This window comes from Callorhinus ursinus, unplaced genomic scaffold (assembly GCF_003265705.2).
Source record: "Callorhinus ursinus isolate GAN/ISIS: 27379988/994484 unplaced genomic scaffold, GSC_fseal_2.0 scaffold3, whole genome shotgun sequence".
In the NCBI taxonomy this organism is placed as follows: Eukaryota; Metazoa; Chordata; class Mammalia; order Carnivora; family Otariidae; genus Callorhinus; species Callorhinus ursinus.
Window position 1 is genome coordinate 61,452,842 of NW_027397065.1, and position 72,089 is coordinate 61,524,930.

The window sequence follows — 72,089 nt, forward strand, 5'->3', positions numbered from 1 at the left end:
TGCCAACCAAATGAATAGCTACTTTGGATATTTTATTTTGTGTAATTCAGTATGACCAGTGGCATTCATATTCCAAAGACTGAATCAATTTTGTTTTGACTTGTGATTTTTGACATATACAGTTTCTGTGTTGTGTTAGAAATTAGAAAATTCTGACTGAAGATCTTGTTACTTTCCTGTGAATTATATGGAAAATGTCACATTTTATCACTAATGGCTATTATCTTTAAATGTCAAATAGCTTCCTTATAGAGGGGTACCTTACATTTCATTTTCCTTAAAAATGCACTGAACAATATATTTCTCTCATTCAACAATGACTCTGCTTTATAAACTTTACAAGCCACACATGAAGCATTTTATTTTAGAGGTGCACTCATACATTTAATTATGGCAAAGCTGCCACTGCATATATAATTTAATTGATATAGGTGATAAAGATTTTTTTCTATTGAATCTATCTATAATCTTTTGTCTCTTTGCACTCATTTTTTTTAAAAGATTTTATTTATTTATTTGAGAGAAAGAATGAGAGAGAGAGAGCACATGAGAGGGGGGAGGGTCAGAGGGAGAAGCAGACTCCCTGCTGAGCAGGGAGCCCGATGTGGGACTCGATCCCGGGACTCCAGGATCATGACCTGAGCCGAAGGCAGTCGCTTAACCAACTGAGCCACCCAGGCGCCCTGCACTCCTCTTATTATTATTATTTGCTTTTTCTACAAAAAGGGACAAAACATGGATGAGTGTTTCTTTTATATTTTGATAAATCCTAGGTTTTACCAAGCAAATATTTTAAAAGTTGAATTGTCTGCATACAAACTACCTCATTTCTGATCTTTTCTGATTTTTCCACTGTTAATTTTTTAAACCTAAAAGTTAATATAATTCTAGTTAGACAATTTCTGAGTCTTTCTTTTCTTGGTATAAAGTACCCCTGCCCCCAGAAAAAGAAAGATAAATCTCTCTCTTTTTAAAATTTTATTTGAGAGAGAGAGAGGAAAAAAAAACACAAGTGGGGGGAGGGGCAGAGGGAGAGAATTCCAAGTAGGTTCCACACTCAGTGCGGAGCCCCATGTGAGGCTCAATATTATGATCCTGAGATTGTGATCTGAGCTGAAGTCAAGAATTGGACACCCAACTGACTGAGCCACCCAGGCCACCCTCCCCCTTTTTAAGATTTTTTATTTATTCATTTGAGAGAGAGAGATAAAGCATAAGCAAGGGGAAGGGCAGAGGGAGAGGGAGAAGCAGACTCCCTCCTGAGCATGGAGCCCGATGTGGGGTTGATCCCAGGACCCCAAGATCATGACCTGAGCTGAAGGCAGATGCTTAACCAACTGAGCCACCCAGGCACCCTGCTCCTCTCTCTTTTTTAATCTTTCAATTCATCCATCCATCCATTCATTCATCTCATTTATCCATTGAACTAGTTTTCCTTGTTTACTTTTGTAGTGATTTGCAGCATCCTAGTTTTATTAAAGAACGAATGGTTATAATGTATAGTATAGAAATCTATTATCTAAATGGAAACCAGTAAAAATAAAATAAGAAAACCAAGGGCTTATGCAAGTGGTATACCCTGTGTAAAGGAAAATACAGACTTGCCTCTGTTAATAAATGTCAAGCTAAGTACAAGATTAGTGGAGATGAAGAAATGACACTCCATATTTTTTCTCATTTGGTCACTACAGATAATGACCAACATCCAGCTGGTGTTCTGAAGTGAATTTGCTTTCTTATGTGTAAATGGACAGCCAGAAAGTAGTGAAATGATGGAAAAGTTAACTTTTTCTGTTTTGCTCTCACTCAACGAATTGAAATCTGGGCTGTGATCAGTGTGACACGGTTCTGATGGTTTGTGTAATGACCTGTTCAGATGCCTGGTCAGGGTCCCTGTAATTCTACACATCTGGGGTCACACAGCCTAATTCTAGAGTTTATGATCAACTCAGTTCCCAGTAAGGAGGGATTAAACAGTTTAGTACCTTAGCCCAGCATTATAATATCAGCTCGTATAATGTTTCCTATGTGCTGACGCTGTGCTAAACACTAGTAGTACATACGTAACTCAGTTAATCCTCAAAAAAAAACACCTGATGAAGTTGGTACTATTATCTTTATTTTATAGATGTGCAAACTAGAGCATAGATGGTGTAAGTAAGACGCCCACAGTCACATAAATCCTTAAATCACAGAGCCAGGATTTGAATCCAGGCGGGCTGGGTTTAATATCTAGGCTGTTAACTGCTGTGTAGTATGTCTCCTCTGTATTATACTGCTTTTTCATTAAGTCAACCTCTTTAGTCTTGCTCTTAACCTTTTTGTTTTTTTGCCCTCATTATAGTAGCTATGCTCTTTCCTGATTATTACTACTGGTATTGATAATAATTTCCACTGTTTTATTATTAAAAATAAGACATTTGTGCATGAAACTATAATCTAAATACATAGATCAGCTGATCCTCATAAGAATAATAGGGAGAAGTTAAGGTGAGTATTGTTATCTCATTCTACACAGATGAGAAAGAGACTCAGCGAAATTGTGCTTCATTCAAAATCCTGTAGATAAGAACCTGTAAAGTTAAGACTTGAACCCAGGTGTTCTAAGTGCAAGTGCACGGCTCACTGACCACCCTGTATCTCCTCCCTACAGTATAACTTTCTTAGTGCAGGTTTTCTCTCTCAGGTCCCACCTCTTCCTTCAAGTCAGCTAACACAGAGACTGCTGGCCCCTTCATGAGGTGCCTGCCTCCACCCATGTCAGTCCTGTCCAGAATCACCCGTTCAGAATCCGATGCATCATTCATGTGAGAGATATGCCCAGACAGAAGCAAGGGGTGATTTTGTTTGACCTTCTACTGTTCATCTTTGCAATCTCAGCCACCTTCTCCTCTTCCTGCTTATTCTGAGCTTGTTTTGGTCTTCCCAAGGTTTGTGAGAGGTTTGATGAATTAGTTGTAATTAGTGTTCTTGTTGCTTAGAAAAGGTCCCAACCTTCTTTTATTGCAAAACTAATAGATACCAGGAAGGAGAGACCTATAATAATACCACTCAGATCCTGCCAGGTTGTTACTGAGCTTCATGACCCATTAGCCTTTTTTTTTTAAAGATTTTATTTATTTAAGAGAGAACACATGCATGAGTGTGTGTGGGGGTGGGGTGGAGGGAAAGGGAGAAGCAGACTCCCCATTGAGCAGGGAGCCAGAAGTGGGGCTTGATCCTAGGACCCTGAGATCATGACCTGAGCTGAAGGTAGACACTTAGCCGACTGAGCCACCCAGGCGCCCCCCACCCCCACCATTAACCTTTTCTTGAGAAGGCTTTTCTTCATCATGAGTTTGTTCCTAATAAATCAGATTCACTTTGTTGTTTTAAAAACATGACTTTTAGCAATTAACGTTTATTTCAGAGCAAAATACAGATGAATATTATCAGATTTAAAAAGGGGATTTGACTTCTACCACATGACAGCTATTTTATGGTTGATGATGTTTCTTATGTCTCAGTAAAATCATCCACTTCCTATGCCAACTGAACAATTTGGTGGCAATGCAAGAGAGGATAAATGGCTATTAAATGTATAAAACAAAGAAGCCAAGGAAAGAATAAGCACAAAGGTGTGGTTGGTCAGTGTCTGCAAAAGAAGCCCGGTTGAAACTCTGGCAGGCATTCTGGCCCTGAAGACCTCAGTGTGCTTTCTTAAACACATAACATACCGTGACCTTTAGCAGCCAACTTTGTGAGTCAACTCTCTTCACAAACAGATTTAATTTCGTTTATCATCTCTTTGCAGTAATTCTGGTCAGACCACACATGACAAGTTATAACAATTTATCAACAGCTCAGAAAGAGCTGCAATCACTCAGGGAGCACTGAGAAAAGAGAAAACTAAACAATGAATAAAAAATAATTTCTAGAGGTCACAGAGGTATGAGTTGGTAATCATGACTCTAGATCTGATTGTACCCTATTGGCACTGAATTCTTCATATTGCTTCAGATCACTTGTCCTAATATCTAAGCTCATTTATGAGATTGTAATCTTTGCTTGCACGATATTGGATCTGACAATAAAACATCATGCCTTTCACCTGGTATGTGATATTCAATCAGAAGATACTGTGAAAATGTACCTTCTAGTTTAATGTTTCTGACCAAGGGATTTAGAAGTCAGAACACAGATATGTAGCCAGACATCCACTTCACCCCAGCTATTGTAACTCTTCACATATACATTCACATTTCACATAAGTGGAGTCTGTTTTTTCCTTTTTTAGATCATATACTTATGTTCCATTGTGTAACACGTTATTTCCTTTTATAGTTGCAAATCCAATCTTTTGAGTGACTCGTCTCTTTGCCCTCCTTAAGTTGGCTTTCTACTTATTTGTAAAGCTCTTCTTCCATCTTCAGTTCTTATTGAAGGCCTTTCTATTTTCTTCTGTTTTTCAGGTTCTTTCCTATTTTTCTTTAGCTCCTCTCTTTGTCAATCAGTATCTAACTTAAAGCTAAAAAAAGGTCTCCAAATTAATTTGTGATAATCTTAAGTATATTTAATTTTCTGGAAATTGATTCAGTAGCCAGCTGAATTTTATTTCCATATAATTATCTCAGACAAACTCCTTGTTTTTAATTTCCCTCATTGGCAATAAATTTCCCTTCAGGCTAAAACCTGTAGGAAGATTGTCCTCTTTTCTGGTTGCTGATTTTGTGGCTGAGATTACTTGTGAGTCTGTTAACACTTTTAGGAAACTTGTGTTTTTTATTATTCAATATAGTCCTAATTCTTCAAGGACTTCAATTTATCTCAATTTACTTCCTTTGAAATTTGAAAATCACTCCAGTTTACCTCATGAAAGATTCCATAACTCTTGTGGAATAGTCCCCAGACTTTAAGTTCACCAATTACAGTCTTATTATAGACCGAGTCTCTGTATGATTTCATGCCTTCAAACAGTCAGTTGCTAAGATACCCTATCAAGAAATCCAGCAATTCAAAAGGGAATAAATAGTCTTGTTTTTGCCAAGTCATTCCAGTCAAAATAGGTAGACTGTAATAAAAATACAGAAGATTATCAATGAACTCTTAACCCCTAAAATAATGTGGAAAATTGTGATCTGTGCATATATGCATTTTCTGGGGAGAAGATTGACTACTCTTATTAGATTCCCATTGCCTTGCACATGCTTAGCACATTCTTGAGTCTGAGGAAGTATTAGATGAGTGAATTATGAATGAAATAAGGATTCCAAAAACGGTCTCATTATTTAAAAAAAAAAGTTTAGCAATAACCAGAGCCACATCTTTTTCTCTTTGAATTTTACCTCTCTAAAAACCTTTTTAGTCTCTTTTTTCTTGGTATTTCTAGGAGGCAGGTGTTAGAAATACTGAATTTATCTTTAATATTTCTTGACTTTTCTTTCATACTTTTTGATCCTTAATCCCCTTATGATATGTTCTGGAAAGTTCATCAGCTCAGTCTTCCAGCTCACCAGTTCAACTTCCACTGTGTCTTTTCTACTATTTATTTTATTGAAAGGCTTTAATTTTAATGTCAACACCATTGTTCTTTTTTTTTGTTAAAGATTTTATTTATTTATTTGACAGAGAGAGACACAGCGAGAGAGGGAACACAAGTGGGGGAGTGGGAGAGGGAGAAGCAGGCTTCCCTCTGAGTAGGGTGCCCGATGTGGGGCTTGATCCCAGGACCTTGGGATCATGACCTGAGCCAAAGGCAGACGCTTAATGACTGAGCCATCCTGGCGCCTCCACCATTTTTCTATGACATTCATTATTTTTCTCATTAGCTTTACTCCTTAGACTTAATGGCCTCTTTTTTCTTATCCCTCTCCAGAGATTCCTCATGTTCTCTGGTTTACTGGGGCTCCTTTTTATTTTTTAATTATGTGTGTGTGTGTGTGTGTGTGTGTGTGAGAGAGAGAGAGAGAGAGAGAGCGCAGGAGCAGGGGGGAGGGGCAGAGGGAGAGGAAGAAGTAGACCAGATCCCTCAAAAGGGATCCTGATGCAGGGCTAGATCCCAGGACCCTGAGATCATGACCTGAGCCGAAGGCAGATGCTTAACTGACTGAGCCACCCAGGCACCCTTCCTTTTTCTTTATTTTGAATGTATTTATGAATGTAAAAGATGTTTTCTATAGTTTTAGAAACTTAAATAATCAGAGCTGATGGAGGTAAGACACTGTGTATGTCCACCATGTTCTATTAGAAGTTCTTACATTTTTTTCCTTAGTGTCATATGAAGTCAATGGTGATCACTCATTTAAAAGAATAGTGTTTCTCCTTATATTGCCAAAATTATATAACGATGGTGTCAGGTTAAAAATAAAGAAAAAAATCTAATGAATAAAAGCTAAATTACCTATAATTCTACTATTAAAAATTACTACTATTAGGGCTTTGTATGAATACTTTGTTATTTATCAAGACTTTCCTATCTCATTTTTGTTGAACTTTGGGGCTGGAGGGAGGGTAAGGAGTGTGGTGAATATCCAGAACTAGGGAAAACACTCTTCAGGTTAAATTAATAGGGGGGAGACACTGTAATGTGACTTGCAAGGAGATACTCTCTTTAGCAAAGTAAGACCTAAAATGTACGCTTTTAGAGTTGGGAGTAGAATAAGAAGGATACGCAGAACTGAAGAGAGCTATCAGGATGAACTTAACTTTCTCAGTGTAAGATGTCTTTGGTTATTATTATTGTTGTTGCTGCTGTTATTATTATTTTGGTTTTCAGGCAACCAAATAAAAGAATATCAGAAACCTTTGCACAAGATGACCCCAACATCATGTCTGCTCTTATGTATTATCAGGATGAGAAATTTCCCCTCCCTCTATCCCACACCATAATGAGGGAAAGACTATATGTATAAGAACAGTTATGTGAAAAGTTTCACATAGCTAGCACAGGAAGCTAGGAAAATTTCTAAGAAATGGGAAAGCTTGGAGCTTGCTTACCACTTGGTAAATGACCACAGCTCTGTTTGAAGGAGGGGGCGTTGGGGGATTTGGGGCTAGGAGAAGACACTAAAAGGAGTGCGGTATTGGTGGAAGAGAACAGCAGGATGAAAGCTGGGGATGTATAGACTATTCTCCACTAACCTAGACAACATCCAGGTGGGGATCCCTAGAGAGCTGAGCAGTGGCTCTCCATGCTTGCATATGGTGCTTTGGGAGGAATTGGATAGACCAAAGGCGAAAAGTCGTTCTTGGTTTCACCCCTTTCCCAAACTCACTACAGCTGGAATCAGCCACCGTGAACTTAGAATAGTTGATTGAGACTTGTTAGGGTATGTGTTCACATGACAGAGGGAAAGGAACAGACCACGTCTCCCATCTCCACCTGGTCAATGACAGATATCTAAGACACTTTCAGTGTGTTCATCATTGAACACAATGATGAGGGTGGGGCCAGCAGGGAAGCTGTTTTTCATTATTATGAGGCTAGAGGAGCACTAAGACCTATTTCTAAGCTTGTAGCACTTTTATGCCCAGTTGTTTGCTTAGCCAAACTAACTTCCACCCATACTTCTTGTCCCAACTGAGGTGCTTCTCTCTCCCAGAAGGGTTTTTTTTTTTTTTTCAAATTAGGTAATGCTCTTTTGCTCTCTCCCTTTACCTTGCCCACAGTTAGCGTGGCACCCTGTACTACCTCTGTCCTAGCAGTTACAACTTTGGGTTGCAATTGCACGTATATTGTTTGTATTCCCAGACTGAAACATAAGAGGGCAAGAACTGGATCTTGTGTATGATCACACCTGGGACATCCAGCTCTGTGCTGGGAATATAGCAAATGCTCAGTTTGCTTTGGTGGTTGTATCTATCATTAAAGAACTAAATAATAACAATCAATAATACTTGTATAGTGACCACTATGTGCCAGGCTGGATTCTAGAAACTTTACATATATTAACTCATTTAATCCACACAATAGATAGGTACTACTTATTATATATAATAGAAAAATTTTGTATAATTTAGTCTGTGCACTATAAGCAGACACTGTTAGAAAGGATTTAAGTTTTGCAGATGAGTAAACTAAGGTACAGAAAAGTTAAGTAACTTGTCAAAGGTCACACAGCTAGGAAATGGTGAGGCTAGGATTTTAATTCAGTTGATCTAGTACCTGAATGTGTGTTCTTAGCAACAATATTATACTGTTTCTAAATTAAGGTATTCTCTACCTCCAATAATTGGAAATAATAAATTTTTTTTTCACTTAAAAGAGACCCATTATCCTGGACAACTCTGAGATAAACATAAATATCCTCCCAAGAATGACTTCAGAGGTCAGGAAAGAGCCAGTTTATGAAAACCATAACTTGCATGCGGAGGAAAATTATTTTCCTGTAAAGAGGTCAAAGGAAATCACTTACCAGACAAGATGAAAGATGTGAAGCAGGCTTGGGTTTTTTAATATTATTCTTGACAAAGAGAATAGATATTGTAGCTTAATTGTTCACCTGACAGAGATCCAACAAAGAGGTCAATGGCTCTGTGAAACTATATTTTCAAATGATAGCTTTTCTCTGAGTACAAAGAATGATCCTGGTGGGCAAAATTTCAAGTATGCATCTCCTAGGTATAATTGAAATACATCAAGTCTTAGCCCTTTTCCCCTCTTAGGTCAGCTACACAATGCACCTGGAAGTATGAATATTGCTAGGTTTAATCTGGGTGTGGATAATGTCCTGTAACAGAAGTTGAGGAGGAATTTGGCTTACAGTCTTAGCTTGCCTGTCAATTAACATGGTGAACTTGGTCAAATTACTTAACTTCTTTGTGCCCTAATATAACTCTTCTATACGTAGCCCTCTATGTCCAAACTAGAGACTGAACTTTGACCTCAAAGACCTGATCTTTGACATCACTGCTCCTGTTCCTTCTTTCAACTGCTCAGCAAGAAAGTCAGAGTTCTATCTTATTTTTAGCGGCAACTCTGTAACCAACCCAATCTCAGAAACAATGAGACACCAAATGGTTGGTTGTTCATGTTCCAGTAGTAGAATTGAAGGTAAATCCGAAGTGATTTCTGGAGGCTGGGCTACTTCTAAAGAGGGAAGAGAGTGTTGAGGTATCAGGATGCTTTCAGTTAAAGTAATGGGAAACTAATTCAGCCTTGCTTATACTGTATAAGTACTTTTTAAAAGTTTCACATAACTTCCATGGGTAAGGGGGACATTAGGCTTGTTATACAAGGCCTCTAATTTTATTTCTTTGAGATTTTATTAATTGTATTCTTTTTCTTGCGTTAACTTTATCTTCTGGTTGATTCAGAGATGGTGGTAGTATTTCAGACATCTCATTTAAATATGAACATGTATAGGGAAGAAGAGTCTATTTCTCTTGTCTTTCTCCATAATAATGAGACTATTTCTAGAAGTGCCCCAGCTGACTCTCCTCATGTCTTATTGGCTGGGATTGTATTAAATATCTATTCCTAAGCCAATCACTGACAAGGAAAATGAATTGCATGACTGGCTTAGATTCTGACAGTTTTTGTAGTTTATTAGTTGTTTTTGTGAAGAGGCAGAGCTCTGATGTTCCCTACAGGGATGTCACCTTAGCTTTCTGATTGGCTTAGATTAATCAACATTTACCTTTGGAGCTGGGGATGCATAGAGTCATTTTTAGAAGAGAGAGAACCCAGATAAATCAAGCTTAGCAAGGAGGAATGGACAACAGTGTTTACTATGAGAGATGATTCTAATAAAAGAGTTAAGCATCATGAAGGAAGGAAGGTGATTATAGATGAGAGTATCTATTTAGGAGGAGAAAGCTAGGCCAGAGCAGCGAAAGGAGCAATCCACCAATGGAGAAGACATCAGAGTCTTTGGAGGAGGATAGACTTAGGCTCCAAATCTGCTTTATCACCCTCTAGGTATATGAGTGTGGGGAAATCAGTTAACTTTGTTGTACCTCAGTCTCATAATCACAATAAGATGGGGATGATAATGTCCCCATTTTTGAATTGATGTTAAAGAGATATAGGAACTAAAATATGTCCGAGGGAACTTAGCGTATCATCGATGGTTATGGTTATTATGCTGATAATGTGACTGACCCTCCTGGAACAGAGACTAGCAGAGCAGACTAAGTAGGGAGTTACTGGTAGTTGAATAACTGGTTAAATCACAGTGTTCAGTCTTTATTGAGTGCTTCCCATATGTCAGGGGTCACTTATTGATTCTATCAACAAGTCATTACTGAGTGCCTATAATGTGTCAGGCACTGTTCCTGGTACTGGAGATACAGCACTAAAATACAAAAGATAAACACCCCGGTTCTCAAGGACTTTACAGCCTAGCAGGGGAAGACAGACACAAGTAAATGTATGACGCATTTTGAATGTGAGATAGTGCTGAGTGCCGAGGGGAAGTGTGAGGCAGGGAAGGAGGATAGGGAGGGCCGGAGTGGGAAGGCAAGTTTAAACAGGGTGGCCAGGGAAGGTCCTCCAGAGGACGACGATGTGTGAGCAAAGAACTGGAGGATGTGAGGGAGTAAGCCATGTGGCCTTCTGAAGGAGGAGGTCGCCAAGCAGAGGGAACAGCAAGTGGAGTGTGCCTGGAAAGTTCAAAGACGAGCAATGAAGACAGTGTGGCTGGAAAACAGAGAGCAAAGCAAAGATCAGGAGGAGGTGAGGTCAGAAAGGTGGCAGGTGAGATCAGGTGGGGGAGTTTGTAGAGCCTTGAACGTGATTTTATAGACTTTGGACTTCATTCTGAGTGATACAGAAAGTTGTGGAGGGATTTGAGCAGAGGAATGGTTATTTTCCTTCACTCTTCTTTTGATTTTCTTCTATTTGCATTCCTTTTATTTTTTTAAATTACTTTTTAAATTTAATTTTTTTGGCCAGTCCCTGCTCAGTTCCTAGTCTTTGGTATATTAATGTTTCCTACACCTGTAGCAGCTGTTTTCTCCAGATGCCTAGACGTTCTTCCTCTGCCCTGAAACTACTCTGAAGCAGTTTAGCAATAAATCAGTAGCCTCGTTTCATTTACCAATAAGGTGTGGGCATAACCTTTGCCTGCTTCTGCCTGAGAGGACCCTTAACATGTCCCTAAGGAGGTTAGTCCTTGGCTTCTGGAAATCCTTAGGAGACTGGTGCTTGTTAAAAGCTACCTCCTAGCCCTTGAGTTACCTGGCTAGAGCCTGGGTCAGGGTTGGTGACGTGTTGTCCTGGTCTCTTTGCAATGTGGGATGGATTCCCCAGGCTCTACTGTGAACTAACAATGAAGTCAAGCCTGGAGCCTTCCTCGAGTGCGCTTGTGTTCATTTCCCTGGACCTTGCTGACAGCCTGCATGCATCTAGATTGTAGATGCCTAATCTCTTGGTTAGCGGTCTCACCTCCCCTTTTAGACATGTGTTAGGTTCTCTTTTTCTATCCCCTATGTATCCTAGCTGCTCTTTCAAAATTTTTATCCTTGTCCTCTGTTCTGCATATGAGAAATTCCTCAGCACTATATTTTTATTTATTAATTCCTTCTTCGTTAAATCCTGAGTTCATCTCTTTTTTGTTGCTGTTTTCATTATTTAAAAAATAACTAATTTTTATATCTATACTAATTCTTATTTTACTTTCCTGTTTTTCTGTGACAATTTATGATTCTCAACAAATGTTCTCTGTTTCTTTATTTGTATGAACGTTCAAAATACTTTTTATAATTCTTGGGTGGAATATTCTTTGAATGTTAATCGCCTGAAGGGGATTCTTTTTCCCATTATGGATTTTGTTGGCTGCCTTTCTTTACAGTAGATTTCTTTTTTTTTTAAGATTTTTAAGATTTTAAGATTTAAGATTTTTTTTTAAAGATCTTTAAAAAAAAGATTTTATTTATTTGACAGAGAGAGACACAGCGAGAGAGGGAACACAAGCAGGGGGAGTGGCAGAGGGAGAAGCAGGCTTCCCGCGGAGCAGGGAGCTGGACGCAGGGCTCGATCCCAGGACCCTGGGATCATGACCTGAGCTGAAGGCAGACGCTTAACGACTGAGCCACCCAGGCGCCCCTACGGTAGATTTCTTCCTTTGGTGTGCAGGATCAGCTTTTGAGTGATACGATTTTATCTTCTCTCTTTTCTCTTTTGTGCTCACCTCCTCCTTGGCTAGTGGTTTTCTCTGTTGTCTCCATCCAGGTCTCAGGGCCTCCAGTCTAGAATCAGGTTTTAGCAGATTGGGGCTCCTGCTTTGTTGTGAGATTTGATATAGTGTAGATCCAGTCTGGGAGCCAGTTCCTGAGCATGGGGTCATGCCTTGTCAACCAGCTTCACTGAGTCCACAGTTTATAAAGCCTTGCTTGGGCTCTGGATGAAAGCAGTTTCATCAACCTCTTTCTATGAGCAATGAGGAGGGGAGGATAGACAGGAGGGAGTACTTCTGTGCCAGCACCTGGCTTTAAGCAGTGAGTCTGGATCCTATCCCTTGTCTGCTGTGGATTTTAAGTCCTCCCATCACTGTCATTTCAACTGCCTCTGCCTGTTTCCAGACTACAAATCCTGGAGACTCTGGGCTATAGTCATATTCCCTGCTTTGGGTTTCTGTTCCAATTCTAGTCCATAACAGTGTTTATTTTGCTTTGAAGCCTTGTTATATATTGTGGATTTTCTCATTTTACATTTTTCAAGTATTCTTTTGGAGGAAAAAGGGTATGTCAAGATATGAAGTTAATTCACCATCTTGATTGGAGTTTTCAAATAGATTTTTAGGTAGAAATTTAGAATGCTAGTTGTGTCAGTAAGTTGTGCAACCAGTTAAACCCTAATTTTCTTACCTGGGTATCTCAGTCTGCTCAGGCTGCTGTAACAAAACACTAGGGGGCTTCAACAGCAGACATGTATTTCTCACAGTTCCAGGAGCTGGGAAGGCCAAGGTCAGGGTGCCAGCAGATTCAATTCTTGGTGACAGTCCTCTTTCAAGCTTGCAGATGGCCATCATCTCTCTGTGGGCTCACATGGTCTTTTCTTTGTGCTAGTGCAGAGGGAGAGAGAGAGCTTTAGGGTCTCTTCCTCTTCTTATAAGGCCACTAATCCCATAATGAGAGCACCACCTTCATGACCTCATCCAAACCTAATTACCTCCCAAAGGGATTAGGACTTTAGCATATGACTTTTGGGGGAACACATTCAGTCCATAACATTGGAAAATCACTACATTATTGTTTCTGAGTTTGATTCAGAACTGTGGTTCTAGTAAATTCAATAGGTATATTGATAACAAAGAGTGTCCCCTAAAACAAATTTGATAAATTCTGTATTAATCCAGGTCAAACAGATTTTTCCCTGAAGTTCCTTTTGGAACCTGAAATGTGTGTTACTTATAAAGAGAATAAATATGCATAGTCTCCCAAACCCATTTCAACATGACATTTTTTTCATGCCATGCTTACTACTATATCCCAGAGGAGTATTCCATGGAACAAAATGTAGAAAATGTTAATACTAACCAGACAAAAATGTTTACATATATACACATATATATGTATATATATAAATGTTTATATATATGTATATATATAAATGTTTACATATATATGTATAAAATATGAATTTGAATGTGAATTTACATTTATGTGTGAGTTTCTGAGTACCTAGAAAAAGAATGGTGTTATATATATATGCATGTGTTAAGTATTATTGCATCATATGTAATTAACATCAACAAATAGCATAATATATGAATAAAAAGTCATTGTAAAGTGTCTTGCTTCTTAATCAATGGAACATAGGAAATAGGAATTATAGAGCAATCGAATGTCAGAATGAAGGGTATATTGATACAGAATTGAATATTTTTCAAATTTTTAAAGTTCAAATTTTATATGGAAACTATCTCATATATATGCATATATATCATATATATATATAGCAGAGTTGCACTGTTTGAAGTGAAGTTGGGAAAATGGGAGTCCTCACCCTTCCTTTTTAAGGTCAATCTTGAGGACCCTCGAGGACCCTTCTTACCTTCATAGGGCCTGGCTTAAATTCTACCATCTGTTGCTTCAGTTCCACAGCAGGGGAGTCAGGCTCTAAAAAGGTAACATGAGTTCTCAAAGTCTACTGGCTAATTAGGGTCAGAAGCAGGACTAGAGTGAAGATATCCTAATTCTTAGTTCAGTGCTCATTCCCCCACAACACTGGTTCTTCATTTTTTTAAAGCCTTTGAATTACTTTTTTCAAATGAAATATCATATAGAAATTCTACATATAAAACAAATAAAGCTCAGCTTCCCTGGTTGAAGGATGAGAGATGGGTCAGATGTCTGGAAGGACGGCTGAGGGTACTGTGGCTTTGTGTACTACTCTCTAGTCCTCCCATACTGGCCCTTAGTGGCTTAGGGCAACACTGTTTAAAAATGATACATGAAACTGGGCAGAAACAATACACCCTGTTCTTCAAACCAGAGAGGATACCATTAATACACATGAGAGGGAATCTCTTGATACCCATTGGTCTTACCCCTTACAAGAGATCGTGGCTCTTATCTAAAAGAGAAAGAAAACTTTGTCTAGCTACGGGATTGTTCTTTGTCAAAGAGCAAAATGGCAAAGTTTATTCTTTAATTTAAATGAGGAGACCAGAGTTCCTGCAAACCTTACCATTTGAGCTGGCATCAGAGTTGTCACACACAGCAGAAGCAGAAAGAATCCAGCTCTTGGGCCTTAGGGCACAAGCTTCTAGAACTTCGGTCATTATGCGTGTGATTCAGTGGTGAATCAGTGCCTTTCTGTGATTTCAAATAATAACAAGTACCCAGGAGGGTACAAGGCGGCAGCATTGTTCAGAGCAATCAGTCTCTCATTTGTGTGCTCAACTGAATGAGGAGAAACACAAGTAAATATTCCGCGTTAATAGCAAAATTATGCCTTTGTGCCAAGTTATTCACACAAAGTTGAAAATGAGTCACACATAACATTCTGTGGGTTTTCTGCCTTTTGTTCTTCCTATTTAAGAGAGTGAAGATGAGCTTAGAAATCTGATTGCTGTGTTGCCAAGGGAGATGAGAGGGGTAATTGGAGCAAGGACTATTTCCTACAGACTCAGCCCCAAGGTAGACAATGGGAAGCTAACTTCTGTTGGAGGATTGGTCCAGTGCTGAGATATGAGGGGTTTCATGGCTATTTTTCAGAATCTTCCCTCCTCAGAAGAAGGCAAGGAATCCTATTACCAGGGACTCTTTATTTGAGAACACAAAACAGTAAACATCAAGCTTTGACTAGGAGAAGTTACATTTAGCAGTAAAGATATATATATATATAATCTACCTAAGCTAAGAACAAATAAATACATATTTTCCTATTAGAGTCTCTGCAGTATTTTGTTTTGCTTTTATCTAGGAACTTATTTTTAATTAGAAGACCTGCATCTAAACTTGTTTCATTTCTAGTTTGTCTATGCAGGGATTCTGTGGAATCTGGCGACACTTTAATACTATTCAAAAACAGTCCTTAATAGATTTTAATCTCCATTCTTTCTACTGTTTAGAAGTTGTGGGGAAATAGCTGTGGTGTTCATTGGTTTATTGATTGATTGATTATTTATTTCGAAAAATATATTGAGCACATACTATATGTCAGCCATCATACTAGTGTCTGAGGAAGAGAAATGAACAAGAGAGACAGTCCCTGCTTTCAATGAGCTTAAAGTCTAGTTGTAATTATATATATTCTGTTAACCTACATTTATGAAGTACATACAGCTTTCATCGTTTTAGCATTTTGAAACAAGAATGTTTTGTTCCAAAAGTACTTGAAACCTTCAAGATACAAGATACACAGTTGGAATTAGTTGTAATGGATGCATTAGGAGTTGAGTAGTAATGCCCGTAGAGGTGATCAGTTACAGCAAGAGATTATGACTTTCAAAAGGAGGGTGATGAGGATAAAGAACAACACCCAAGAATAAGAAAAATTCACTTGCATTTAATTTTGGAATGTATATGACACTTTTTTTTTTTAAAGTTTGTTCTCATTAGAGACATGTACCTTGATTTATTGATTATTTTGATTGGGCTATTTGTATTCATTCTGGAAGTCCATGCTGAGTACCAGGGAAATCTGCCTAAAAGGTGAGTTAAAAAAATTTTTTTTTAAGAAGGAACAAGGTGGTAGAACTCTGTCATTTTCTCATCTCATGAATGTATTATAGGGTTGCATATTCAATACACCAGTCTTGGTACCATGCTCTTGGTCATTCCTAAGTGAAACTTCTTTACTTGTAGTTAATATAGCAGGTCTAGGAGTACTATGTGACCTCATAGTCTTTCCTACCAAAATCCAGAGACTGGCTAATGACCTATATTTGGCCTGGTGCAAAAAGATGTATAAGCCAAACAGATTTTTTCTTGTTTGGACCAAATTAGGAAATACAGAGAGAAGTGGGAGGCACATCCAAGAACATATAGAGATAATTAAGCTATGTGGTTGAGGTCATAAGTGAGGGTCAAGCTGGAGTTAGAAGAAAGCAAGGAGTATTAAAGAGAAACATAAGAAAATGTATGAAGGTGAAAAGAAAAAAAAATCAAGAAATTGGTGATAGGATAGGAAAAGGCAAGCAGAAGAACTCATACAGGAATTTAGTAAAGTGGCAAGATATAAAATCAATCCACAGAAATCAGTGGCATTCCTATACACCAACAACAAGACAGAAGAAAGAGAAATTAAGGAGTCGATCCCATTTATAATTGTACCCAAAACCATAAGATACCTAGGAATAAATCTAACCAAAGAGGCAAAGAATCTGTACTCAGAAAACTATAGAATACTCGTGGAAGAAATTGAGGAAGACACAAAGAAATGGAAAAACGTTACATGCTCATGGATTAGAAGAACAAATATTGTGAAGATGTCAATGCCACCTAAAGCAATCTACACATTCAATGCAATCCCTATCAAAATACCACCAACTTTTTTCAAAGAAATGGAACAAATTATCCTAAAATTTGTATGGAACTAGAAAAGACCCCAAATAGCCAGAGGAATGTTGAAAAAGAAAAGCAAAGCTGGCAGCATCACAATTCCAGACTTCAAGCTCTATTACAAAGCTGTCATCATCAAGACAGTGTAGTACTGGCACAAAAACAGACACATAGATCAATGGAACAGAATAGAGAGCCCAGAAATGGACCCTCAACTTTATGGTCAACTCATCTTCAACAAAGCAGGAAAGAATGTCCAGTGGAAAAAAGACAGTCTCTTCAACAAATGGTGTTGGGAAAATTGGACAGCCACATGCAGAAGAATGAAACTGGACCATTTCCTTACACCACACACAAAAATAGACTCAAAATGGTTGAAAGACCTCAATGTGAGACAGGAATCCATCAAAATCCTCGAGGAGAACACAGGCAGGAACCTCCTCGACCTCAGCTGCAGCAACTTCTTTCTAGAAACATCGCCAAAGGCAAGGGAAGCAAGGACAAAAATGAACTATGGAGATTTCATCAAGATAAAAAGCTTTTACACAGCAAAGGAAATAGTAACAAAACCAAAAGACAACCGACAGAATAGGAGAAGATATTTGTAAATGACATATCAGATAAAGGGCTAGTATCCAAAATCTATAAAGAACTTATCAAACTCAACACCCAAAGAACAAATAATCCAATCAAGAAATGGGCAGAAGACAGGAACAGACATTTCTGCAAAGAAGACATCCAAATGGCCAACAGACACATGAAAAAGTGCTCAACATCACTCGGCATCAGGGAAATCCAAATCAAAACCTCAATGAGATACCACCTCACACCAGTCAGAATGGCTAAAGTTAACAAGTCAGGAAACAATAGATGTTGGCGAGGATGTGGAGAAAGGGAAACGCTCCTACATTGTTGGTGGGAATGCAAGCTGGTGCAGCCAGTCTGGAAAACAGTATGGAGGTTCCTCAAAAAGTTGAAAATAGAGCTACCGTACCATCCAACAATGCACTACTGGATATTTACCCCAAAGATACAAATGGAGTGATCCAAAGGGGTACGTGCACCCCAATGTTTATAGCAGCAATGTGTACAATAGCCAAACTATGGAAAGAGCCAAAATGTCCATTAACAGATGAATGGATAAAGAAGATGTGGTGTATATATACAATGGAATATTATGCAGTCATCAAAAAAACCCGAAATCTTGCCATTTGTAACAATGTGGATGGAACTAGAAGGTATTATGCTAAGCGAAATAAGTCAATCAGGAGACTAGTATCATATGATCTTACTGATATGAGGAACCCTTATTCTCAGGAAATAAACTGAGGGTTGCTGGCGTGGTGGGGGGTGGGAGGGGTGGGGTGGCTGGGTGATGGACATTGGGGAGGGTATGTGCTATGGTGAGCGCTGTGAATTGTGTAAGAGTGATGAATCACAGACCTGTGCCTCTGAAACAAATATACATTATATGTTTTTTTTTTTTAAAAAAAGAAGATAATAGGAAGGGAAAAGTGAAGGGGGGGAAATTGGAAGGGGAGATGAACCATGAGGGACTATGGACTCTGAGAAACAAACTGAAGGTTTTAGAGGGGAGGGGGGTGGGGGGATGGGTTAGCCTGGTGATGGGTATTAAGGAGGGCACACGTTGCATGGAGCACTGGGTGTTATATGCAAGCAATGAATCATGGAACACTACATCAAAAACTAATGATGTAATGTATGGTGACTAATGTAACATAATAAAATTAAATTAAAAAAAGAAAAAGGAAGCAGAGATATTAGTAACATATTGGTACAGGGTAGTCATAAAGTCTGAAAACAGTAGTATTTCATCAAGCATTGTAATACAATACCAGTAATATGTTTGGCTATATTCATAGACTTCGTGTCTAGGCTGTAAGTAAAGATTTTGTAGCTTGGCTCTACTATGGATCCTACTCTAGTTGTTTGACTTTTCCTGGATTACTGTGTATTTGTATTCATACAGTACACCCCCTCACCATCCCCAGCATTACTTTATTACTTGGGATAACTAAAGTGAGCCATCTTTTCTTGCAACCAGAAGATACTAACTGAACCAGACTCTTTGAGGGTGGAGCACATTTCCTAACATGGATTTATATGCTTTCTATGAGTTTTCTTTGTTCTTACTTTTCTTGTGATCTGTGAAATATTTTGGCTCCTAGAATTTGTAAAACTTACATTTTCTTAATGTTGCACATCGATTAGTGCTTTTTTCCATGTAAATATTTCTACCACATTATAAACGCAGTATTTGATTTAAACCATAGATTTGTATTTACAGCATGGAAAACAAACTGTTTAGTTTACTTCTGTCCATCTAATAATAACTATAATATCATGCTTGCCAAAAACTCCATTAAAGACATATGCCTTGACTCATTGATTCCAATAATAGGAAAAAGCACCATTTCCCAGCAACTGGAGATTTGATGTTGCTTTTGAGGAGGGACAGAAAGGATCCCACCGAAATATTTATATAGCATGAGAACTCGAGGAAGCCCTCAGTAGTAGACACAATTCTAGGATCCCTAGTAGAACAGGAATTGAAAGTTTTTGTAGGGATATAAGTTGGCTAGTAGTGAGAACATGGTACAGATGGAGGAGACCAGTAACATAGAATAAAAGTCAAACTTTAAGTTATATAAACTTGAAGAACAGGGGCATGAAGAAGAGAGGCAAAAATAAAACAAATTTCAGACTGATAATAGTAATAATAATTAAACCTAAACTTTAATTTGGGTAGCCCAGGCAAGACAGAAACTAGATAATGATGTAGTTCTCATTATTTGACAATAGTATATACAATATATTAGCTTATTAAAAGAAACAGCTTTTTTCTGTCTCTTTGATCCCAGGTGAGTGTATCATGAGGTTTTTATACAGACAGCATTGAATTTCAAAATTATGAATCTCAACATATAGGCAGGACACTAAGTCTGTAAGTATATTAAAACACAAAATTATGTATCAAATAGCATACTTAAAATTAAAAATCCATATGGATTACACAACCAGTGGTTTCTTACAGTGGCCCTTGGTGAAAGCCAAACTCTAAAGATAAATTTATGGAGGCTTGGGGTGGACATTGAGTGGTATCTTCAAGATACATTGCTGTTATGTGCTTTCTTTGGGTGCAGAGTAAGACTTATTCCCCCTCTAATATCAATGGATTGAATAGAAGCCTCAGTTAAAATATAGACGACTAAAAAGCATCCTAAGCTTCTGATTGAGAGAAGAAGATTGATAGGATTTAATGGTATGCATAATAACTGAGAGTATGAAATTGAGGATTCAAGGATCCTGTGAAACACCTTGCCCTCTTCTGACTCCCCTTCAGTCTGTCTTCTCTCTTCCTCTCCTCCCTATCAAAACTCTATCTCTTTGAGGCTAGTTTTAATCAGGTGCTGGTCATATTAAAAAATTAATAACAAATTGGGAATAATCATCGTCTTCTCCAGAACCTACTCATCTTCCTGTATTTTCTCCCTTTGGCCGGAAATAGTCTTATCTTTTTTTTCTCCTTCTTTCTAATAGTGTACAGTCCATTAGATGCCAAGAACTTCATCCTGCCACATTAATAATTTTCAAATCCATTTTATTCTATCTCTTTGCTGCTGTATTACTTTATGATTTTATTATTTCTCAACTAGATTATTTTTTTAAGTTTTTATTTATTTATTTGAGAGAGAGAATGAGAGATAGAGAGCACGAGAGGGAAGAGGGTCAGAGGGAGAAGCAGGCTCCCTGCCAAGCAGGGAGCCTGATGCGGGACTCGATCCCGGGACTCCAGGATCGTGACCTGAGCTGAAGGCAGTTGCTTAACCAACTGAGCCACCTAGGCGCCCTCTCAACTAGATTATTGTAAGTCTTCTAACTCATTTCCAATTAAGTTTTCATATGGTTCTAGAATGATCTTTCTAAACTGCCAATTTTGTCTTCTGCTTATAACCATTCAGCATCCCCCTAAAGTATGAGACATGAAGCATGGCAGACAATGCTCTAAATCACCCAGGCTTTGCTTACAACCCTGGACATATTTTGACATTCTCATATAAACTGTTAACAAGGGACATCATGCTATGTATCAGTTGGAGCCAGAACATCCTTGAAGATTCACATCATAAGGAAATGTAAGCCACACATTTTTTTTTTTTTTTTAAATAGACTCCACACCTAGCATGAAACCCAGTGCAGGGCTTGAGCTGATGACCCTTGAGACCCTGAGATCAGGAGTCAGATGCTTAACCAACTAAGTCACCCAGGTGCCCCAAGCCACATATTTATTATGCCAACTATCTACTCACCATTTTGGGGAATTATATATAAATTATTGTTTAATTAAGGATTAAATTAAATCAGACATTTTGTCTCTTTTTTTCTGCTAACCAATGTCTTGGCCTAAAGGGAAAGACATTATTTAAAGAAAAATTTAGAAATTAAAATGTCTATGTATATCTAAATGGTAGTGTGGTAGCATGATTTAAATTTTGTGACCTTGTTGCATGCAGAGTAAGAAAAAATTTATTTTATTTTATTTATTTTTTAAAGATTTTATTTATTTGACAGAGAGAGACACAGCGAGAGAGGGAACACAAGCGGGTGGGGGGGTGGGGTGGAGGGAGAAACAGGCTTCCCACAGAGCAGGGAGCCTGATGTGGGGCTCGATCCCAGGACCCTAGGATCATGACCTGAGCTGAAGGCAGAGGCTTAAGAACTCAGCTACCCAGGTGCCCCAGAAAAACAATATTTTAAAAAGCACACTTTAGTTATAGGGGCTATTTACCAGATTGTGTGCAGAAAAATTCCATAAACTAGGTCACCATATTACAGAAGACTTTCCACAAGTACTTTTTTCTTCCCAGAGCCTCATATTCATAGTTTTCCCCTTCACTGTTGCATGCTATTGTTTTTATGATGCTTACTATTAAATTTTGCTTCAACAGAGATACCAGAGAGCATGTCATTTCTGTAAACCAACATTTTACTATTGTTCTCCCGCTTTTCATCCTACTTTCTCCTACTTTTCATTCTTCATTGCCAGAAGTCCCTGGTTGCCTGGTATAAGAAAACATCATAATTATCTCATTAATATTTGGTCCTGGCCTCCCTGCTAATCAGGTTAGTATTGCTGAGAATTCAAAAAAAGAAAACAGAAATCTACTAAGAAGGAATAATTGATCCTCAGACAGTTCTAGAAAGCTGCCCAGGAACAAAAGTTCATCTGCTTGGTGAAATAGGAGATAGTAGATTTATGTGGAGAGTATAGCTCCATCAATTTTAACTAGTCTATACTTTAGGCTTCTGGAAGGCAGAGAACATGCTCTTAGCCCTTCAGCACCTTGTCTGTAGCAGGCTCTCACATTTGTTGATTGTTTCGAAGATAAACAAATTCTGAAATGAATTTTTTTTCTTTTCTGTCCTCTCTGAATTCACTTACTGCTCCTCAGAATGTGCTTCCTGAGTGGAAAGCAGTCTCTACTGCATATGCTCAAATGGGCTGTTATAACTCTGGAGATAAGTTTTTGATCTATCTATCATATTATTATTATTTTAAAGTCATTGGTTACAGTTGGGTAGACATGCTTGCTGAATGTTGAGTATGGTATTTGACACTGGACTATGGTATTACTCTGGGCTATATATGTGACTATAATGGATAAAACTAATTCAGGTAATAAAGCTATTTGTGGCTCAGGTAAATGAGACCCTAGAGCAAAAATAGTTAAACACCTAAATCAAAGCCAGTATTGCTGGTCACTATGACTTCCAAATATATTCTAGAACAACTGTGACTCTTGCAATAACTCCATAAAATATGAGCCAGCTTAAAAAGGAGATTCTTTTCCACTAGGTGTAGTATTATTAGACAGATGGCATTGTGTAGATTATTCATATCAATTATAATTATAGATTCTCTAAATTAGTACAGTGAATATTGACAGAACATGTTCTTTATGTCCATTCTCACTGTATTTGTTGATGTGGTCTCTAATGAAACTAGAAGTTTTTAAGAATGAATGAAAACCTATCTATTGCTTACATTCTTTCTAGAATTTGCAACACAAAGATACAAATTCCAAAAATAGCTAGTCAAGATAATAACCCATGGAAGTCTTGTCTTGTACCTCAGTTCTTTGAATTGCTCCTGGGAAATAGATGGCTGAGCACACCTTGAAATCCTATTCAATCTGGTAATATAATTGGAACCACTTTAATTCTTGCTATTGTTTATTCACTATTTGTAAAATTATAAGTGCTGTTATTTATTTGTTGAAAATGCCACAGGGGTGTCTTGGTAGCTCAGTCAGTTAAGTGTCTGACTCTTGATTTTGGCTCAGGTCATGATCTCAGGCTAGTGGAATCGAGCCCTGTGTCAAGCTCTGTGCTCAGTGTAGAGTCTGCTTGGGATTCTCTTTTTCCCCTCTCCCTCTGCCCCTCCCCCTGCTTATGCTTTCTCTAAATAAATAAATAAAATCTAAAAAAAAAAGAAAAGAAAATGCTGCAACATAACCCAACTGTCATCTATCTATCTATCTATCTATCTATCTATCTATCTATCTATCATTTCTCTATTTATTCATTTATAAGTAAGGTCTACGCCCAGTGTCAATATTGAACTAATTACTCTGAGATCAATAGTCACATACTCTACTGACTGAGCTAGCCAGCACCCCCACTCTCATTTTTTAGTCTAATTAAAATGTGTTCTGATATTGAAACTTGCTTATTTTGTTTACTATCTGGAAGCAAGCAATGTGAAGAATCATGGGGTTTTGTTTGTTTGTTTTGATTTATTGTTGTTATTGTTGTTGTACCTAATTGTCAGATCATCCTGAATATGCTGTGGTTACAGAGGGCATGGTCACTTAGTAGAGGAGCAATCCTTGGAGTTGAATTTCTCAGGAAATCTCTTTGAACAGTTATTTGTTGTCCTGAAGAAAAAATAGATAGTACCATAAGCAAAATGTGTAGTTTTTGGTTTTCCACTGAATCTGAAAATGTCAGAGCTAATGGAGACTAGTTAGGAATGAAAATACAATGTGTTGAATTGGATATGAAACATGCAGCAGGCTGCTTCTTTTTGCTGTTATTCCAGTCATAAGAAAATGACATGTACTTAAAGTCATTTGGTTTTCTGCATCAAATTCTTTGATACACAAAGGACCCTGGGGTTGATGTAGGGTTGTATGGGGTTTGTTAGAAAATTTTTCAAGCCATTTCCCTCTTCCATCAATGTGTTGTTTCATCATAGTCTTTTTTAGGTCAAATAAGGGCCAAAAAAAGCTATTCTCTGATAGAATAATGAGGAAAGAACATTGACTTATTTCCTGATTTTCAACTGGTAAGAATGTTGCTTAGCCAGTGTAGATAATTTCTAGGAGACTCAATAAGTACTTTGACTTCTCATGGTGACATTGCCCCCTAGACATTTTAGGGTCTAGCATCTGTTGGGGAGAAAGAATTTACTCTACCCTTTAAGGTCCTTCTAGCTGGACTAAGAATCAAGCTGACACAAGACAGATTCACAGGAGAAAATCAGATTTAATAGTGTAGCTGCAGGGAAATTCCAGAGGCAGTCAGGCAACATGATGCTTGCATAATCTTAGGAGAAGGATAGGGGTCTAAGGATACAAAAGAGAGAAAGACCATTAGCAGGAGGATGAAAGATGTTTAGAAAACAAAGGTTATCCTGTTATATAGATAAATTTCTTAGGTAAAAAGGAATCTCTGTTAATAGTTCCCTATGTGGTAAATCAGGCAGTTAAGGGGGAGATAAAGAGCTTTTCCTGAATCTGCTGGGTTTTAATTCAAAATAATATTAATTCAAAATAATATTTTTAATTCAAAATAATGTTCATAACAAAGAAGCCCATCTTGGAGCAGCCTGCCCTTGGCCCTTACACATATAAAGAATAGATTAATAGATTTATTTTAAATCTTTTTTTAAAGATTTATTTATTTAGAGAGCATGTGTGAGTGGGGGAGGGGCAGAGGAAGAGGGAGAAAGAGAGAAGCAGACTCCCTGCTGAGTGGTGAGCCTGAGATCATGATCTGAGCCGAAATCAAGAGTTGGTTGCTCAACCAACTGAGCCACACAGGGGCCCCAGATTTATTTTAAAGTAATCAATAAATAGGAAAGAATCAGATCTGTGAGTGCTTTTCAACCACAGAGACCTGCCTATCAGATGCTAAGCATCTTCCCTTGAATCTCCTACAGTCTTCTTAAAGCAAATATATAAATCTACTTCCCCTTTGGCAATTAATTCATGTGTCCAACCAATAAGAAATTTATCAAGCATCACTGAGAGCCAGACTGAAGCCTATGCACTGAGGATGAAATGTTGAACAAAACAACAGTCGTCCTTGTATTTATAGTGTTTATTAGAGAGGAGAAACCCTCATTAATCACATTATTATGCAAATAGACAATTAATTCCAAGCTGGAATCAGTGCGAAGAGGGGCAACTGCAGTATGCTGTGAGAGCATCTCACAAGAGAACTGACTTCTTTGAGGGGAAGTAGGGAAAGGGACTGCAAGAAAGGCTTCCCTGACCGACTGCCAATTAAGCTAAGATAAAAGAATGAGTAATAGTTAACTAGGCAGAAGATGACATCCAGGCAGAAATTGCAACATCTGTAAAGGCCCTGAGGTCGAAGGGGTTGGGAGAGCCCAGCACATTAGAGGAACTGGAAAGAAGATTGGTATATCTGGGGGAGTGGTAAAAGTTGCAGATGTAGATGAGGTAAGCAAGGACAAGACCATGTAGGGTCCTCTAAGATGTATTACATATTTTCCTCTTAGGAAAAAGTCATTAGGGGGGCTCAGTCACTGAAGTGAAAGAATAACATTTATGCTTTGAAAATATCACTGTGGCTGCTGTTGAGAGAGTGAATTGGAGGAGAAAAGAGTAGATACAGGGGAACCAATGAGAAGGATGTTTCAGTGGTCTAGGTAAGAAATGGTAGTATTTTCTCTCATTACTCTTGTGTAGGGAAGGATGGCAGCCTCGGAGATCAAGATAAAAAACACCCAAATCTGCCTTAGCATTTAATCAGCAATCTTGGAATCACCTCAATTTCAGTCTTTTTCCTACTTCTATTACCCAGTTATTCTGTTGATTTTACCTCATCATCTTTTGTATCTTTTTCCATATTTCCATTTGTTTTTGACATTTGTGGAAGACATTTGTCTTTGAGGCTGTCCATCCTTGTTCCGGCACTTTTTTCTCCTTCTTAATGCGATTGTAGCCATTTCCCACCCCCAAGCTCTGCCCAGGCTGGTGCCGGCTACCAGCACATCCATATGATCCCCTGACTCTCTGCAGCATGCCTTCAGGCCAGCAGTCCCTTGAGGAGTCCCTTGCATGAAGTACTTGAATGTGGACCAGAAGGGGAAGGGAGGATTGTAGCATTACTTCAGGCTTGGCCTATGATGGAAATGATGGTGCTACTGATTAAAAGAGGGGTGATCAGATTTTTGAGGAACTTGATAAATTTAGTGTTCAAATGTTGAATCTGAAATATTTATAGAATACATAACAGACAATTGAAAATATAGGTTTGGAGCTTGTAGAAAAGTCTAGTCTAGTGATGAGAATTAAAAAACAAAAGTAGCTGTAGAAATTATGAGTTTATGTAAATTTACCTGAGAGAAGTGTACAGATTGAGGAGGGGGCTGAGGATGGAGCTCAGTGGAACACCCACTTGGGTAAGGGTAATGGAAGAATAGAGCCCTGGAAGGATATTGAGGAACAGCTGCCAGAGAGGTAAGAGAAAACCAGGGGAGGGTAGTCTTGTAGAAGCAATGGAAGGGGAGAGTTTCAAGAAAAACAGAATGGTCACTATGTAAATGGTTTCAGTTGTATTGTCTGCTCAACAAAGTTTGCTCTACTTGGGAACCACCTCTCCACTAACCCGTGTGGTTCTAATGGTACTGTCAATCCCAGTGTTCTGCCTGCATGCTGACACAAAGTAGATATGAAACTCAGATCTAATTTTTCTCTTCACAGGGACTGGTTCAAATTAGTAGGAATGCGGTGGAAGCAGAGCCTGAATTCTTCCATGTGAGAGTGGTTTCCCAAATTGTGTTGATACTGTTTTTTGTTTTGTTTTGTTTTGTTTTAAGCCACAAAAAAAACATTATGGGCATATAAGCCAGCTGTCAGTCTATAAGTGGGTTACAGGATCCAGATTCTAGAATCTACCATTTGATAATTAACCTTAATTTTCCTGGTTAGATTTTAATATGAAACTAACTGATGAGTTAGTAACAAAAAAAAAAAAGGAGGATTTTAAATATATTCTTAAATATGAAGTACCTGAATATTGAGTTGAGTGATTCTATTGTCTGGGATGTTATTTGCAAGAGATCTATGTTACAGTAATATTAACACTTTGAAGTGATACCATTATAATAGGAAAAAGAAATGATGGTTCATTTAAAAAACTTTTTTTCAGATCTAATGAAAATCTAGGGTTGGTCATCATGCCAAATTATGATACTCCGTTCACAGGACCGTCTCTCAACCTTGGACTATCTCATTAACCATCTTCAGTCATGAAAGAAAATGTCTTCATTCCTGATGGATTATCAGAGGGATAATACCGGGCTTCATCCTGAATATTTCACATTTTGGACTTTTATAATTTGTTACTCTAAAGGAAAATCTTGCAGTCATTCTTATGGAATCTTAACTATACTTCTTGACCTACTCACTAATCTGAAAGGTGAAGAGCATCATAGACTTTTACATTAGAAGGATTCTTTAGAGATCATGTAAAATTTGAATCCCCTTCTGTTTATAGATGAAGAAAATGAGGCTGAATTGCCCAAATTCACTCACTGGGAGGCATATCAGGAACTTGTACCAGTTCTCAGCCCAGGCTTACCTTGCCATGCTCCTCTAGGATTATCCCTTCTTAAATATCAAAGGGGGCACAACCAGCCTCTGACTTAAAATGACTAGAATGGCTTTATTATTAAATGTTTCAAGCTGTAAGGTTAAGTAGGGGTTCACATAAATAATGTGGTTAGTACTTTTTTGTGACCATGTGCTTTGTCTCTTCATAATTGGGATGTGAACATTGTTCACAGCAGCTAAGGAGACCCTGTTCTTTATAAACGTTATGGAACAGCTGCACAGTATCACTCTGGCTCTTGAAAGTTTATGAAGTAAAGCAAACTACTGAAATAGCATTAACTTAATTTTGTTTATGAGAATTATTTTTGACTATTTGTATATTTTGAACAAGATTAGTAGCATTTCAGATTTCTGACCTGAGTCTGTTATTTTTACAACCACTGTTATGAATGGTGGTTCACTGTCCTATCTGTGGTCCATTAATAATGGGATTATGAAGAATGGTCTGATATGTCCAGTTTAATTCAGTGTACTCCTGTAGACTTCCCAGGAGTACCTGGAGGATACATTAAAATGTGCTTTTGGATGCCTCCTAGTTTCCAGTTCAGTCGACTTCATGAAATGTCCACAAGTTAGGTACTTCAGGAGCTTTAGCACATTTAATTCTATCATGCACATAACATGGCCAGCATTGGCAGTGATCCCATAATATCATGACCTGGTGAACTTGAAAAGGGTTATTATGTACCAAATTTAAGCACTGTCAAATTATAGTGGGCACCATCATATACAGCCCAATCCCCATTAACAAAGGGCTTATTGGGAGTGCAGTCAGCAGACATCCTTCAGTTGTCAACCCCTTCAGAGATTATTTGTTATAGGTAGCCATCTTGCCTAGGGTAATACCCTTTTCCAGATAACCCATGCCCAATGACTGACAGAGAATAAATGTCTGATTATCTTGGTCCAACTCAGGACAACTCAGAGGCCCTTTCTAGCTTCAGAGTTCTCCATTGCATCAGCCAAGGCTCTTTTTTGGGTGGTCACTGTAGTTTGACTTTTCTTTTTGCCTATTTATACTTCTCCTTCTTACCTTACACATATATTGACCCCAAGGGCATGCAAAACTATCTCAGAGTCTGCTTCCTGGGGAATTCAACCTGGGATGTAAATATTTGCCTTTTTCCTATTAGCTGAAATGTATTGTCCAACATCACCATCTATTTGCATGTTGGGCAATTCCATGCTTAGGAAAATATATTTTTATTTTATTATTTTTTTAAAGATTTTATTTATTTATTTGACAGAGAGAGAGAGCGAGAGCACAAGTAGGCAGAGTGACAGGCAGCTGGAGAGGGAGAAACAGGCTCCCTGTTTCTCCCGCTGAGCAGGGAGCCGGATGTGGGTCTTGATCCCAAGACCTGAGCTGAAGGCAGCCGCTCAACAGACTGAGCCACCCAGGTGCCCCAGGAAAATACATTTTTAAAAGTGGACCTGTTTTTCAGGATGATAGAAAGTGCAGAAGCAGAAAGGATGGAGAAAACAGGCAGCATGGAATGCCCCTGTATTTTATTAAAGCAGTTGTCCCTACATACTAGGTGGAGGGTGGGGTGTCTTGGCCAGACTGCAGCAGGTTACAGGCTCACTCGAGGGACAAAGGACTCTAAATAGGAATAGATGGAGGTCATTTCTGCAATTTTGTTTCAACTTCTTATTGGGGAAGTCAGATGGCTGTAGGTAGAACAAGTGAGAAAGAGATCTAACTGGTGTTGCCACTTTGCTGCTTTGATTAGTGGTTCTAGATGAAGGGTTAAAAACTTGCACTTCCTATGCTACCATCTCTCTTGCCCATTTATTGTTTTTAGTAAGTGGGAATATTTATCATAGGTACTTTTGTTGGTATATAATGCTAGGTTTAAGAAAGACTAGAGGTAAAGAGGAAGCAGTAGTTTCCAACGGATATAAGACATGAGGGAATTCTTTTCACTTGGAATTAGCCTGTAAGTACATTGCTTACTGTGGGTAGGGAATATGAAAGTGATTTTGTGAACAATTTTGGATCTGAAAAGAGACTTGCCTTTAACCCAAAGCCTGAACTCATCAATAGTTTTTCCAGGGATGTCACTTTTAGAAAGAAATACGAAATAGTAGCAAAATAAACTATTAAGAAATTTCTTCAATAAAAAATTCCAATTTCTCACTTTATCTTGGAGCTAGTCTATAATCACTGAAATGTTTTTCAAGAATTGCATCTACATGGTCAATGCTGTAAAATTACTGAGTTGCTCAGACTCCTGGGAGATAAAATTTCTGTATTTAAAATGATAGCCCTGACTCAGGTAAGAGCTTTAAGTAGTAAAGACTGACTCATTTATGTTTACAAGAGAGAGATCAACTTATCATAAACATTAATGGATGAAACAAAATAGTTTCTGATTTATTCTCTCATTAATTGGAAAATTCAATTAACAAGAAAAGTCTGCACACTGAAGGGTCTTGTTGAAAGTTTCATTAGCCATATCTATTCTTATAGGGGCAAGGGGGTCTTTGAAAGAGCTCTTTCCTTGGAATGAAATTCAGATCTAACAGAAGTGCTGAAGGAATACCCTCCTGAAGGGAAAAAGTCTTTCTTCTTTGGATGACCTAAGGATAGGCTGGAAATAAAAATGGTAAGATATCAGCTAGAAGCAGAGAAAGCAGGACAAGAAAACATTGACAAGTACATTATTTATGAGATGAACTTTTAAAAACCATTGAGTTGAGCATAAGGAAAGGCATTCAACTTTGGAACTAAAAGGTTTAAAATGTAATATTGGGAACTATGTATGTGTATATGGTCTCTTTAAACAGAGGAATGTGAAGTATATTTTCATTAAAGGTACTTATGTAGAATAGATAATATAATAGCACTAATTACTACCGTTATTTATTCAGCACATGTTTCAATTTTTATTTTGTTTTGCTTTTTATAATTTTATGATTTTTAAAATGTGTCTGTATAAATTTTATTTAATTCCATAATTTCCTATTATTTTAGATTTATTATTCTCATTTTACACTTGAGAAAAGTAGAGGACCAAAAAGCTAACATTTATCCAAAGTCACATTTTTTCTAAAGATTATTTATTTATTTGAGAGAGTGAGAGATGAGCACCTGAGCAGGGGGAGGGGCAGAGGGAGAGGGAGAGAGAGAATCTCAAGCAGACTCACAGCCCAGAGATCATGACCTGAGCTGATATCAATAGTCAGATGCTTAACCGACTGAGCCATCTTTGTGTCCCCAAAGTCACATTTTTTAATTGGTAAAGGAATCATGGGATTTAAACCTTCTGACCTCAAAGCCTTTTCTAGCCACCATGCTTATGGGTGTTAATTGTTCTGGTAATTTTTAGCAGACCTGCAGAGTGGACAGCCAAGGCACATTGATTTTGCTGTTCTTTCCCTCCTGTAGATGTGGGATTGAGGAAGATGAATTCCTGGAGTTGCTTCAGCTCAGAGTGCAGGTCAGCAAAACACCTGGAGTGGAACAAACTGTCCTTGCCTTCTCGCTTTCTCCTTGCAGAGTACAGTGGTTTCTTATGCTCTTTCAGATCTCTATCTGATTGGGAATGCCAAAGGGTGGTAAATTACTCTGCCTCTTCCAGTTGTGAAATATATTGACAGCTACTTGCTGTTAATGATCTTTCTGAGAATATCCTTCATGCCCTGGAATTTCAGGCCCAGCAGTTCACATCTTGTTTATTTCTTGAGTTTATCTTAGCACAGTCATACCGATTAAGCTCTTAAAGAATAGGAAACTCAAGGAAATGGAAACACGGTTTAAAGGTATTTCTCAGAATTTCATATGCTAGTGGGCAAGAGGCTCGAGATTCTTTAGCTATGGTGTTTAGGAAGAGAATATCCAAAGGAAATAATTTTCCAGCTTCCACATTTACTCTGACTTCTTTAGCAGCATCTTCACAGTGATTCCTACCCTCCAATACATCATGGGTCACTCTGAACTGCAGTCATTGTGCTGGCACGCTCTGCTAGGTAATGCATTTTGATTAGTAGCAAAGTTTGAAATTCTAATGCTTTTGAAGTTTGTTTGTTTTTGCAGATATGTGGATTTAATACATGAGTATCTTCAAATGTTGGTACACAAACATCTGACATCTAACTAATCCAAACTTGCACTCCTAATTCCCAACCAAACCTGCTCTCATCAAACTTAGTAGTTACAGCACTGTTTTTCTAGTCACGAGGCAAAAAACGTATCATTAAAAAAATTTTCCTTCTCTCTCTTCCTCTGTAGGTAATTACATGCTATGTTTTGTTGTTTCTGCCTTCCCAATATTTCTCTGTTATTCTTCCCAAACTGGGTGCATAGAATACTAGTATAACTATTAGATGTTTATAGGCTTTTCATGGGATCAAATGAATTTGGAAAATGGTGTATTAAAAAAAAGTTAAACTTGTTTCTTTATGGTGACATATCATAGGTCTTTTAGATCTTTGTGTACATTTTGAATGTTCGAGAGGGGAATGTAATATATGACATTTTTAAAGTTTGTTAGCTCAAAAACAATCCCCTTAATTCACCAATTATATAAATGTTAGTAATAACACTGACACTAATGAGTAATCAAAGATGTTCATTAATAAATACCAGTGTTCTAGTTTGGGAAATACCATTTGAATCCACTTTCTTGGTTTCCTTTGACACTTTTCTATTCAGATCCAGTCATCTTGCCCAAGATTCTAATATTGGAAGGATAATTTAAGAGCTGTCCTTTCCAATCTCTCATCTCCAAATGTGGGTTTTTCACTATTAACACTGGTTTCTTTCTAAAGCATAGGTAAGATTATGTGACTTTCCTCCTGAAAACCATTTTATTGTCCCTAACATCTCCAGAATAAATTACTTATATAATAAACTCTTCGGCATGGTGTCCAAAGTCATTGATGATCAAGTTACAATATGCTTTCTATTTAATCTCCGCAAATCTATATTCTTTGCTGATGGTATTCCATTGCCTGGAGCAACCTTCTATTCATTTTTAAGATCCATCTCAAGCATTTGAAAATCCAAGCATTAGCTGGGACTAACGTGTTCCCATGTGACTTGCCTTCTCCACTGTAAGCATAGAAGAAGATGGCATTAATTTTGAGAATTCTGTCTCACTAGGTATATATTACAGAAAGAGTATTAAAATGAAGTACAAGAAAATAAACATCATACATAATCCTACCACCTCAAAATGACTAGTTAAAACTTGCCGTGTATCTTTATAGTGTAATACGTGTCAGGGTCTATGTTTGTGACTATATCTATTTATATCTACACACACACACACACATACACACACACACACACATATGCAGATAATGCTATACCGTTCTGTCAGGTCAATTGATAAATACTCTCTTTTAAGGACATTGGGGAGGTTATGAGTTGTGGTTAGTGCTATGTATTGTGTAAGACTAATGAATCACAGACCTGTACCCCTGAAACAAATAATACATTATATGTTAATAATAAAGTAAAAATAAAAACAAAATGTAGTAATTGCAAAAAAAAAGAAAAAAACCATTTTTTTTTAAATCAAGGTATAATTGACACAACCTTGTATTGGTTTCAGGTGTACAACATAATGATTCTAAATTTGTTTGCATTGCAAAATGATCACCATAATAAATCTAGTTAACATCCATTCTCATAAATAGTTACAAATTTTGTTTTTTTTCTTATGAAGCCTTTTAAGATCTACTCTCTTAGCAGCATTCAAATGTGCAATACAGCATTATTCACTGTAGTCAACATGATGCGCATTACATCCCCATGACTTATTTATTTTATAGCTGGGAGTTTGTGCCTTTTGACCCCCTTCACCCATTTTGCCCTCCCCAGCGTCCCCCTTCTTCCACAGTCAGAGAAGTCTGTTCTCTGGATCTATGATCTTGGTTTCGCTTGTTTGTTTTGTTTTTTCGATTCCACTTATAAGAGAGATCATGGAGTGTCTGTCTGTCTCTGTCTGACTTATTTCACTGAGTATAATGCCCTCAAGGTCCGTCCTTGTTGTCAGAAATGGCAAGATTTCGTTCATTTTTATGGCCAAATAGTATTCCATTGTATATATATATCACATCTTTATCCATTTCTTCATCAGTGAACACTGATGAATGCCAAAAATAGAATCCCAAAGGGAGATTGGAATATTGTACTGAATTTAACAAAATGCATTTAAAAATTGATAAATGTAAATGTCTACAATGAGTTAATATGCACAAAAGAGAGGTGGCTTTATAACAATATGTATAGAAAAGACTTAAAGATTTTAGTTCATAGGAAGCAGTATATATTCAAAAGTATAGTCTGAAGTGACTATCAAAAAGTTAACAGGATTTTAGCCTTACTGGAAGTAAATTATCTAATAAAATAGAAGTGTTTGTCTCACTCTAGTCTGCTTGTCAAAACATACATACAATCATGTGTTTAATTCTGGACCCTAGGACTTTAAGAGGTATGAACCAAACTAGAATGTGTTCTCGGAAGGTAATCAGATTGGTGGAGAAAGAACAGAGAAAGGAGTTGCTCAGGGAGCATAAGACTCAGGGGCACATGAAAATGCCTTCTCATTTCTGAGGGACTGTCATGTAAAAGAAATATTAGGCTTGCTATAGGCCTTCTCAAAAAACAGAAACCAAACAAATATGTGAAAAATGCAGGAACTCAGCCTTTTGGCCAAATATACAGAATGTACCACAGTGACTCTTATATTTAGCTTTATATTGAATACCAAAACCAAATGACACATTTCTTCCCCTAAAATCTTAAAGATACAGTATTTCAAAATATTTTCTGTGTTTAGTGATTTTTAAAAATTAGTATCTGAAACTTATGTATAATTTTTCAAAATGATTGTACCAGTTTACACTCCCTATGTATACATATTCCTATTGCTGTATGTCACTGCCAAATTTGATCTTGATATTCTTTTTGTTTTTAGCCATTCAGGAATGTATGCATTAGTATCTGAAAGTGGTTATAATTTGCATTTCTTTGAGTTTCTTTTTGTATGTTTACTGAATACTTGTCAATATTTTTCTTATTTTTGAAGGGCTCATTGAAATCTCTTCCTCATTTTTCTTAATGGTGGTGTCTTTCTTTTTGATTTGAAGTAGTTCTTTATATATTCAATATCTTTCAGTTATTAAAATGAAATATCATTTCCCACTCTGTGGCTTTCCTTTTTACTCTCTTTATGCTATCTTTCCAGAAACAGAAGTTCTAAAATTTAGTGTAATCATAGTGCCAGTCATCTCCTTTAGGAACAGTGTTATTTGTGTCTTATTTCAGAAATACTTGCCTATCCCAAAGTCACAAATATATTTTCGTACAAAAATGTTTAGAGCCTGTATTGTTTTATCTTTCACATTTAGATCTTTCCACATTTATTCCACCTGGAACTGATTTTTGTGTATGCTATGAGAAAGGGATCAAAATTTAATTTTTTCCCATATGGGCATCCAATTCACCCAGCAATTATTGAAAAGATGGTCTTTTTTCCAATACTCTGCAAGCGTCTTCATTACAAATCAAGTGTTAAATAATGTGTGACTGCTTTTTCTGGACATTGTATTATGTTCCCTAAGACTATTGCCTATCTTTGGCTAACAGCACATAGTCTTAATTACTGTAGCTTTATTATTAGATTGATATTTGGTAGAGCAAGCCACCCATCTTTTTCTTCTTCAAGATTGACTTGATTATTCTAGGTTACTGCCATTTCCATATAAATTTTAGAATCAACTTGTTAAATTTTGCAGGAAAAAATTGTTGGAAATTAGATTGACATTGCAGTGAATCTATAAATCCAATGAACAACTGATATGTTCCAATTTTGACTAATTTCATCAATGAAAATAATGTATCTCTTTGTTTATTTGGTGTTAATGTCTCATTATTTTATAGTTTTCTGCTTAGAAATCTGGGTGGAAGGACTTAAAGCCATGACCTATGATTTATTTATTTCCCTCTGATTACTGACCTGGTCTCTTCTCCTTACAGACATAATAACTAGACCTCCAGACAAATAGAATAGTGGCAGTTGCTAAGAGAAGAGTCCTTATCTATGGAATGATTTGAGGGGGATGTCCCTGGTTTAGGATTGCCTATTGTAAACAAAACTGCAATATATGGATTTATGAGACACGGCTTCTTGGAGAATGTCACATAAGCTATAAAACTCTCTGGGTTATAAAATGAGATATTTCATAACAAAATTTCCCCAGTGTATGAAGTGACTTACATATCTCATTAGAGACCTCGTCTATTACTCAGGACCAGAGAACTCCTGCCTGATGCAGAAAGGAAGGACTAAGAGCTACAAAGGATAGTTCAGATCTTTTCCAACTTTGTTGGTGCCTCTTGATTGCTCATATGGTTGGCAGTATTAGTAAAACTTAGTAAAGAGTAAGAGTTCTGATTTTTATCAGTTTGATTTGACAATCACATATGCTGCATTAGGTCAAGATTTTATACATATTTTGTTAGTTTATTCCTAGGTACATGGTATTTTCATACTATTTTAAATGCAATTTTTAAATTCTTATTTTCTGTTTGTTACTGATACATAGAATTATAGTTGATTTACTTTGTATCCATCAACCATCAAAGTTTTGATTTTTAATTCTAATGATTTACTGTATATTTTTTTGGATTTTTTATGTATATAACCATGTTATTTTTAGATTTTGACAGTTTTATTTTTTCCATTATTTATACCTTTCAAGTTATCTTTTTGTTTTTTTGCACTAATTATGAACTTCTTGGTTTTTTTGCACATTGTTATGAATTCCCCAATTTTAGAAGAAAAGCATTATTTTATCATTAATTATGATGTTCGCTGTGGGTTCTTCTGCAATACTCTGTATCAGATTAATAAAGTTCTTCTCTATTTCTTGTTTGCTAATAGTTTATTTTTAAAATCATGGATGCAAAATTTTATCAAACTTTTTTATAACTAGTGAAATGATTTTTTCTTTATTCTATTATTGATATTTTAGATATTGATAATGAAAATTAAATTGATTAATTTTTTAAAAACTTTTCAGTGGCACTATAATTTCATCCAGAAAAGTATAGCATTACAATAATCAGAAGACCAGTAAAGTTCCAGAAATGTGATGATGGTGATAATGATAGATGGTGATGATGTTTATTATCACCACTATAAATATCTTAGTAAAACAGACCCTTGTAAATTGTGGAGGGAAACTAGGAAAGAAGTAGAGGCAGCAGAATAGAACCTTCTTCTTATGGTTTGCTGATTCTGTCTCCAGCAGTCTCTGGTTGACTATAAGGAATAAGATTTCTTGTTTTTAGTCTGAAGCTTGTAAGGTACAAGTAATCCTTTAGTCATGATAACAATCTTTCATGAAATGAGGTGAGAAGGTTTTAAAACAAATACTATGTGAAATAGCCCCTATGATTCAAGGACTTACACAAAGAAGTTAAATACATTACAGGAGAGTAGGTGGGAGGGGGAACTACTAAATTCTATATTCTGTGACTTCATTTGGGGAGATTTTCACTGTTTTCCATTAAAGGCATGGCATCTCCAGAACCAAGACTATTAACTGCCCTCAATTATGGATGTGGAAATGAAAGCTTAGAAAGGTTAAGTGACTGGCAGCAGCTGCACGTATCGTCACTGTGGTGGGGTCATTGTTGGAGCTCATGACTGACCCACTGCATGCTGTGCCAGAATGTAACCGAAAATAGGAAGCCTTGAAATCCTCAACAGGATAGGGGATTTCCTACTAGATATCTTCCTATAAAAGTCACTTAGATTAGCATAATGAAAATAAATATTCTATAAAAACCCTAGGACAAGGGCAAGATTTTTTTAAGGGTCTTATATTCCCTTTGCCTTTGGCATTAATCAAGCTCCCACCAGTAGTATGAGATGCTTTGTTCCCCAGTGTGTTTAGACAGTCACATTATCATGGTCCTGACAAGTTCTCTCAGTTTATCCCCAAACTGAGATTAAATTTCTTTCATTTTGGTTCTTTCTCTGGTTTGAGAATAAGGACACTACCAGAGATAGACTGTCAGGCATCAATAAACCATTTGGTCCTTCCATAGAGGAAAGAAAATCTTAGGCAACTTCTGAGGTTGGTCTCTGCCTTGTCTGTGGTTATCCATGGTCATTCCTGGTAGTTGTGATTCTGCCTGCTGAGTCAGTAAGGTGCCCAATAGGGAGAGCTGAAGAGAGTTTGTGCCATCATTGTTCATGTCACCTGAGGGCTGTGCCTCATCTCTGAGAATCTGTTCTCCCAGTCAAGATTTTGGGTATGAGGGGGAGAAGAACGGGGGCTGTAGTGCAGCAAAACTTGTGTTCCCCTCTGTTACGGTGTGAATTGTATCCCTCCCCCAATTTATATGTTGAAGCCCTAGCCCCCAGTACCTTAGAATGTGACTGTATTTGGAGATAGAGTCTTAAAAGAGATGATTTAAGTTAAAATGAGGCTGAAGTGTGGGCTCTAATCCACTCTGTCTGGTACCCTTATAAGAAGTGGGAATTTGGACACACAGAGAGACACTAGGGGTGTGCATACACATGGGAAAAACCAGCTGAGGACACAGCAAGAAGGCAAGCCGAGGACAGAGGCCTCAGAAGAAACCAACACCTTAATCTTGGACTTCTAGCCTCCAGAATTATGAGAAAATGAATTTCTGTTTTTTTGTTTTGTTTTAATTTTTAAAATTTTACCATGTTATGTTAGTCACCATACAGTACATCATCAGTTTTTGATGTGGTGATCCACGATTCATTGTTTGCGTATAACACCCAGTGCTCCATGCAGTACGTGCCCTCCTTAATACCCATCACCAGGCTAACCCATCCCCCCACCCCCTCCCCTCTAGAACCCTGTTTGTTTCTCGGAGTCCATAGTCTCTCATGGTTCATCTCTCCCTCCGATTCCCCCCCCTTCATTTTTCCCTTCCTTCTCCTAATGTCCTCCATGCTGTTCCTCATGTTCCACAAATAAGTGAAACCAGATGATAATGGGCTTTCTCTGCTTGACTTATTTCACTTAGCATCATCTCCTCCAGTCCCAACCATGTTGATGTAAAAGTTGGGCATTCATCCTTTCTGATGGCTGAGTAATACTCCATTGTCTATATGGACCACATCTTCTTTATCCATTCATGTATTGAAGGGCGTCTCAGCTCCTTCCACAGTTCAGCTATTGTGGAAATTGCTGCTATGAACATTGGGGTCCATGTGGCCCTTCTTTTCACTACATCTGTGTCTTTGGGGTAAATACCCAGGAGTGCAATTGCTGAGTCATGGGGTAACTTTATTTTTAATTTTTTGAGGGACCTCCACACTATTTTCCAAAGTGTACACAACAGTGTAAGAGGGTTCCCCTTTTTCCACAACCTCTCCAACATGTGTTGTTCCTTTCCCTGTCCATTTTTGCCATTCTAACTGGTGTAAGGTGGTATCTCAATGTGGTTTTGATTTGAATTTCCCTGATGGCTAATGATGATGAACATCTTTTCATGTGACTGTTAGCCATTTGTGTCTTCTTCAGAGAAGTATCTTTTCATATCTTCTGCCCATTTTTTGACTTATTTGTTTTTTGGATGTTGAGTTTGAGAAGTTCTTTATAGATCTTGGATACTAGCCCGTTATCTGTAGTGTCATTTGCAAATATCTTCTCCCATTCTGTGGGTTGCCTCTTTGTTTTGTTGACTGTTTCCTTTGCCCTGCAGAAGCTTTTTATCTTGATGAAGTCCCAAAAGTTCATTTTTCCTTCTGTTTCACTAGCTTTTGGAGATGTATCTTGAAAGAAGTTGCTGTGGCCGATGTCAAAGAAGTTACTGTGTATGTTCTCCTTTAGGATTTTGATGGATTCCTGTCTCACATTGAGGTCTTTCATCCATTTTGAGTTTATCTTTTTGTATGGTGTTAGGGAATGGTCGAATTTCATTCTTCTGCATGTGGCTGTCCAATTTTCCCAGCACATTTTATTGAAGAGACTGTCTTTTTTCATTGCATGTTTTTTCCTGCTTTGTCGAAGATTATTTGACCACAGAGTTGAGGGTCCATATCTGGGTTCTCTATTCTGTTCCATTGGTCTATATGTCTATTTTTGTGCCGGTACCATGGTGTCTTGGTGATCACAGCTTTGTAATATAGCTTGAAATTGGGCAACGTGATGCCCCCAGCTTTGTTTTTCTTTTTCAACATTTCCTTGGTGATTTGGGGTCTTTTCTGATTTCATACAAATTTTAGGATTGTTTGTTCCAGCAATTTGAAAAATGTCATTGGAATTTTGATTGGGATGGCATTGAAGGTATAGATTGCTCTGGGTAACATAGACATTTTAACAATGTTTATTCTTCCGGTCTATGAGCATTGAATATTTTTCCATCTTTTTGTGTCTTCTTCAATTTCTCTCATGAGTGTTCTGTATTTCCTGGAGTATAGATCATTTACCTCTTTGGTTAGGTTTATTCCGAGGTATCTTATGGTTTTTGGTGCTGTTGTAAATGGAATCGTTTCTCTAATTTCTCTTTCTACAGTTGCGTTGTTATTGTATAAGCAAGCAACTGATTTCTGTGCATCGATTTTGTATCCTGCCCCATTACTGAATTTCTGTATGAGTTCTAGTAATTTGGGGGTGGAGTCCTTTGGGTTTTCCACATAAAGTATCATGTCGTCTGTGAAAAAGTAGAGTTTGACTTCTTCTTTGCCAATTTGAATACCTTTTATTTTTTTTGTTGTTGTTGTCTGATTGCTGTTGCTAGGACTTCTAGTACTGTGTTGAACAATAGTGGCGAGAGTGGGCATCCTTGACGTGTTCCTGATCTTAAGGGAAAGGCTCTCAGCTTTTCCCCATTGAGGATGGGGATTCTCTATTCACTGTGGGTTTTTCATAGATGGATTTTATGAATCTGAGGAATGTTCCCTCTATCCCTATATTCTGAAGAGTTTTAGTCAGGAAAGGATGCTGTATTTTGTCAAATGCTTTTTCTGCATCAATTGAGAGGACCATATGGTTCTTCTCTCTCCTCTTATTAATGTGTTCTATCACATTGATTGATTTGCAGATGTTGAACGACCCTTGCATCCCGGGGATAATTCCCACTGGTTGTGGTGGATGATCCTTTTAATGTGTTGTTGCATCCTATTAGCTAGGATTTTATTGAGGATTTTGGAATCCATATTCATCAAGGATATCGGTCTTAAATTCTCCTTTTTGATGGGGTCTTTGCCTGGTTTGGGGATTAAGGTAATGCTGGCCTCATAGAATGAGTTTGGAAGTTTTCCTTCTGTTTCTATTTTTTGAAACAGCTTCGGTAGTATAGGTATTATTTCTTCTTTGAATGTTTGGTAGAATTCCTCAGGGAATCCATCAGGCCCTGGACTCTTGTTTTTTTGGGAGGTTTTTGATCACTGCTTCAGTCTCATTACTGGTTATTGGCCTATTCAGGTTGTCAATTTCTTCCTGTTTCAGTCTTGGCAGCTTATAGGTTTCCAGGAAGGCCTCCATTTCACCCAGATTGCTCAGTTTATTAGCATATAGTTGTTGACGATAATTTCTAATAATTGTTTCTTGGTGTTAGTCGTGATCTCTCCCCTTTCATTCATAATTTCATTAATTTCCCCCTTAGGACCGCCTTTGCAGTATCCCATAGGTTTTGGACCAATGTGTTTTTGTTCTCATTGATTTCCATGAATTGTTTAAGTTCTTCTTTGATTTCCTGGTTGACCCAAACATTCTTGAGCAGAGTGGTCTTTAGCTTCCAAGTGTTTGAATTTCTGCCAAATTTTGTCTTGTGATTGAGGTCCAGTTTTAAAGCATTTTGGCCTGAGAATATGCAGGGAATAATCTCAGTCTCTTGGTATCAGTTGAGACCTGATTTGTGACCCAGCATGTGGTATATTCTGGAGAAAGTTCCATGTGCACTTGAGAAGAATGAGTATTCTGTTGTTTTAGGGTGGAATGTTCTGTAAATATATATAAGGTCCATCTGGTCCAGTGTATCATTCAAAGCTCTAGTTTCCTTGTTGCTTTTCTGCTTAGATGATCTGTCCATTGCTGAGTAGAGTATTGAGGTCTCCTACAATTAACGTATTGTTATCAGTATGACTCTTTATTTTGATTAACAGTTGGCTTATGTAGATGGCTGCTCCCATGTTGGGGGCATAGATATTTACAATTGTTAGATCTTCTTGTTGGATAGGCCCTTTAAGAATGATGTAGTGTCCTTCTGTGTCTCTAACTACAGACTTCAGTTTAAAATCTAATATGTCTGATAGAAGAATTGCTACCCCAGCTTTCTTTTGAGGTCCACTGGCATGGAAGATGGATCTCCATCCCTTCACTTTCAGTCTGGATATATCTTTAGGTTCAAAATGAGTCTCTTGTAGACAGCATATGGATGGGTCCTGTCTTTTTATCCAATCTGCAAACCTGTGCCGTTTTATGGGAGCATTTAGGCCATTCACGTTGAGAGTGATTATTGAAAGATATGAATTAATTGTCGTCATGTTACCTGTGAAGACGTTGTTTTTATAGATTGTCCCTGTAAATTTCTGTTGTCTATCACTCTTGGGGTCTTTCTCCTTTTATAGAACCCCCCTTAATATTTCTTGCAGGGCCGGCTTAGTGGTCACATATTCTTTCAGTTTCTGCCGGTCTTGGAAACTCTGCATCTCTCCATCCATTCTAAATGACAGACTTGCCAGATAAAGTATTCTTGGCTGAATGTTCTTCTCGTTTAGTACACTGAATATGTCTTGCCAGGCCTTTCTGGCTTGCCAGGTCTCTGTGGATAGGTCTGACTTTATTCTGATGTTCCTCCCTCTGTACGTAAGGAATCTCTTCCCCCTAACTGCTCTTAAGATGGTTTCCTTGGTTCTAAGATTTGCAAGTTTTACTATTACATGCTGGGGGTATTGGCCTATTTTCCTTGATCTTGGGAGGGGTCCTCTCTGCCTCTAGGACATGAATGTTTGTTTCATTCCCCAGATTAGGGAAGTTCTCACCTAAGATTTGCTCAAATATATCTTCTAATCCTCTCTCTCTCTCCACGGAATCACGGCTCCCCACTTCCTACCTGGATACCAATTGCCTGCAATATTCTGTTTGTAGAGATCCAGATCTATCTTCTTACATCTCAGGCTGATTTTGTGGGTGTTCAGCTGGTAGATATCCAGCTCAATTCCGGGGACTGGTTGGAATAGGGTCCCCTACTCCTCCACCATCTTTTCTCCACCCATCTAAATTTCTGTTTTTTAAGACAGCCAGTCTGTAGTATTTTGTTATGGCAGCCCTAGCAGACTAATACTCCCCCTGATCTTATTCCCTGTATATTTTACTGCATTACTTCATAATTTCATCCTCTCTTTCTCTTTCTTTTCTTCCCTTCCTTCCAGAGATGTTTGGAAAGCATGCACTTATCCTAGGAATTAAAAGCAGTTCCTGTTCATTCTTGATGCCTGCTGCATTGCTAAAAGCTACATTGCTGCCATGTCTCAGTATGTGCTACATCCAGTTGCACTGTGGGAAGTATTGTTACTGGCTATTGCTTTATCTTCATGTGGAATATCAGGTCTTATCTCCCACCTGCTGGAGATGTGAGGTTGGGTTCTTTAATTTCTTCCCACCTATTGCAGAGGACAAAATTCACCTGAAACATACCAGTGGAAGGAGAGTATTTAGAATGGAGACTCTAGTGTCACACCATTTCTCTTTCCCACTGTTGGGATTTTACCTCTACCTTCTTTCTCAAAGAGGGACCTGGAAAAACCTAGCCCCATATCTATTCAGGTCCAGAGAAACCAACTATACCACCTACTTTTTAGCTCCTAACAGACATGGATGAGTTTGGGAGGTGGTAGGTGGAAATGACCATCACCCTACTGTCACTGCTTAGTGGACCTTCCAGTACCTGCCCACAACTTCCAAGTCAGCTGATTTCTTGGCACCTGAAAAATATATTCCTTTGACCCTTACCAGGAATACAGGCCATTCTCCCAGTCTTGCAGGGGCCACTGAATCATGACCTCCTGTAGCTCTTTTGGAATCCTAGTGCAGAAGAGGAAACACCAAGCCCCTTGAGGGGTTCTGGGCTTCTGGATTTCACATTTTGCAAAAGTTGTTACAAAATATTATCTAAATGCTTAATCTCTGTTTTTTTTTTTTTTCAATCAGGAGTTTAACTTGACATCAGGTGTTCTTAGCATGAGTCTTATAATTTAACTTCAAGAGTCCACAGCCCTCTGAATTATGTTGTGCAATAGTGCTGTGTATGTCCATTTTTTTTTCCAGGAAGAGATTCAGATTCTCAAAGGGGCTCGGAGACTGCCACAACACTATGAGTTGTTGATTCTTAATGCTTTTGTATATTTGACTTGGGCAGAAAATTCTCTACCTATTTCTGTCCTTTTGTGATTGTTGTGCGTGATCCATACTCTGTTTCCACAAAGCTAACCTTGATAGAAACACATGTGGAAGTGCCACATTTGAGTCTGGTATTTTGGTATTACCGCATATGTTTTAAATCATTGATATAACAAAGACTATAAATCATTCTTTTGGTATTTTTTATTTTTAAATAATTCCCATGGATTGCCAAATGATCCTTTGATGAATTTTAGTCTCACTGAAAAAAAAAAGATAGTATTTTCTTCCCAGTATCCTTTGATATGACTTCAGGTCTGTTACTAGAGGAAGAGTTTGAAAGAGTCACTCTGGGAGAGGCTGACTCATTTTTTTATAAGGATTTTTAGGGTATTTTCCATTTTTCAAGTTTCTGTTTGTTTTTTTTTTTTTCTATCATTCTCTGCTTCTATAACAACTGACTCTGATTCGGTTTTATAGGGATATAGATGTGTATTTGTTAATTTCTTTTTTCTTTTGTGTGTTAACATCTACAGACTGCAAATTATTTTAAAACCAAATAAACACTGACTCCATAGCCCTGTAAATTATTTTATTTTCCCATAATGTTTCTGAGCACATGCAGCTTGTTTAAATAAAACTAGCAGTAGTAATTTAGATGTAGCAAATGACACTGAGAAAATTTCAGATGGTTGTTAGGAGTTTGGGTAGCTTTCATCCAAAAGATTCTTCAAAATGGTATGGAATGCCAGGTCATTTAACCAAACTTCTTTGGATCAAAACTCTTGGCATCATTTATGGATCTGTGCTACCTTTTTTTTGGATTTGATTTCAAGGGTAAATGATTATATTAATATGGTTACAATAAATTATGTGAAGAATATAAAAGATTGGAATATAATGTCAACCTCAGTCATCCCTCAAATTCAGTCTTTTTAAAGAAATGTAAATCTTCTTCTTCCTTACTTATTTAAGGAAGAAGAAATGGGGATGGATAAGGCAAGTAGAGTTAGGGATTTAGTGTGGGTGGGTGTTCAGTGAGTTTTCTTAGTAAGTCCTTATTCTTTCCCCATCTGTAATTACTTATTAGTATTCAGGAATTGAGCAATTTTTTAGAGGAAAGAACTCAGGAGGAACTGTAAAAGGGATAATCTTTCTCCTTCCCCTGATCTGAAACTAATCTCCAGAGAGTAGGTTAAAATTAGCAGCCCCAGAAAGTATGTTTAAATAGTCAATTGCTCTTTGTTGAGTCTTGAAAGAAGGAAGAAAGTGTTGATTGAGTGGAGTCTCTTCCTTAGCCATCTGTGATGTTGGATGGGAAGTGGATAAAGGAGAGAGACAGGGGGAAAGACAGTGGAGGAAAGACACTGCCAGGTTCTCCTAGCCTGACCCAAAACAGGAGAGCTATAGGTTTCTGTCGACCTCAGAGGTCGACAGGTTTCAAGCATGCAGCCCAGACCCTTCAGCCTGGCCAACCACATCCCGCATTTATACATTTATTTATCTTTTTTAAATTGAAGTATAGTTGACACACAGTGTTAATTAGTTTCAGGTGTACAACATAGTGATTCAACAAGTCTATCTGTTATGCTATGTTCACCATCTGTGTACAGTGTAGCTACCATCTGTCACCACACATCACTATAATAATACCATTGACTATATTCCCTGTTCTGTGCCTTCTATCCCCATGACCTGTTCATTCCATAACTGGAAGCCTGTGTCTTCCACTCCCCTTCACCCATTTTGTCCATCTCCTCAACCCCCCCTTCCCTGTCAATATCAGTTTATTTTCTGTATTATATGAGTCTCTTTCTGTTTTTGTTCATTTGTTTTTGTCTTTTAGATTCTACATGTAAGTGAAATTATATGGTTTGTCTCTCTCTGTCTGACTTTTTTCACTTAGCATAATACCCTCTAAGTCTATTCATGTGGTTGTGAATGGCAAGATATCCTTTTTAATGGCTGAGTAATATTCCATTGTGTGTGTGGGGGGTATATATATGCCACATATTCTTTATTCATCATCCCTTTCTTTTAAGAATATCCTTAGGCCTCCCTTTTTTTCACTTAAATAGCAGAATCCAGGTATGTTCACACCATGTCTTTGGTTTTCTCTACCACCTGCCTAACCCTCACCTCCATTCTTCTAGAATTTTCTCACCTTTAATTCCCATTCCAAGTTCTTACCAATTTCCCCTTCCCACTGTCCCTTCTTGCAGTATTCATCACTTGCTAGGAAAGTCTTCTAAAAGACATTGAAGAGACATTTGGGAGCTGGGCAGCAAGAATCCCAACAGACATGGCTTATGTCTCCCAGCTACGTGATGACAAATAAAAAACCACCCCACTAACTGTGCAGAATTAACACAGACCAAACAGAACAAAGTGCCATACAGCTGAGCTAGCTTTATGAGCAGAACCTGAGCTGGGCCAACTTAATTGGCTTTTAAAATGACTTGATCTATATTCATGAAGCCTTCTATCTTAACAAAAGAAAACACAGAGATTGTAAGTTTTCATCTTTTGCTTAGAAACATTTTATTTATTAATGTTGAACTAGGACTCCTTGAAGGTTCCAATAGAAATATTATGTTGTCTGAATACCTTTTTGATGCTTGGTACTATGAAAAAAGTTGAAGCTGTCAATTTTAGGTAAGATATTTGGATACTTATGTGAGGTGGCAGATCTAAGGTGGGAATAAACAGCTGCTGACTTGGCATGATTTAGGAGGAATTGGAAAAATTGTTCGTGTTCATCGAAAGTCACTAAACAGGAGACCTCGATTGCATTCTGTTTTGTTTGGGGTAAATTTCTCCACTCTTAGCTTTAATTTCCTAACTATGAAACAAGGGCTGCAGGGAGAAGTAAAATTACTGCTTTCTAAGGTTAGAGCTCTAAAATCCCATTCTTTTAGACAATTTTGCCAAAATTACCTCCTTCGTTGGCCTGCCCGAATAACTGAAATTCCACATTTAGAGACTGTTTTGCAAAACTTAAGTTGAAGACATTTTTCTCTGGGAAGCAACAATAAATTATGGGCTATTAAGCACTTAGCAGAAGAATAATTTACCAGACAGGTAGCTAAGAAGGTAGCAATGTACAGGAGAGGCTTGTGAAAGAATTCAAGTTCATACAGAATGTTAGCAGGGGATAATTCCTCCAAAATAACTTGGGCCTCAAGGTTCTGGGTGCTAAGGGAGGTGTAGAAGTCTGGCCAATGTGATGGCCCCATGACCAAACCTGCTTTGTAATTTTTCAAAGAGCAGACTGATGCTGGAAGAAAATGTTTCTTCCTCTAAAGGACCCGAGATGATGGTATGGCTTAGATGACTGCCTTCAAAGGTAGAATGACCAGTTTCCACAGAGTTTATCTTACTTCTGGGAAGGGTGGTATTTTTGTGTAAGAGAGTAGATGAGGATTTAGATATGTGCACTATAGACCCAAAAAAGGAAGGAAGCCAAGATGTACAACTATACAGGATTTTCTATGTATTGGGCATTACATCATTCATTAATGCATATAAAGATATGCATGTAGTTCCTGTACAACCTACAGGAAGTCTGTAGGTTACACAGATCTGAAATGCAAATCCATATCAAAGGGCCTGAAAAGAAAAATTAATCACATCAGATGAGTGCATCATGTAGCACCTGTGCCAGCAGCACCAGAAAACGAGGAATAATTCAAAGTGATATCTCGGCAGGGAAAGAAATTGCTTTAGTGGGAACCAAACAGAAGAACCTAGGTCTGGTATTAGACTGATCAGAAGTGAACCCTGGTTCTCTCTGTCCTAACTGTGTGCATTTGGGTAGGTGGCTTAACCTCTGTGAGTCTCAGTTTCATTCTCTGTAAGATTGCAGTCAGCCTCTATCTCTTAGAGTTGGGGAATTAAGTGAAACAGCGTGTAAAAGATGAGACATCACTTGTTCTCAGCAAACAGTTGTTAGAATCATTAGCAATAAGACTATCCTTAGGTGAACACATCAAATTTAAAAAATGATAAAAATTCTTCCCAATTACACTAGGTTAATAAGACCCTAAATGCCCACAGTTGGCTTGGCTAGTTCTATCCATTTCACTCTCCTTGCCCTCTTGCCACTGGAAGAGTTGAGCCATGAGCAAGATTTGCCAGTGTCTAGTGTTTAAGTACAGAGAGTTCCCAGTAAGGGCTCAGGGCCTAGAAGTTTCCAGAAAGGTCTGAAAGATGTTTTATCATCTCACCAGGATTCCCTTGGGCACAGGATTCTCTCTCTCTCTCTCTTTTAAGATTTTATTTATTTATCTGAGGGAGAGTGAGCAAGAGAGAGAGCAGGAGCAGGGGTAGAGAGAGAGGGACAGTGGACTCCCCGCTGAGCAGGGAGCCCAACATGGGGCTTGATCCCAGGACCCTGGGATCATGATCTGAGTTGAAGGCAGACCTTTAACCGACTGAGCCACCCAGCCGCCTCCTCTCTCTCTATCTTTATATGCATTAAGGAATGATGTAATGCCCAATACATAGAAAATCCTGTCTTGTGATTTATTTAATTAGAAGTAGCAGAATTCTGAGGAACTGTGTTTTAGGCTGCACACCATTGAGTATGAATGAGTCACATGTGACATGCAACGATATCATGTGATTTTCCATTTTTATCCTATAGTGACTTCCTTGCATTGGCAAGATTTTTGGAACCAGAATATTAAAGTGGCACTTTCTAAATTTTTTTGTATCTTAGACATAAATTATATTGTGGGTCCTTATACTTCTGAAGCAGTTTTCCCTACTCAAAAATAATTTACGCCAAGTGTTACTGACTGATTGCAAATAGGACATTGGATTTGCACAATGAGATTTTACTGCCTGGCTCACATGATTTTAGTATGCTTTAGTGTGGAGTAAGTTTTCCAAGTGAGAAGATTTGGCAAGTATAAGAGGCTGAAGTTTTCATTTCAGGTACCCTCCTTCCCAAGTCTCTCCAAGGATGAGGGAAATGGTTGGCACGCTGACAGATGTTTTATTGCTATGTGAACATCACATTTCCAGAATTCTTCTTACACAGGCTAATTAACATTGCACCTGACTACTTGTACTTACCTTTTTCAGGTTGTAATTTCCCTTTGACCAAATCATTACTGGCCTCAAGAGGAGTTGAACTTACTCAGTTTTATGTGAAACACAGAAGCATGTGAACAAAGAGCCAGGACATAGAGAAATCCTTTCTACTCGTTTAAACTTCAGTATCTATGGGCACCACGTTTCATCTACAATCCGAGACACCCCCACCTCCTTGGATAAATGTGCCCATGGCAGGGAAGCTACTGCTTTCTGTCTGTATTTGCTTCTCACTACTTTTGCTTTTTGTTGTTTCTGTAGTGGGCTGAAATGATAGCTCCCACAAAAGATATGTCTATGTCCTAATCCCCAGAACTTGTAATGTGACCTTATTTGGAAAAAGGATCTTTGCTGATGTAATTAAGTTAAGGATCTTGAGAGGAGGAGCTTATCCTGCATTCAAAATGCAATCGTAAGTATTCTTAGGAGAGAGAGACAATGAGAAGACACACAGAGAAGAGGAGGAGGCAATGTGACCATGAGGCAGAGACTGGAGCCCTGCAGCCATAAAGCAACAATTGCCAAGAGCCAGCAGAAGCTTGCAGAGGCAAGGAAGGATTTTTCCCTACAGCCTTTGGAGGGACTGGCTCTGTGACATCTTGATTTTGGTCTCCTGGCTTTCAGAACTGAGAGAATACATTTCTATTGTTTTTAGCCTCCCATTTGTGGGAACTTGTTACAATGGCCACAGGAAACTACTTTTCACTGTCTCTTTTACTCCATTTCAGTTCTTCTATACTTTAGTGCTCTTGCCTGTTTATGCCCTCCCTCAAAATTTCTCTCCTTCCCTCTCTGTCCATCTGTCTCATTATTGTATCATTGCCAAGGGAAAGCATATACCAATAATGAATGCATATGGTTATGATTGGGCTTTTGCAAAGTTGATTTGACTGTTAAGGCAAGCTAACCATGTTTTAAACTTTAATGGACATGTAGATCACTTGGGGGTTTTGTTAAAAAATGCAGATTCCTGACTTCTACCCTAAGACATTTCTGATTTTATCCATCTGGAATGGGACCTGAGAACCTGCTTTTTATAGAAGACCCTGAGGGATTCTTATATAGATGATCATCAGTCCACACTTTGGAAAACATTAAAGTAAGGCATGACTCCCTTAATCTATCAAAAACTTATGTGGATTTATGGTATGGGCCTGTCAGTACAAAAGCCCATTACAATCCAGTAAGTTGTGTTTATGGAAATCCTGGCCCTCTGTCTGTGGAAACATAGGTAGCATCAAAAGTATTTAGTTAGAGTTGCATTTAACAACACATACGGGGAGTTCAAGGAAACACGAGTGTTTCCTCAACACTCATTGCAAAGCCAAGAGGGGCTGGCATGCCATTTTCTGGTACATTCCTTACTGCCACTGTCTAGAAAGAGGATTGGACAGGGTTGACTAGGCCATGTTCTCACACCCTGGGCCAATTTTTGGTTTTGCCTCATGGTTGTGTCACTCAGGGTGGAAAGTGCCTTTGTCACCAGTTTTGCCCCACAGTGGAGCTCTTCTCGCCATCTGCTTAGCAGCTCTAAACACTGCCCAAAGGAAGAGTGGCTGTGGAATTCTAGAAGGGTTCTGACTGGAAGCAGCCCCAGCTTACTTCCTTCAGTTTTCCTACAGTCCTCCTCAGACTTGGGAGTTCTCTGGAGCCACTTGGTTTTAGATGTTGCCAGAGGCCACTCAGCCAGAAGGTGATCAGCTTTCAATCCTTGATGGACTGTAAACTCTGCTACACTGGGGACAGAAAGTAGAGGCTGAATAGAGGCTGAAAAGGGTTGTCAGTTTGTGCCTAGAGGAGGGCATTGTATGGATGTGATGGGGCACAGAGTCATCTTTTCTTTTTTCTTCTTCTTCTTCTTCTTTTTATTTTTTGGTAAGTGGAGTAAGCATTCTCTCATGAATTAGAAATGCTGGTTTATTAGGCAAGTCTCCTATAAGGACCCCATCACAGTACTCTTTTTGGATGCCTCCAGACCATATTGACTTTATCTCCTTCCTGCCTCCTCACAGTGCTCCTCAGGCATTTGGTTTGGTTCCTTGATGGCACCCTGTCTTGACCTGTTCTTTAATTGTTTTGTATGCATTGCTGAAATTGCTCCTTTAGGCCAGGATTTACACCTTTCACAGCAACAGAGTAAACACAGCAAAAACTTTACAAATTGATTTAAAATCTTGGCCTTTTAACAATTGAACTTTAAAGTATGTTGTTTTTACCTATCATTGAGCAGTGGTTCTCAAACCTTAGCTGAAGGGTTTGTTACAACAGAAATTGATAGGTCCCACCCCTAGAGTTTCTGCTTCTGCTTCTGTTAGAATTTTCATTTTTAACAAGTTCCCAACTAATGCTGCTGACTTGGGGATAACTCTTAGAGAACCTCTGCTCTAGAGAATGTACACTTTTTCCTCTGATGGTTTCCTATTATGGGCTACAAAAGTCTGATTTTTATATTTTTGGAGAAATTAAATGGTATCTTTGTAACTCAAGTACCAGACTTCAAATTAGTAAGCCAAACAAATGTGATTAACACCTTTATAAGTGTTATGATGCTTTAAAAATAGTCAACCATGTTGGAATGCTAAGTTGTAAACTACGGTTCATTTGAAACTTGGTAGGCTGCCTATTGTGTCATGCTCAGCTTTTCAACTCATGCTTTTTGACCTACAACCATTTCTCTACAAGCAGCCTCAACCCCAGGTTAGATGTCCTGATCATACTTCCCCTTGTTTCACTCCCATTCTCAGAGGGTCATCTTCAGCATCCCCATGCCCAAGAAATCTCATGGTTTGGGGAAAAATTAGGTGTGACCTCCCTTTCACCAACTACCTATTTAAAAAATTTTTTTTTTTAAGATTATTTATTTATTTATTTATTGGACAGAGAGAGACACAGAGAGGGAACAGAAGCAGTGGGAGAAGGAGAGGGAGAAGCAGGCTTCCCGCTGAGCAGGGAGCCTGATGTGGGGCTCGATCCCAGGACCCTGAGATCATGACCTGAGCCGAAGGCAGACGCTTAACGACTGAGCCACCGAGGCGCCCCACCAACTACCTATTTTAAAGCACATGAATAAAATGCATGTTGTAACCAATATCATGCACTTTTGTTTTAGCTCCATGGCCTGTGGGGCTCTTCAGGTTAACATTATATACTTATTCCTAGCCTCATAAGTACAATGAGGTATATTACAGAACTTTTGACGTTTGAAAGTCCTTACTCTCGGAAAGAGAAAAATATTCTAAGCTGAGAAAATGCACTTTCATGTGGATAAGTGGAGCAGAATTGGAGGCTATCAAAAGTTTTGGTAAGTCTGTTCTACAGTAGGAGCTTCTCGCAGCTTCAGGACTAATATTTTGAAGTCTTTGTTTTTTATGGCTTTACAGGGCAAGCTTGATTCCCAGAGTGAGGATGAGCCTATCCCCAGGACTTTAACAATGTCTTCATAATAGATCAGATGTTGTGAGGTTTCTTCTTTTACCTAGCCTTCCGTTGAACCTAATACCCTTGCCACTTATTGCTCAATGTCTTCATATACTTTCTTTGTGTGTGGGAGGTTTGCTGGTCCAGCTCTCTGCACATAGTAGGCTTCATAAGGATAAGTCTGTACATTTTTAGGTGTCCTCCCCTCCCCCATCACGAGACTAAAATGGTCAGATCATGAGACAAGCAAATCAAAGAAAATAAGCAAAACAGATCGTGTAAAAGACAAATACTGCAATTATCAAGCAGAAAAGAAGTGAAAGTCTTTTAAAAAGACAACATATTTGGAATAGGTTGTGGAAATGGAGGCTTCAGAAACTGCCACCCATGTACACAGAACTACTTCTCAGCTGTATTTCACTGAGTAGATGAAAGGAAGAGATTGCAAAAGAAAAAAGAAACAAAGCAAAACAAAGCTGCTCAAGTCACTACCACAGGACAAAGCTCCTGACATTCTAAGTTCTTCAGAAGAAATAGACCATAGAAATGTTATAAACAGCCAGAGTCTCCTCTCCTTGCCCTTACTCAAATTCTTTACACTAATACAAATTTCAGAGTTGTAGTACAGGTCTTTTTGTTTTGTTTTGCTTTGTTTTAAATAGTTTGTAATTAGGGAGATTTCTTTGTTTAGTACAGTCTGTCCAGCCGGTAACTTACATGTGCCAAGAGTAGCATGGCGTCCTTAGGTCTTGTACTAGGGAGTAGTAATTAGAACTGGATGAATCTCATTTAACATAGTGGTCTGATGTCAGGCCCACACCCTTGTTCTTCAAATTCAGAGAAAAGTTAAATTGGTACAAAAATAAATTTTCTTGAAACATTGCTCCCTGGACTTGACATTTTGGTGTTTTGGTTCTTTTGATCTTTAGCAATGAGTACTGAGGAGTAAATAACAATGGGAGCCTTTCTGAGAATACCACATGAACATGGTAATTTATAAAGTAAAAGTTGCCAGATGTCCAGGAGTCTCCATTTTAGGCTCTTGGACTGCAATTCCAGTATCCATGACCCTGGTGTGTTAAATGAGAGTCTGAACTGGTGAAGGTACATCCCATCACATGTGAAGGTGTCTTCACATTGAGCATTGGTTGGAAAGTTCATTAACAGAGAGATTTAAGCTTTGTGTATGTGTGTGTATCTGTATTTTTGTGCAGTTCAGCAATATAAATTACAAATGACAATGTGCTCGAAAACTTTAGAGTAAAATACCCATAAAATAAATAAAACAAAAAAGATAAAATGCCAGAACTGAAAGTAGCCTCAGAGTTCTTCTTTTGCACCACTCATTATAGGTTAAAAAATCGGTGTTAAGAAAGGGGAAATGATGTTTAAGACCCCACAGCTTTATGCCATTTCCTGTTTATCTACTTTTTATTTTTTAAAGATTTTATTTATTTATTTGACAGAGAGAGACACAGCAAGAGAGGGAACACAAGCAGGAAGAGTGGGAGAGGGAGAAGCAGGCCTCCTGCAGAGCAGGGAGCCCAATGCGGGGCTCGATGCGGGGCTTGATCTCAGGACCCTAGGATCATGACCTGAGCTGAAGGCAGATGCTTAACAACTGAGCAACCCAGGCACCCCTGCCACTTCCTGTTTAGATCCCCTATGGGATTTCAATGACTTTCACTCACTGTACCTTTGCCAAGACTTTTTAAAAAATGAAAGAGTGGCGGGCTGAGGATCAGGCAAAGAGAATGGATGAAGAAAATTAGTTGCTGCAGGAAGAGCACCATTTATCAGGAGAAACCCGCACAGTAGTGACAAGAGTGTTCTTGAGTTGGCTGTCCTCCACCTTCATCCTACCCTACCCAGCTGAACTACAGAAGTGATGGCTGGCAGAGACAGTCTCTCCTATGTCCAGGGAAGCGGTGCTGTTTGATCTCATCCTCATGCTTCTTCCCATTTACCAAGATATCTAAAGCTTTTTTTTTCCTTCCCAAAGGTCAGAAATGCTCACTCCCATTTAAGATGATTTTTTATTTTTTTTGAGGTTGGCAACTGCATGTCTGAGACTAGATAACAAAAATGCTTTCATAAGGGTCAAAATACAAAAAGGCAAACCTATGTCATGACACAGGGAAGGATTTTGACTGCTTTTCCAAAGACAGTGAACCAAGAGTGAAATGGAGGGAGAAGTCATGAAAACCAAGTGCATGAAAAAATAAAGACTCTCAGAAAAGCAATCTGAACCTAGGACTTCATTCAGCACTTTTCTTAATCTTTGGGGCTTTTGACATTTTTTTCTCTCCAAATGTAAGAAAATAAGGATAGTTTTCTAGAACAGAGAACAAAATATCTTCTCCAAAACATTAGCTTATGCAGGCTGACTGGGAAAGCCGTTCTTAATGGGGCACTGGATTGATGATAACCCCCCCTAGTGATTTGGGGATTACTGAGTGAAGAACTTCTTTTTGGCTCCAAAAAAATCTAACTGAATTTCTACTTGAAGTTGAACACAAGGTCGGGATAACCCAGCATCATCCTGGAGTTGAGTGAGTTTACTTCTTCAATCAGCTTTTTTGAAAAGCTTTGAATAATTTAATAATAACAGACAGCATATAATTAGTAAATAGATGTTTTAGGAATCCTCAAAGGTTTGGGAAACATGAAGTTTCTTAAAAGAGGAAATTTAGGAAATTAATGGAATTAAGTACCTTCACTTATAAAGAACTGTAATACTATTCAGCATCAGGAAGACAAGAATAGTGTAGAAGAAACACTCTTAAATTTGGAAAATTTTAGTACAATGGCAAAAGAGGAATTAAATTAATCTTGATAAAGGAAATGGGAGTGAGTACAATAAAAGAGAATACACTATTTTTCTAAGATTACGGTGCACGGAATACACCAAGCGTCTGGAAATATCTTCCAGTAAGAGTTAATGGCTAGTATATATGCAAAGCAATTGCAGTTATAGTGAAAGGTCTCATTTACTTGGTACTTGCTATTGACTAGACTCAGGGGTGAAGAATTTTGCAAATGATGTCTAATTTAATCCTTGAGACAATCCAGTGAATTAAGTGCTTTTACATCTGTTTTACAGATAAAGAAAATGGAGGTTTATGAAGGTTGAATAACATGTCAAGTCTTAGAGCTAATAGGCGTGGGAAGTAGAATTTGTAGCTCATCTCTCTTTGCTCTGAGCCTTTACTTCAACCACTTAATTGTTCTTTCTGTATCCATTGTTTCCTTTAATTGTCTCTTAAGAAGTTCACTCCAGGGCCATTTTGGCGGCTGGTTTTAGGTTGGGGCCGTCCCGCATCTAAGGCAGGAAGCTGGTGGCCGCAAAGAAGACGAAAAAGTCACTGGAGTCGATCAACTCCAGGCTCCAGCTTGTTGTGAAAAGTGGAAAGTACGTGCTGGGGTACAAGCAGACTCTGAAAATGATCAGACATGGCAAAGCGAAACTGGTCATCCTCGCCAACAACTGCCCAGCCTTGAGGAAATCTGAAATAGAATACTATGCCATGTTGGCCAAAACTGGTGTCCATCACTACAGTGGCAATAATATTGAATTGGGCACAGCATGTGGGAAATACTACAGAGTATGCACACTGGCTATCATTGATCCAGGTGATTCTGATATCATTCGAAGCATGCCAGAACAGACTGGTGAAAAGTAAATCACGCATAATTTTTCTTTAATAAAACTGGCCACAGCTTGTTTAAAAAAAAAAAAAAGAAGTTCAGTCCAAATGCCTGTCAGAAATCTCTATAAGTGTTGGAAATTAAACCAATTCTCCTTTTTAATTTGTGTGGGAATAGTCTGATATTTACTAATCGAAAGACTATAATCCTGAAAGCAGACTGAGGTTTAAAAGCAATTTAAATTAGATGAAACTTTGCATTATTATATATGAAAATATGCATAGCTTACATTTAAAAAAATGCCATTCATCTAAATTTTAACATTTTCTAGTATGAGCGTATTTATATGAGATTACTATTTTTAAAAAAATGTGCTTTTTAATCTAGATTTAGTTTTTGCTAGCATAAACATATTTATATTAGATTAGTATTCCACTGGGTTCAAATATTTGCTTTTTGCTTCAGTGAACACCTGTTAGTCCCATTAGAAATCTGTTTTTGACATTTACTATTTAACAAGCCCATTATTTGGCACCCACTCTTTTAAAAGTGACCAGTTCAAGAACTGACTGTGACTTGGGTAGTTCTTCTTAACAAATGAGGTTATTAAATTCCTTGTAACTGGCTCACAATGAAGCTTATATTTTATTTACAAAATGGCAGTTGACACCAGTTGTTTGAAAAATGTCAGTCTGATGAGAAAACCGCTGCCACCTGAAAAATGTAGGCCAAACTCCAAGAAAAGCATTATTTTGTATAAGTCCTGTGAGGATTCAGCTTGAACTAAAGGGCTCTCATTTGGCTCTGATGATGAAGTTCATGATTCACTTTTTAAAAATGAGAAGGTGCAAACCAACTGCTCATTCTTTATGAAGTCTTTTACAAGTTTGCAAATGCATTGCCTACTCAAGTACATTGCTAAGTAGACAATCACAGAAGTATATCACAGTGGAATACATGTTAGAAAAATGGACAGTGGTTTTGGGGGTCCAGAGCAGAGGGTGGCTGAGTCTTCTGGCAGGGATGGGGGAAACGATCATAAAGGAGTATTTTCTCTGGGTTTGAAGGTGTTGGCAAAATACATCAGATCAAGGCTACCATGCATCAGAAGAATTTGCTGTTAAGAAATTTGAATTGATAACTACTTTTTTCTTTAAAGTTTTCTAGTGGAAATTAACCTTTATTTGTCTTTTGCACAGAGAACAGTTTTACCTGCTTTTTTCCCACTTACTCCCATTGAATGTATGTTGGGTGTACCCAGTCCTCTGTCATTCCATAGATCTCTGAAGCCCCTGGGAATCAAATGAGGACCAAGTAGTGTGAATAATGTGTTCCTTGGTGAACATCTTCTCTTTAAATGTCCTCATTTCAGGAGAAAAAAGGGATATGCTTGGAGACTGGCCTGAGAAGTCAGCATAATTCAAATGAAAAATATATTAGATCAATTAAAAATAATTTAGCTCTCTGCTAGCTAGCTGCTAGCTTCCTTAAATCATTTCTTATCCAAGCTAGCCCAGTTGGATATATAGATTATATATAGATTAGATTATAATCAAGTTGTGCCAAATTCTGCAATTTACCTCCTTAGTTTTCTGGGTTCTCAATGGGTTTTCAGGGACCATAGCAAAGAAACCAGAAGGTGGGCACTAGATTACCACATTTGCTTGGCTTATCAGCAAAACCAAGAGGTTACTGTGTACCTCTATCCCACCACTATTGTTCAGGGAGATTTTGTGGGCACACACTAAACTCATTTCCTAGATTGGCAGGGCACACTAAATTCTGGACTATGATTTGAAATGGAGATCACTGTTATCTCATTAGCCATGAACTTCATTTTTTTTAAAAGATTTTATTTATTTGACAGAGAGAGTGATAGCAAGAGCAGGAACACAAGCAGGGAGGGTGGGAGAGGGAGAAGCAGGCTTCCAGTGGAGCAGGGAGACCAACACAGGGCCTGATCCCAGGACCCTGGGATCATGACCTGAGTTGAAGGCAGACACTTAACGACTGAGCCACCCAGGTGCCCCATGAACTTCATTTTTTGAGGAATTGAAAGAATTATATAGGGGCGCCTGGGTGGCTCAGTCGTTAAGCATCTGTCTTCGACTCAGGTCATGATCCCAGGGTCCTGGGATCAAGCCCTGCATCGGGCTCCCTGCTCAGCAGGAAGCCTGCTTCTCCCTCTCCCACTCCCCCTGCTTGTGTTCACTCTCTTGCTGTCTCTCTCTCTCTCTCTGTCAAATAAATAAATAAAATCTTAAAAAAAAAAGGAATTAGATAACTCAGAGGACATTGGACAGTTATTGATAGCCTTTGTAATAAACTTAAAAATTGACATTTAAAAAAATAGAGGTAGAAACATTTTAATGTTGGACCCATTTTTCCTGGTGAAACCACACTAAGATTTTGAAAACAATCTAGATTTGCCTGATAATGGTGGTTCTTCACATTTTTTTCTATTGTGATACATATGGTTACATGTGAGACACTCTTATGGCTAAACACAGATTTGGAAGTTGAATTACTACTTAGATAAAATAGATTTTGAATCATGCACAAATCATGTACTCTAATCTCCATTCTTTTTTCAAAATTCATTTGCCATACAACTGTGTATCTCAAGATCCCAGTTAAGGAGAACTTAGTGTAGAAGAGTAAAGATTTTGTTCTTCACTTCCTATTCCCCCTGAGTATTTCTGGTTGAGATCAACACAGGCAAATTTAAAGATCTAGAACAGATGTCTAATGTTATTAGTGGTGAGGATGAAGTGGGGAGTGAGTAGGAGGACACAGTAGTCAGTATGAGTTTTCTGCTTAGTCATAAAAGTTCTTGAGAGACTAAAATATGAGATGGAGAGTATATTGTGGTATGCCTCTTGTTAGGTATGCCCATGGAATTATTCTTGCACATATTTACATATGAAGTATAGTAGAATAAGAAAAAAAAGATGGAAAGCCACTGTTAAATGTGCTATATTTAAAAAGATCATGAGCTCAATTAAGAATATAATGATATATTAGCCTATACCTCTTTTCTGACCATCATTCATACATTTACCTGTACCCCAAATCTAGGGGTCAGCTTGTCACCTCCCCCTAACTCCAACATAAATCCAATTTATGACCTATTTCATTTACAAATAGAAATTAATTCTATAATTGATTATAATTAATATTTCCCTGTCCAAGTCTAGTTATATCATCAGAACCTTAGTTCAAGTTGTCACTTTTCTTTGCCTGGACCATTATAATTATTGCCTTACTATTATCACTAAATACATTTGACACATGCCAATTGAAATCAGAATATTGGAATTTTAGGACAAAGAAAATCATTCTGTCAGCTAGGTTTTGTTTTTATTAAAGAAAAAACTATTGTTGACCCTTGAAAAATGTGGGGCTTAGGAGAACTGACACCTCTGCCATCAAAAATCTGTGTATAACATTCGACTCCCCCAAAACTTAACTACTAATAGCCTATTGTTGACCAGAAGTCTTACTGATAACATAAACAGCTTACATATATATTGTATGTTATGTGTATTATATACTGTATTGTTACAATGAAGTAAGCTAGAGAAAAGAAAACGTTATTAAGGGAATCATAAGGATGAGAAAATACGTTTATAGTATTGTATTTATAAAAAAAAAAAATCTGCCCATAAGTAGACCTGTTCAGTTCAAACCTGTATTGTTCAAGGGTCAACTATATATATAGATGGTTTCTATTAAATGCTATTAAAATAGCATTTATGCTCTTGTTTTTTGTAACTCCAAAGAAATTGTACTTCAAACACAATCTCCATCAACTATGTAGCTCATGCCAGGTGCACAGTTAGCTATTAACAAGAGACTTCTGCATAATCAATCACAACAATAATTCATATCTAGAAGAGGAAGGAAAAAATCCTTCTTTTTGTCAACAAAGAAATTTAGAGTGGGGCAATATGATGTTAACTTGAATTATCTAGATAATTGGGCATTGTTAAATTGATTTTATGACTTTAGTGAAAATGGCAGAAAATTCTGTCCTTCATAAAAGCAATGAGAAAACTGGCAAAAATTGTCAGAATCAGAATTTTCAGAACTCTGGAATTTGATAAAAGGCTGGTAGCAATCTGGAGCGCATTTACTCAGGAAAAGTGGCTGAATCTCAGTAAGAGCAGAGAGCTTTGTGATGTTTTAATTTATTATAGCTCCATCCTCTGGTCTTCAGCTCTGTGGTAGACTTGAAAACCAACAGTCTGCAGTCACAGTGAAACCCAGCAGCCTGGCAGCAAACTGGAAGGGATAGAAGGGGGTTGAAACTCCTTTAAAGACCTGTTACTAGAGCACTGTCATTATTTGTCCTGTTTGTCAGTCCACTGGAAGACCCCACTTGCAAAACTGTTTATTTGAACTCAGAGATCACCAGTGCAAAAAACCTCTGCTTTGAGTTTGTTCCTCAAAAACAATCACAGGAATTGCTTAATTTCATAGCTCCCTGAAGCAGTGGATAACTGTTATGGAGACTGACCATAAAACCAAAAAGGAAAATGGGGGAATGATTTCCATAGGGACTTTGAAAAATGCTAATATATTCTTGGGAGTCTATGAGGCCATGAACATGCATAAGCATATGAGCATGCTCAAAAAAAAACCCGTAAGGCTCTAACTTTTCACCTGGTTGTTGTTTCTTGAGGCTGGTTGTTTTTTGAGGCTCTGTGTAAGCAGGAAGTGAAAGCTAAGGCAGAGTCATCAAGTGTTTGGCTAAAAGTTAGAAAGTGTTACTGAAGTTCCATGAGAACTAGAGCTAAAAAGAAGGGATCACTCAGAGGGAGCTTTAGCCTCCCATTAGCCAAACCTAATATTGGTAAGGGAATCCAGGATTGGTCCAAATCTAAGACAAAAGAACCCAGGGGGGTAGGTTTAGGTCCTGCCTTTGGACATTTTTCAATTAAAAGGAAATGGTGGGAAAGCTTCTTTTGGAAGATTGTTAGGCCCCAGGGAAAATAATCAAAACCCACAAATAAACAAAATAAAACAGTGGTTGTCAGAGAACTGGAAAGGGGGGAGGGCATTGCCTGCAAATGGGCACAAGGAACTTTTTGGGATAAGGAAAATATTTCATCTCTTGATTGTGGTGTTTGTTAAATAATTACTTATTTGTAAAAACCCATTCAATTTTATGCTTAAAATGGGTGAATTTTTGGGTGAATTTTATTATATGTAAATATGCATTAATAACCCAAGCTTAAAAAACAAATATTTCCTAAATAATAAAACAAAGATAAACAACCCAACTAAAAAGGAACAAAGAAAATAAAAAGGCAGTTTATAGAAGAGATGACTTTTATGTCCCTCTCTCACCCACCAAAAATAAGATGCTCAAACTTTAGAATAATTAATAAAATGAAACTTTATACAACATTGAGATAACATTTTACATCCTACTGACAAAAATTTTAAATGTATATTGTGTGAAATGTTGGGAAATTAAGACCTCAGGGTAGGAATGTAATTTGGAAAAACCATGTAGAAAACAATGTAAGAGGATCTTGAAAAATTATGTGTACATTCCGTATGACTCAGCAGTTCCATTTTTAGCCATTTACTATGACAAATTCTGCATCTTATTATAGTAAGAAGCCCAAATAAGGAGCTTATGCCAGCCTTGCAGTTTTTGCTCTGGCACTTTCCTGAATCTACAGAAGATCTTCATATGGCTGTTTCTTCTTGTCATCAGTGTTAGTGCAAACATTGCTTCTACTGTGAGGCCTTCCCTAACTGTCCAGTCTAAATTAGCACTTCTTCCCATCCACAGTTATTGTCACATCAGTGTTTCATTTTGCTCATGGGTATATCACTCTCTGAAATTATTTATTTGTAGCTATTTGTACTTTCTGTCTCTCCCAAATAAAATGTAAACAGCCAAAGGGCAACAACCTTGTCTACCTCCTTCTATAAATAGGCCCTTTAATAGGATCTGGCATATTAGACACTCAAATACTTAATGTCACGATGTTGCTTGTTAAAGCAAAATACTGGAAACAATCAAAATGTCTATCAATAGTGGATATTATCATATCAGATATAAAGATAACTAAATGCACTAGTAAAAAACAGTGCTAAGTGAAAAAAAATCAACTTGTCAAAATGTATATTTAGTATTGAACTATTAATGTAAATTAAAAAACATCTTCTAGACACTGCTACTCAAAATGTGAGGATCAGTGTAGATTTGTGAACTGTTTGTTATGGTCTATTATTAGAAAGTGGGAATGTGTTTAGAAATTTTTTTTAAAGATAGATTTATTCATTTATTTATTTATTTGAGAGAGTGAGAGAGAGCACAAGCAGGGGGTAGGGGCAGAGGGAGAGGGAGAATCTCAAGCAGACTGCCAGCTGAGTGCAGAGCCCAACAAGCTCAATCTCATAATCCTGAGATAACGACCTGAGTTGAAATCAAGAGCCGGACACTTAACGAACTGAGCCGCCCAAGTGCCCCTGTGTTTAGAAATTTTATAGCGGTTTGGTGGTGCCATGATATCTAAGTATGGAATCAGTGGATTTGTTTCAATAAACAATGACATATAGACTAGTGTAGGTGTGACTGAATTCCCTAGTGAGTTGAATGTAGTTGTATGTGTCAGACAAACATAATAGCATGATATATGGTCTGCAACAGATTGTGGAAAACACAAAATTAAAAACTAAAACACCCTGCTCTTCACTATATATAAATGAGAAACATAGCTTCAGACAATATTTCATATTATTAAAGCTTACATAAATGTCTGAGCAGTATGAACATTGATTGGAAAAATACAAAAAAACTAAATTCGTGGCAGCAATTGTGGGTGTGTGTGCAATAGGTAGAAGAATGGGCTGGGGGACTGGAAATGAATGAGGGATTATGTTTATCCAGTATGCTTTAATCTATTTAATTGAAAGAAAATAAGGCATGTGACAAACAGTTATTAATTCTGGGTGTAGGCGATATGGGTTTTTTATATTGTTATTTATACTTTTATGCATTTTTCTTAAAATAAAACCTAATAAAAAAAAGAAAGGAATTCTTCCAAATTAGAACAGGAAGTCAGTTGGCTCCAAGAAGAATGTCTTCAACAAGAGGAATGGAATGGATCCTAGCAACAGAAAAATCAACTAAAAAGCTGGAAGGTATTAATGACATGGTGAAATAGCATCTGCTGCTTATCTCACAAAGGGGAGAGAAAGCCAGTTAGTTTTGGGAGAAGGGGGGGTGCTCCATGAGAAATACATGGTTCAGAATTAAATAAAATGGTGATATGATTTCAAAGATCTAGTGCAATGTAAAGAAAGAGTGCTAGTTTTACCAGTATGTTAGGAACATTTGTACATGGGACAAAGATTGTGATGTTTTACACAATGAGAAAAAAAGGTTATCCAAGTATGTTTCTGGTTTATGATAATGGAAATACCACATATTCATTTTTAGTATTTAGAGTCACCTATAAAACAAATATGGAATATTTAAATATGGTGACAAAATAGAATACGAATGTTATTAACCTAGGTAATGTGAGAGTAGAGGTATAACTCGTCCTTTTTATAATTTAGTGTTACAAATGGATAATGTGATAATTCTATGAAAGATTTGGAGAATTAAACTCGATGTCATTTGAATATCTATAAAAATTGTGGTCCTGCCGCATAGAAATATTTTGAAAATAATTCAGCATAAAATTAGACAAAAGTAGATTAGATTTAACTAATTAATTTAACATTGAGTGATAAAGCAACTTGACAGGAGGGTTAGAGACTAAAATAAGACCTAAATTAATTAAACGGTAAAATGAATCCATGGTAAATGGGCTCTAAGATCACCCCAATTGGAGGCCATGGCCTAAGATCCCCGCTGACATAGGGGCTATACAGTAAGGCTTGGTTGTTCATTATTGTGAGAAACATCAACCTGCGTATCTGAATTCTGTATCTAATATCCTGTTAAAAACTCTTTTTGATGAACAACTTGTAGCCAAGTAAGACCACCTTTCCACATTCATGTGGGAAGACAAAGCCAAATTGCTCAAGACCATGTTTTTTTTAAGCGGCTAGTAAATTTAACCCTGGGAAGATTTAACATTAACGATGGGGATAATAAAATAAACCATTTTATTATTTTTGTGCAGATTTGAAAATATTCTATTGATTAGTTATTTCAATTTATATTCTAAGAGAATTAAGAACTTGGGAAAGTGTTTGATGACTCCTCACTGATAGTCCTTAAAAAATAAAATTGAATATATTAAACTGATTTAAAATTGTTTAGGGGAATTTAGTTAGCTGACTGGCAGTAGCCTTCTTCGAAAGATTGTTAAAATTTCTAGATTTATAAATGTAATAATGGAACCCTTATATTGGGTTTAAAAAATAATGTAATATATTGAAGCATTAAAAATATTGTATAAAAAGTTTGGAGACAAATAGTACATAAAGGTGAGAGAATTAGAAATAAACATTAAAGTATATTGTGAAAGGTGAAAGGATAACAAATATTTCTGATTCTGGTAATGGCAGACTAGGTAATTTGGAACAACATTCCCACCGAGGATAATGGGAAAATCTGGTCAAAACACATTTATTATTTATTTATTTATTTATTTATTTATTTATTTATTTATTTATTTATTATTTTGGTCAAAACACATTTAAAAAGTCTATAAGTAACTTAAATGCTAACAAGATAGGAGAATTACAAGTCCAGCATTTGGGGGAGGTTAGAGGAATGCATGTGGGGATATTTTTCTCCTGGTGATGATTGCTGATTTTGTGGTGGGCAAAAGTGAGACTCAGCAGCACTTTTGACAGTGAGGTTAGTAAGAGACACATTGGAACTCAAGTTTGCGAAGGGGGAGTGAATCCTGATGAGTTCACTTAAACTGGATTGAGATCCCAAATATTGCTTCATCAAAGGAATAAGGGGAACCCAGACAGTTTTGCAAAGATAGACAAACAGACATTGGAATAGAATAGAGAGCTCAGAAACAGACCAGTGTATATAAGGAAACTTGATTTATGGCAAAAGCACAAAAGATCAGTCTTCTTAACAAGGGTTACTTGGGAAAATTGGATATTCATATGGAAAATAAAAAACAACCCAACAGATCAGTCTGATCCTTACTCACACCATACACAAAAATAAATTCCAGGTGGATTTTAAATCTAAACATGAAAGGTACACCAATAAAATTCTAGAATATAATGTAAGGCATTATTTTCATGAACTTGCACTAGGAAAATACTAAGTAAAACACAAAGCACTATTCTTAGTGGACAAGATTGTTAAATTTATCCACTTAAAAAATCAGAACTTCTGGGGGCGCCCGGGTGGCTCAGTTGATTAAGTGTCTGCCTTTGGCTCAGGTCATGGTCCCAGGGTCCTGGGATCGAGCCAGGCGTCGGGCTCCCTGCTCCACAGGAAGCCTGCTTCTCCCTCTCCCACTCCCTCTGCTTGTGTTCCCTCTCTCTGTCAAATAAATAAATAAAATCTTTAAAAAAAAATCAGAACTGTCAAGCAAGATGTCAATAAGTGAAAAATCAAGATACAGAATTGGAGATGATATTTGTAACACATATAACTGACAAAGGATCATATTCAATATATACATATATTTTTAGTTTGGTTTACTCTGAAGTGGACCCTGAGAAAAGGATTTAAATATAAATAGTTTGTGTCCTAAGAAGCACTTGTAAGGGTCTGAAGAAATGAGACAGGGAAGGAAAGAAAGGCAATACAGGGCACATTGATAAGCAGATTATTATAGTTTTGCTCTATTACCATCCCCATCCTTCCATTTGAGCCCTTAGAGCTTACAAACTAGGAAGACTGAGTGCAGTTACAGGTCAGCAGGTCTTCTATTTTAGAATTCTGACAGTCCACCTATGTATGAAGGAAGCACAACAAAATATATGAGTTAAAGGTGAAGGAAGAAAGGGGAAAAGAGGAAAAAAATATTTCAGTTTTGAAAATCAGTAGTAGTGGGTGAAAATATCTCTGTAGCTTGGTAGAGGCAAGAGCTCGGAAAGGTGATGTATAATCCATTCCCTTAAATTTACTTTTAATTATTACCCACAAACATACTTTACAATTACTAGGAATAAATTACTGTTGGGCATCGAACACTTTTAATGTTTGTTCCCAGATTTGGGGAACAAATTTTCCTAGATAATACCATTATCACGAAATTTTTTGCAGTGACTGTTAGAGCTCGTTGTAACACTGAGTAGATGTATGCATAAATCCAAGGCCTTCAATTGGGAATGCATGTTTGTTGCCACCCCAGATTCATATTTTCTTCCACCTCAGAAGTTCCTAACAAGGGTTTTCATTACAAGAAGCCAAATGTCATGAAAAATAGTAGGTATTAAATATTAGGTAGTTAAAATATGGTGCATTGGAGAGCCATAAACCAGCAGGTAAGAACCAACAGTAGACGTACATAGGGAGGTTTTTTTTCTAATGCACTGTTACAAACATGCAGTCACATAGCATGAGTGGCTACTGAGTGTATCCATTCCCCTTTGTAGCCATGGCAGTCCTCCTTCCTTGTGTGAAGCCGCAGGGGCACAGGGCTGCCCTATGACTCAAGCCCAGAGTCTCATGTAAATTTAGCTAATAGGCACAACCTGACTGTCATTAACATTTGCAAAAGGGATCATCTCCTGAATTATGCAGTGATTTCCAACCTGTTGAAAGAACTTTGTAAAAGAAATTCTTGGGGAAGTATCATTTTGACCTGCCATTGTTTAAATGCCCTAAGGAACTAAAGGCTCTAAAGGCATCAATGCTGAAAAAAGTGTGAATGACTTTTTTTAAGTGAGTCATATGTGTGTATCATTAGTCAATTAACAGAAACTACTTCTTATGTGCCTGGGCACAGTGAATTTTAGTTAAAGGACAATGAGTCTACTGCAAAGATTAGCTGTTCCAAAATAAATTTCCCAAGGGGCCTGTGAGCCCCAGCTGGAGCAGCATGACAGTCTCACTTGATTGTGAAATAATACCCTATTAATTAAGAACTGAAGCAGAAATCAGTGTGCTATCATCCAACCATCTCCAAACTAAACATGTTGAATAAATCAGTAACCTAGCTTTTCCAAAATGCAATACTTGTTTTTAAAATATTTTACTTTTAAAAAAGTTGTCAGGAAGTCAAGGCACGATTTGCGAGCAAATGCAGTGTGGGACAAACGTCAGAAGGTCTGATTTTCAGAGCTAAGTCTGGCCACAAGCGAACTAGATGGTTAGCCAGCTGTTTATCCCTGATAAGCTTTAGCTTCCAATAGTTCGGTTGCACTAGATAATTTTTTTCTAATATTTATTTTTGTCACCTGCAAACTGTAGCAAAACGTTGTCAGCTTTATTATGCAGACAGGTATCCCTCTACATTTTTAAAGAATTTAGGTATGTATAAATAGAAGATCTCTCTGGAAAGGAAAAATTCAAGATTGAATAAAACCTTCCAATTTTGGCTTTGTAACTTTCCAGTTGCAAGGGTTAATATTATTTTAGGTCATTCATTCCAAGATATATGAGAGCACCTTAAAAGTGGCTGATCTGTTTCCCCAGTGACATTTCTCACATAACCATGTGTTAAAGTTACAAATCCTGATATGCACAAATAGCTAATTTCTAAGAAAAATATGTACAGTACTGCAGCAAAACAGAGGGCTCCAGTAACAACTTTTAACCTGTGAATTGACAGAAAAAGATAGTGTATCATGTATATTAAAAATTGGCTAATATTAAGTTATTGTACCATATAATTTTTAAGATCCCACCGAACTCTCAGGTTCTATTAAAGTGCATGATATGAAATTGCAATATTTGACTGATTTTGCCTTCAGAAATGGCTACATCATGTGGTTTGCCTAAATTATTCTAATCTTGAGAGGATTTATGGGTGCCTGTAAAACTGTTTAGTGAGACTTTTTGACGTGGAAGTTTGAATATCTTAATTTATGACTACAAGTAACTTCAAAATATCTGATTGAGGTTTTGGTATATTTGCTCCATAATGTTATTTTTAAGGGGAGAAAAGCAGTCAAAATTCCATATTGTTTGGTTGCCTTCACTAAGCTATTGGATCAAAAGTCACTCCATACTCATAGACTATGCAGTACAAAATATCTGACCCATATTAGGTACTAAAAGATACATGTAGACTAAGTCTCGTATTAAACAGATTATTTATCCATTTATTACATTGCTTCAGAAGTTTTGTGTTTTATCGTTATACTTAAAAATGCAAAGAAACATTTTAAAGTTGCATATATTATTTTTCTGCCTGGACTGAAGATCAATATGTATAAATGGAATTCTTTTTACTAATTTATTGCTAGTGGCTGCCTCAGAAGCCGCAGTGATTTGAATGGAGTCCATATTTCCTGCCCATTTAAAATCATCCGACCTCAGATTACATATGCAAACTACTTCCTGGAATTTGTTTTAAAAATATATATTTTTGAGGGTTGAGGAAAGGTAATCCATTCAGTTCCTAAACCTTTGGTTTGGTTTAGTTGTGGGAAACTGGGATCCAGAGAGAATAACTATAAACCAAACTTCATTCACCCTGAGAATCAAAATCATCTACCCCCATACTGCTTGGACAGTGAGGACTGAAACTTAAATCCTCCATCCTCCAAAAAAGACCCTTAGTGTCCACATTACTATATTTTGAATCCCTTGTTAAAATCCTCCTCTTTGTGTTTATCAGTCCAGAAAATGTGTCTACTTCTTACCCAATCCTAATCAAGTTCTTTTCACCACTTCTCCACTGAAAGGCCCACCTTACACCAAATTTCCAATTCTTAATAAATTCCTATCTTGCCTTATCCCGCAAGGCGCCACCAAAACTCTGGAGACTTGATTATGAACAACAAACTCAACTGTCTTATCAACAGGTTGTATTGGCGGTCTTTGGAGAGCTGGCATTCAACAGCTTACTTCCTATATTTACCAGCACAATTAGAATTATGTGCTGAACTTTCCTGACCTCAATTTGAAAAGCCATGAGTATCAACCAGAGGTTGAAATTGTAATTATAAACTATGATTTCACTCATTTATTGTTATTTCATAGGATAATTAAGAAAAATAAGTGACTTAGGAACACTTTATATTCATTTATTCAATAAATAGTGAATATCTGATTTGAGGCAAACACTTTTCCTGATTTGGGGGATTTAGTGGTGAAAGAAGAAATATGTTGCTAGTCTTCATGGTATTTACCTGTCAGGGGATGGAGCTAGATGACTGATCATGTGAAAATCTAAAGAGGCAAGACCACTACAGCCTGTAGAAGTATAGGCAGGAAAGGAAAAATCAGGACCTAGCAAAGGCCACTTAGGATCAGACAGATAAGACAAAAGAGGCCTAATCGAGGAGAAGACATTTAAGGTGGGTCCTGAGGAAGAGTGATCAGTCATCCATTGAGCAACTAACGGGTCATCCTTTCAAGTAGAAAGAATTATGGGAAGAAGAGAGCTTGGATCATTCAAGGAAGAAAGGAATTAAGGAATTCAGCATGACTGGAGTGTCAAGAGTAAGGAGTAGAGAGAAATGTGCATTGGGTTATGTTTTCGAGGCAAGACTGGTAGGACTAGATGAGAGGGCGAGGGAATACTTGAGAGTCACTCCTGATGCCACCTGCCTATCACCAGGTAGAAGTCTGGAGGGAATGGACAGTCACTAGTACCCAAATCTAGTACTTTGCCACCAGATTCTCTTTCCACTCATCTCTTCCTGACTCACCCTCATTTTCTCCATGTTAGTTGCAATATTTTCTTCCTTGGGTCATGTAGAAAAAAACGATTTTATTTTTGCTTCTATGGATGTTCTTTAAGAAAAAGGTTAACTTATGAAACTGGAGATGTGAGTGCCATTTTAAAACAAGCCTGTTTTCCAAAGATACTGCTATAAAAATACTTGTCTATCTTATTCTAGTGAAAAATCTGGGCCATCATAACCAAGCAAGCACTTGGGTGACTTTATATTTACCCAATACTTAACTCTTCATTGCACTAGGGGCCTGGCTCCTTTGGTTTGATACTAGTAAACAGTCAAATCACATAACTAGAATTCTCGAGTTCCAGCCTTCCCAAACTCACTTTCAGAGTATTATTTGTTCTCCCATGTGGAATTGCTCCTGGAAAAAGAATGTATTGGCTAGAGGATTATGGGTAGTTTTGTACATACAGAAATATACTGGCTTTTGTACAAAAAGAAATATACTGGCTAGTGTTGTACATACAGAAATACACTGGTTTTCTGAATTTAGTTGTCCGTCTTGAGCTGGTTAATGAGAGTCTGTCCTTGAGAGATGGACCTGTTTCCTGTGTGGGTACAAAACATTGCTGAGTCTAAAAGGCTGATAACAAAAATGACAATGTCCCAACAGTAATGAGAATATTTAGAAAACAGCCAAATAACATCATCATTTACAATGCATGAATTTTCCTATTTAGTAGTCCTGTTAAGAAGCAAGGAGGGTATATGTGTACACATAGAGTTGACCTTCTTCACAGATTCCGTATGTGCAAATTTACCTATTCACTAACATTTCCTTGTAATCCAAAATCAGATTTTGTGGCCCTTCTTCTGCCATTCACCGAAATGTGCAAAGTGGCAACAGATTTGAACAGCCTGCTGCACGCATTGCTAGCTGTGGTTCAACAAGGTAATGCTCCACCTTCTTGTTTCCACTCAAGCTATAAACAAGTATCCTTCCACAATCTATTTAATGTCCTGGTTTTGCAATTTTTTGCTTTTTGTTGGTGGTTGTGCTGTTTGAAGCTGCCCCCAACTGAAGTGCTTAAGTGCTGCTCAGTGTCCCTAAGCAAAGAAGGGTGTGATGTGCCTTATGGAGAAAATATGTGTGTCAGATCAGTTTCATGCAGGCATGAATTGTAATGCTGTTGGCCATGAGCTCAATGTTAATGACTCAACAATGCACATTTCAAAAGGCATCTTTAAACAGAAAGTTACAAAAAATAAGATTGGCTAAGGAAATGTGATCAGAGGCTTGCTGGAACCTAACCCTGTATTTGCCTTGGGAGCACTGGTTCACCATTTTCTCATTCAGTGTTTGCAGCCACTTTAGAGAACATAGTTACTGTGAATAATGAGAATCAACTCTAGATATAAATGAACACAACAACTTAGTTTACACCCATAGGTACACAGTAATTCTGTAAGTGGAAAAGAAGGCATATATAGAACATCAGGAGTAAGATGTTCCCCGTTAGTGGAAGCGAAGCATGTATTTCCACAAAATCAAAAGCCACTGACTGAGAGACACAACCACTGCGGTAGACCTAGCATAAGTCTTAGGACCCCGTTTTCTTGTGCCTAGGTTATTTTTATTTTTTAGATCCTTACGTTGTTTGGCTTCCTGCTTTATTCCTCTCATCCTTTCCTCCCCACAGCTGGTCTCCTAACCAAATGTGTCCAACTGCAGGCTGCTGCCTCACAGGCCATAGGTTTTCTGGCATCTATATTTGGATTACGATATTCCCTCTCCTTGAAATGCTTTGCTCCCTTAACATGCATGAATCTGAAGTCTTCTCTAATTCCTACTTCCCCACCTCTAGGCAGCTATAATCTCTCATTTCTTTAAATACTTATTACAGTCTGTTCTCTTGCGGTATTAACATACCATACATTTGAGTTTGACGG

At 37.7% G+C, this 72,089-nt stretch overlaps 1 pseudogene; it reads left to right on the forward strand.

Moving 5' to 3' along the window:
• Positions 1–10,524: 10,524 nt before the first annotated feature.
• LOC112820422 (large ribosomal subunit protein eL30 pseudogene) lies at positions 10,525–56,480 on the forward strand (annotated as a pseudogene).
• The last annotated feature ends 15,609 nt before the right edge of the window (positions 56,481–72,089 follow it).